Genomic DNA, 69,857 nt, shown 5'->3' on the forward strand with positions numbered 1-69,857 from the left:
TCGTCGTCAAAGTCGATACAATATATATATATGATTCACACACACAGTACCACCGCCACGATGCCTCATACTGACAACTTCACAGCAAAAGATTTGTAGATTTAGCGCCGGACTGAATCTGCGTATGTCTGCGGGGCATATTTCAAGAAGTTCCTATGGCTGTGTAAAATAGACTAAATATCCGATACGTGCCAAAGTTAACGTCCAACAAGACCACATATTCCAAGCACATTTTACTGTAAAGACAAATCGTTGCCCAATGTACAAATATAAGCCCGAAACCAAATCGTTTTGAAGGCTGGCGACAGGAGTTAGCTTCACTATCAATCATAAATTAGGATGCTGAATTCAAAATGTAATCTATCTTGGAACATGCAAGATTCGTGCCACTGAATATGTTGGCTTCAGAAAACGAAGGAATAACCACAGGAGCCACATTCGCAACAAAGTCGAGGGGAAACTCGCCAACCACTATAACTCGACTGGATGTTTATTCCCTCGAGATGCTTCCGAATGAACCCAACCTGGGATGGACCGATACAGAACGCACACGCAAGGAACGATATTGGATCCTACAATTGAAAACTCATGGGAATTGCGGCCAAAATGAAAAAGCCTAACCTTCCTAAGACGATCTTATCAAAAGCTCAACCAGAGATAAGTTTATCAGACGTATGAAGTTTATCCAATAATACCCAAAGCAAATATTCCATAACCCTTTACATTCCTCCTCGCTACAACCTTTGAACCCACTGACAGTTTGTTTGGATGAAGAACCAGTGCAACACTCTTCCCGTACAATGTGGACGAATCTCAAGGTAAAGAAATCCACGAAATCGATGCGTCTTCGTTGAATCATTGGGTGTGCAAATATGCTCGATTTCCTAACGTTCGACCATGGATTGTTTTCAGAATACATTGAGGTGGAACACCTCCGTCAACACAAAGGATTGATCAAATTCAAAAGTCTACCTCCAGCTTGCATGTATCATCCTATGGTACGAAATGTTTCCTTAATGTCGTATGTGTACTGAAATGTATAATCAAGACCAACCTTGCTTCCGCTTGGACGAAGAACGCGTTTTGACAAGAATGTGGGTGAGTGTCGAATATTTTCATTCTCTGGATCATGGATATCAACTGCTAAGTGTAGATGAAATTTGGCATTCTCCTACACACAACAATACCCAACGGACGACGACTCGAGTCCAGGTATTTTCTCTGGCTAGGTGAATGCGTTTATGAAATTCAAACAAAAAGCTAGTGAATATCCATCTTTGTGTCAGACTCCAGAAAGATTCAAAGAACGGCACCGATCGTAAGAAGGCATCTCTTTGGGACAAGTGGAAAATAACTAAGCGAGACGATCATTTGTCAATGTCATGTTAAATTGTTTATTGGGAAACTTGGCGCTACGTCGGATATCGGATATTACTTAAGACGAAATACTTGGCAGATCCAAGTCGTTACTTTTAAAGGAAAAATGAGGAAACACGTGGAAATAGTCTGAGATTTTGGTCTTGGTGAGTTGCGACGAAGCAGCTGAGCTTCCACCTGCCGACGAGTTTGGAAATGTCATCATTGCAGCGTACGTTTAAAGTGGTACAATGCGTCAGAAATTTAATGATATCAAGTCCTTTGCTTTGACAACGACAGTTGTATGTACAAACCATCGTCGTAATCGCCATCAGGCAAATATTAGAAGACGATATCGTCAGTTTTACAAGCGGTGGCCCCCAATATTACGGATACCAATACCGACGGAGACCGACATTGAGAAATTCATATAAAATGCAAAGACAAAGACAAACAACTGACACTCAGCTATCGATGCAACCAAGTGGCGAAATTTTGTTATCTTGAAAGAAGTTTTACAGTCCGAATAAGATCAAGACTCTTTAGGAAAACATTTGCTCCACTTAAAATCAAAACCACCACATTGTCAGTCCATCTTTAAAGAAAGTTTATCAAATGTCTACCGGAAACGAGCACTCCTTGCAGATCACAACAGTTTATCGTATTGCCACGCCGATCTCCAGTATACAAAATAGTAAAACTGGAAGACCAAAACTTCATTGTGAATTTAAACAATGACCGAGAAAGATGAATAATTCGACACAGCAACCAAGTGAGGCACCAGCTTTAAATACAAAGTACAATTCTGGGGTCAGTACAATTTCAACAGTACTGTCGAACGTCACACAGTAACCCAGCGAGGGACCTACTATGAATTCCAGGTTCGATTATGAACTCGAGTGCGATGCTATGTCTTGCGACCAGACTGGTACCGTATCCTGCGTCATCAACGAAGCAGCACGACCTTGCCTCTTCACTATTACTGCGTTGGTAGCAGCAGCGACTCCAGTGGTGGCAGCATTAGGAGTTGTCGGAACAGCATTTGTGATGGCTTTGAAAAAGGCGGTTGGTAGACGCATAACATCTGTCGGAGCCTCTCGAGGTCCCATGCTCGTAAAGAAACAAAAAGGTCTTTGATTAACCAGACGTTGAAACCAGACGGAGGAAATGGTTGTCGGTTGTGGCTTGTCAAGCGCATATTGACAAATTTTTATTTATTAAGAATCACAACGTATATCAAGATTTTTCGTGGTATCTCTATATGAGATGAACTAGCATCGATGGTGTCACGCACACGTGAAACCGGTGTTGTTAACCTGAATTTGGCAACAGGACCTCGGCATCGTTAATATTTTGATTCATATGGAGTTTCACCACCAATTGAAGGTGCTAATTATTTAACCCGAGACGGTTGGCGACAACCACTGTTTTATTCGACTCGTTGCAAACATAGCTTGATGCTGTCATCTTGTTGTTGAAGCGTTGCATGCACTAACAGGAAGCAAAGCTTCCTCAAGCCCAACAGCTTTAACGCGTATTGATTTTACATTGAAGTGCACTTAATAGTAAACAAAATCCAGTTGATATTTACGGACATCCAACCGCCCAACCACGCGGTACTAATGTGGATATGAGCAGGTATGCCACCAAAGTGGATTGGATTGAGTTTAGCAGTCGGCTTGTATTAATGCTGATCCTGGCGAGCTTGTGCCTTTTGGAGATCGGACTGGTAAACTGCAAACGTCTAACATGGACATCCAAGATATTGTCCTCAGGTTGAGAGGTACTGTTGCAGATAACGTTGTTGTGATTGGAGAGATCAGAGAATCAAAGACTCTCGTGTCGGTTGAGTGTATCACAGAGAAAGTTGACGATGCTGAATTAAAAGTAAACAATACGTTGATGAACAAATCGCTATCGCTCCCGCGCCACCACGCGTAGTAGCTACATTTTATAAGTTACACAGGACTGTTTACCAACGATGAGAGAAAAACATGAAAGCATAATCGATGGTCAAATTGTTTTTATTGCCGTGGATGGCTTTGAAAATCTAAACCTCACATCTTAACGGCGCGCGAGCCTGGAGCGTATTTATTGATAATATTCAGATATTTGTGTGGGCATGGTCAATTAACAATATTAATAAACACTCAGTCTGAATAACGTTGATAGCTAAATACGAAATTCATTTTAAACCTTTTCGCAACTTGCAACTCGGGTAATTAGCTATCTCTAGCGTTTGTGTTTAAGATTAGATTTATAATTGCATACAAGTGAAGGATTCTAAGCGCGGTGACGAGATTGCTGAATTTACCGACGTTGTGTTGAATTGGCTGACAGCGGATGCTAGCATCGCTAGTAACTGTGTTCCATATGTTGACGAGTATCTGCGTCAGAATAGTGTTACCAGAACCTCGTATGTGCTCAAATATAATCTTGCCTTGTCAAATAGAAAGTGATTGTTGGAACCACCCTATCGTGCCAATACCAACTCGATGTCAACTTGGTGTAATACATTAGTACGTGAAAACACCATTCGTTGGCGGCACAATCAGGTGCAAAACCCCATAATTATTTCTACAATGACGACGTGGAACTCGCCGACAAATCCAGCCAGATTACCTTCACAGTATATATTTGGATGTAAAGGGTGTCAGGTTCCCAGGATGCACAATCGCAGGAAATTTAAATGTTTCCCTAGAATGTATTTTGTATGATTGTATGACAGTTGTGCCAGTAACAAGGGTAATTGGATAGAAGTGAGTGTGCATGTTGCACATGGAGGTGACGAGTCTGGACAGGGTCTGCCTGTCAAGTAATTGTACTACACAATTCCAATAATAATGGAAGTACTATGATAGCTACTTGAAAAAATAATCGAAGCGGAACTGAAACTGCAAAATAAAATTACCAAGAGAATCGCGCTATTTGTAAAATACAAACATTCATGTCTTGTCGCTAATGTAATCTGAGAAATCGCATAAACTGTTCTTTTGACTGTGGCTGGAATCATAGCAACATCAACTATAATATGGTGCACAAATCGGAACTGTTGTCGGCGCCATACCGATAGTAACTGGAACTGCAGTTCTTGCTGGCAAATTAATTTCGATACGGATACTTTCAAAATCACTATTCTATTCAGAAATGCTTGCAGCGACACAAATAGTCTCAATACGATTAGCAATCTTGATTCGGTGACTATCGAGAATAAATAAATTAGCTATATTATGCTGGCGGAAATGAAAATAAGAGAGATAATGAATGGCGTATTGGTGGATTTACATAAATAAAGGTGGAATAAAACGTCTACGTATTAATGTCAAAGGCGGTTTTGCCAATTAATGAGGTCACTGCGTCTTCCATGTATGACTCTGGCCACCGTTTGGCCATTTCATTTTCGTGTATTATTAAAGTCATGGGTCGTGCATAGTATGTCGGTTTTATGATAAAATTAATAAAAGTAATTTGTGACAGAAGACAGTGACATATCTATAAAAAAAGGCAGAACGTTCAGCTGCCCTCGACTTCGTCTAACCAAATCTGATGTAATCACCCTTTGGGCACAAAATTCACGCTAAGTTCAAATCCCACCAAATGGAAAAGAATTAACTTTTGAGTGCGACGTTCACGGTAAACTCAGATTTACCAAGTCGGATATGCCTTATGAACAGGAAGCTCTTGCAAATTTCAGATTTCCCTAGTTGGATACATTTAATTTTTGAGCACGAAATTAACGCGAAGCTTGGAACCCAAAGTCAGATAGAATTCACGCTAATCTTAGATCCCCAAGTCAGATGCACTTAACTTCAGAGCATAAAATTCACACCAAGCTCATCCCCCAAAGTCGGATACACTTTGAGTAAATCGAAGGTATAGAAATTTGAAGACCTACACTAAAGACAACACAAAAAGTTACACGTTTCTAATATTATACCAGATGCACATACATAGAAAGATACTTTTTGGATGTTAAGCTTGAATAAAATAAAACTGAATAAGGTTTAAGAATACCTGACCTAAATAAAAATACAAAAGAGATCATTCTTTTACATATTCAGAGAAGATATAGTGCAATTAGACAATAATATATTGCAGTTGGCCAACATATATGATGTAGCATAAATTCTGTTTGAAATCAAGTATAGCATTGGATTCACATTCTTGACATATCGGGATTTCAGACTCTTTAATTTGAAGCTGAAAAACATAAATTATTTTTCCGATTGCTGGGAAAATAACAAGAAAATTAAGGTTGTTGATACCACCGCTGTAAAAGCAGTATGTGTTTTACAGAACATATTTTATTAACTCAAACGTATGTAAAGGTCTTAATAACATGGTTATCCCTTCTCAGGAATAGTTTAGTGGTCAAGGCAGTTAGTAGATTATGCATACACGAGTTTCTGATTGTCTAAAGTCACTAAAGTGCTTTGTGCCTTTTGTCTGTTCATTTAAAGTCTCTTGTTGTTTCCGTTTACACACACATTCACCTGTATTGATATTTCTATGGTACTGCTGGCCAACAAGCACAATGCATTCTCTTCCATACCGTATATTGTACACGAGGTCAAGGTTGACGTTTTACTAGCACCATGTCTTGCTTTTTGTGTTTCGTATTCAGCATAAACGTTAAAGTGCCACAGGATTTCCATCCATCTGATTTCAACCTCACTTTTTGCTTTTTTGATCATATAACTTGTTTGCGCGTTTCAATCCCTCTTTCGTTTTAAGTTACATGTATATCAATATTGCCAGAGTTTCATGCCACGTTTTGTACTCACACTAGTCTAGGTTACACTGATCAGATGACTAGCTGTGATCTTTACATCTTGACATTCTACAAAATGGTGATACGGTTCGATTTTGCACGTTTTCGTTACTGTGTCCACGAAAGGTGCCTGGTCTTGCATTCCAATCATTAGTCTGTTTCTTTTTAACTTCTCCGTGTTGAAGGCATTAACGTAATTACCCTTTCCTGTTGTTCTTTTTCTCTTATAAAAATATCACGAATTGCGGTTCTCTCCATTAATATTTACATTCTTTCAACCTTCTTTGCAGGCGCTTTCCTCATATTTTTCTGTATTGTAATTTCGTAGGTGTCATTCACATGGGATTTACTGTGCCTTCTATAAAATCGGAACACCATCTTAGCAGATGACCCATCGCTCCCCTGAACGTTTTTTTCCAATAGCCCTTCTCTTCCGCTTCGAGTAGACTATTCTTATCTAGATGATCATATAACGAAACATTCTAATGAGTGGGATATAATTATTGAATTTGTTGCTTACTTAGCATTTAGATGTATATGACTAGTTTTATGTCTGTCTATACAAAGCTTAAATATTGCCTACATTAACCAGCAATTCGTTTACTTATACCCATACCGGAAGAAGAAACACAGCGAAACCTTGTGCCTACACCAACAGGATGTGCCTACTGTTCGAGGAAGGTTCGACTAGTTTCCTTCAAGCAGCTAAAGCTCGGAGATCATATGTGTCAAGGCGGCGGATCATCCATGCGACACCATTTTATTGTCAAAAACGTGATTTACAGTGCTGTTATGACAGTAATCCAATTAATACTATAATAGCCATATGATGCGAAACAAAAGATTCGAGAAATAAGCGAAACACGAGGTCTACGACTGGGCGAAATGTATATAGTTCGATATAGATATTCATATCAGGTACTGGGTCGCGCTCAAAAGGCTTGAAACACGGTCTTGAACATTTCTCTACCTTTCCTTAATTGTGAACATTTTTGTACATGGTGTATGACAGTATAAACATTTAGTTATCAGGTTGAGAGAGCAACGGAGATATTGAAAAATGTACTAGACTCTGGTCTGAGCTGGGTCAAAGATTGCAAAACTTATCAAGCAATTTGTTGGCATAATAATGGATGATGTTGCGAACGTAATGTAAACTTTGTTAGAAAGAGTCATGGGGCTACCACACTTTCAGGAGTGGCTCTAACTTGAACTGGATCAGAAGCATTGTAAAACATTGGATACTATACAAGAAGCTTAAAACGTCAAATAGGCAAGAACTACTACAATTGTCAAGTTAGAAGCAATTGGTTTTCTTTTACCTTATTTTGTCTTTCAACGATTGCTAAGATTCTAGTTGGCCTCATCATCACCGACGGTTGGTTTCGAAATGGAATACCCATGTCAATTTCAATTATGTTGCTCACAATTTTGTTTGAAAACACCAAGGTTTATAAAACTGCTAGATCACCAGGCAGAAGTGATAATACATGAGTACATGATATGTGGGACATTCAAGACGGAGATGTCATTCAGTATCTGTACTAGAATATGCTGCACCAAGCAGTATTTTCGTCGATGGATTATCTTATTGACTGCAAGGTGCAAGTGGGTCATTATGGACCACGGTCACTGGTTTGAAGGAGAGAAATCGTAGAAGAGGGGCTTGAAATATATTCGTAAGAAGACAAAAAACTATTTAAGCACGACTATTGTTGCATCACTGTTCACTCGCTTGAGTAAATAGCTCTGTGAGCACTCTTCCTGAGAGTAGGCGAAAGAAAATTTGGAGTTTTGACCAATCGTTCTTGTCTCTTTTGTCATTGGATGAAAGTAAATGAGAGATTTGATACTATCTCAACTCTTACCCATGGTAAATAACCATCATTTGATTTGGTAGATTTTCCACATCAACGTTCCACAGATCAATCTACCAAATGTCCTCCTTCAACATGATTGATCGCAAAAAAGCAAGGATTAGGATAACATCGTAGGTCCGGTGTTTTGATCCGTTGCTGACACAATACGGTTTGTACAGAAGTTCACTCCCCTAAAACTGCAAGAGAGCTGACAACCAAATTCAACATCAATTTTTTTATATCGAGGACCATTAGATATCACCGGAGTGAGAGAGGAGATCTTCAGTTTTGATCTGACAATCGAAAATGTGTACATTTATCATTATCATCCTGTCCACCGATACAACTGGACAAAAATTATCAAAAAATTGGAGAGAAATAATAGACCATGTTATAGAGAAATTCGAGACATTTGTTTGAGGAAATCTCGTTAAAGGATAAGGAAGAAGTCATCAACAGTGTAATTGTGTTATGCGAAGGTGAGATCGTACACTTCTTCCACTGGGGCATTCACCACAAAGATATACTGACGTCCATAGTCAAGATAGCAAGTGATAAGTCAGCCTTTCAAATTTTCAAAAAATCACATTTAGTTTCGATTGTACTTTTAATAGGTGCCTGTTTCATTACAGGAATCATATAAATCTAAATGCCCACTTAAACCTATACACTAAGACAAGGTAATACCAATAAGCAATAACTTTTCCAAAATATAAATTTATTTAAATAAAATCAAACAAAGTTAAAGAATTAAAAATAACTTACAGTATGTGAATTACTAGAATATTATTCTAAATTGTACTATTAATGTCTGAATAATCCGGAAACTGTCCAAGGGTATTCCGAATGAAGGTTCTAGTGTATTTATGTGCTAACACCACTGAATTCTAAATCCAAGTGTTCTTACTTCAAGGTAATAGCGTGATCGTAGAATATCATTGAAGTCCTTGAAAGTTTCACAAAATCCGATAGAATTAATAAGATATTCAAATCCTTGAATAAAGTCACATAATCCAACACGTACTGACTGTTTAAATTAAAAACTTACCACTCTTCTAAATCCAACCAAACCAATATTATAAATAAATCATCACTTCTTCTCAACGACTCTTGCATAACTGTCATAGACTGAAAAATAGAATATGTGGCGTATTTGACCTAAATATTTGTTGACTTGACCTTAGCGATCGGCTTTGCTTTATGATTGAGATTCCTACAACGTAGTGCACATGTACTTTACTAAAGTGTAACGATATAATGTAATGAGAGAAGAGAGATCTTCAGAAACAGTTTCTTACATATATAATTGCAATCAAAATCCGAAATTTAAATTTAGCGGAACGAGAACTGCGTTTCACGTGTTATCTCTATACACAAACCCGCTACTCTACACCTATGTACTTCCATGCACATTTGAATGCACACACAGTAAACAGACATTTAACGAAAGCAGTGTGAAATTAAAGCAAAACACATTACACTGGACAACAAATTTTTACAAAAGTCATGTTACTGAAATAAAATTAGTCAATTCTTATCAATTTTTATGTGCTGAACACGAATATGACAGTCAAATTGCAAAATTGGCTCTAGTTTTTTTGTAATCTGCAAGAAATTAATGTTTACATAACAAAATGCATTCCAATAGTAAAAGGTCAACTGTAATAGCCTACCTATAAAAAATCAAGTCATTGACTACATCTTAGATTTCTTCGCCTGTCTCTTGTACAGCTGTTCGGGAGCATCTCTGAGGAGTGTCCAGCAGTAGTCAGCCAGCATTGTAGTGGACCATTTTCCCTGGTATCTTTGTTCCATTGTTGCGATATCTTGATGAAAACGTTCGCCGTGTTCATCACTAACAATACCACAGTTGCTAGGAAAGAAATCCAAATGGGAATGAAGGAAGTGAATCTTTAGAGACATATTGCAGCCAAGTTTCTTATACTTCATCAACATGTCTTCTACTAGTTCCTTATAGTTTTCTGCCCTAACATTTCCGAGGAAGTTTGTAGAAACTAGGCGAAAAGCATTCCATGCTTGTTTCGCGTCACCTTCCAGCAAGTTGTTGAACCGGTCATCTTTGAAAAGCTCTCGAATCTGAGGACCCACAAAAACTCCCTCTTTAATCTTTGCTTCGCTGAGTCGAGGGAATTTTTCATGCAGGTATCGGAATGCTGGCAAAGTCCGGTCAATGGCTTTCACGAAGTTCTTCATCAAACCTAGTTTGATGTGAAGGGGTGGTAGCAAGATTTTCTGAGCCTCAACCAGAGCTGGGTGTTGGATATTCTTCTCTCCAATGGCTACATTCTGCCTGTGAGTCCATTCCTTCCTCATGTAGTGCATTTCCCTTGCTCGGCTATCCCACTCGCATAAGAAACACATGTATTTTGTATATCCTTGCTGCAGTCCCATTAAAAGGGCAACTACCTTCAAATCACCACAGAGGTGCCAGCTGTACTTGTTATACTCAATGGAATTCAGTAGCTGCCTTAAGTTATCGTATGTCTCTTTCATGTGGACAGCATACGCTACTGGAATAGATGGAAGAATGTTTCCATTGTGCAAAAGCACAGCCTTGAGACTCAGTTTCGAAGAGTCCACAAATAGTCTCCATTCTTGTGGGTCATGAGTGATTTTTAAAGCATTCATGAGGCCCTCAATATCGGAACAGAATATCAGATTACTTTCCTTTCTGAAGAAAGGCTCCAATTGCTGGTGGCGCTTTCGATATGCAGTAATTGTGACATCTTCTTCTAGAAGATTCCATTGTTGGAGTCTTGATCCTAGCAATTCTGCCTTGTTCTTTGATAAGTCCAAATCACGAATCAGGTCATTTAGTTCTTCCTGTGTTATTCTGTGTGGGGTTGATGATGCACCACAGTGAAAATCTGGATCACTGCATGCTGATGGACCAGGAGAAGAACAGGTCGACTCACCTTTGTCTTCGTCAGATGAATCAAGAGAATATTCTGCTGGAGGTTCTGGAATAGGAAGTCCCTCACCATGTGGAACTGGTCTCAATGCAGACGGAATGTTTGGGTAGACTATTCTCGACTTCTTTCGCTTCGTTATTCCGCCGGAAAGAGGAGGAACCAAGCAGAAGTAACAGTCATTTAGGTGGTTGCTTGGCTCTCTCCACACCATTGGGACTGCAAACGGCATTGATGACCTTTTGCAATTCAACCACTGTGAAAGCTGTGTTGTACATGTAGCACAGCATATATGCGGAGCCCAAGGCTTGTCTTGGTCACCAACCTTGCATCCGAAGTAAAGATGATATGCCTTCTTCACTTGAGAATTGATACTTTTCTTCTAGTTGGCAAATGTCACTTCCCCACAAATATAGCAAAAATTGTCCGCGGTATTAACACACTTTCGAGGCATTACTGTTCTTTATTGTACGTAAATGGATAAAATAATAAGTTTTATGTAACAGTAGCTTGAACTGTCTCGCACAACGTCTAAAATATTTTAAATGCTGAACCTATCTGATTGGGCTTTATATAGTACACTGCTTACGTCAGCTTCAGCAGCCGCCTGGCATTAGTATAATAGGCCTACACATGTATAGTACACTGCTGACGTCAACTTACTTCAGCAGCCGCATGGCATTAGTATTGCATTGCATCAGAAAATGATGCAATCAACTGTGGATGATGTGAGCATGATGGTATTATGCAATGTTACATCATTATTCCGGATGTTGCTGCAGTCCTACTGGAGAAATTTACACAGTGAAACATAGAAAATGAGGTACATGAATATCTTCAAAACGAGAGCCAATACAAATTTTTCACGGTTATATTCGTGTTCGGCACACCAAAATACTACAGATTAGGGCCTTTTCAAGTCAGTAATGATTTCACTGTTGACCAGTGTTATCAAATAATAACAAACGAATTAGTGTCCGGTACGAATGACACTCTCCATTTCATGTTACTTCCTTCAAGCCAACAAAATGTACAATGACGCTCTCGCTCGAAGGGTGCATCTAATATTTAGCCTGTTACCGTAAGCAAGAATCACTTCTTTGTCATCAGTTTCCTATTGTATTCAGATCAGCGACGCTACGACTGTCAGGCAGACTACCGACACAACTATTTTTGTAACAACACAGGTTGATCTCCGGTTCAGCGTTTTGATTCGTGAAATAGTTGCTCTCTGGTGTCTAGGACCTGATCGCTCATGATGACTCGATTGTACCAGATCTCGACTTAGAAGACTGCTACGCCCGACGATTTATTACCCCCCCCCCACACACACACACATACATACAAATACACACAAATACAGACACACGGACACTCTCTAGGGCTTCCTTTTTGTGGTGACTTTCCTGGAGCGATTCGTACTGTAGAAATATTCTTCACATATATATTTCTTTGCAGAATGTTTTCACCTTAAGTGCTCAATAAAATGTGTATCCCCATACGCGCGTAATGAACAAAACTTCATCGTCCTGGGAATGCTCTTTGGTCATACACAAGCAGATTTTTTTTTAGACTGATAAGCTCGTAAATAGTGTTTTTCACTTGAAGTCATGATTAGTGAATCATTGTAAATCTATATCTGATTAGAAGCTGCTATGGAGAATTTCAATCGAGCGCACGTGGTTTATTCCATTTGCACATAAGAATGCTCGAAGCACACTTTTTTGCTATTCCCAATTAGAAATATCAAACGTGGAAATTACCCAAACTTCTTGTGCAGTTTTCTATATCATTTAGGTCATTCAACACCAATTGTTTTTGAGCTTAAAGCGTTGCTGTCGATCTATGGAAAAATTATCGTTGTGATGTCTTTTGGACATGGGCAATAAAACTGGCATCGTAGAAGTCTATGTTCCATGTTTTATACTAATACATTAAGACTTATCAGAATCCAATCCTCTCGCTCCGTGGGCAGTTTCATTGGGTCCCGGACACCTGTTCAACTGATCAATGTGCACTACTGTTAGCTTCACTGTTTTACTGCATTTAACCCATTCCTATCAAGGAATTCGTATTGCCTATTCCACAATGTTTGTAATTTCGGCGAAATGCATTTTTCCTCTTTCTTGAAAACAAACCAAATAAGATCGCGTTTCGAAATCGCTTCCATCGGGTCCAGCTATCGTAAAAGCTTTTCTGTTTGCACTGCATACCGAAACTATCAGAAATTTCTAACATTTTTTCTAATGCTTCACCCCATTATTGCTATTGATGATAAGGTCATCTTCGGAAAACAATGTCTAACGGCAAATTGGCTTCCCTTCCGATCGTTATGAAATTATAGGTGAGAATTGGGTTAATGCACTACTTGGCAGTATGCCATCGTAAAAGTCGGGAGTAGCTTGTCCCAATTTCTTTGTCGTTCTTCAGTGACAGCAGATAACATGCTCTCTAACATTAGGTTCATCCTTTCTACCGACACCCTGCGCATGGCATGAACTGATCCTAGTTTCCCTGCTTCAAAGTAGTTAATACAATTCGTATAAGAACATGCTCCGGAATGCTTTCTTGATTCGTGTGAATCTTTCTTGGCACGCCAAAGCCGGTGACGACTTCCTCTACCATCAGTTTCCTGACAAGGCTTGTGAATATCTCAGTCCATGCAGCAAATTGGTCAATGGCCACAAAAATGTAAACCTTTTTGGTTGTGGCCTTATTGTATCAGCAGCTATATGTTCCATCGGAACTCCTGACGCGGCCAATTATAAAAATCTAGCGCGCCTGTTCTAGGTTGGTGACCTTCACTTCGCAAAGGTTTAGCATCTAGCACCAGTTTTGACCTTCGATAGAGCTTTTCTGATCCAGAGGTGTCCTCCACTACGCGAATTGTGCACCATGCGTAGATCATTTCTTTTTTCTTTATTTCATGGAACCATATATTGATTGAATTTTTGCACATTCGTGAGACTCCCATATGCACAGTGTATGAGTTTTTTTCAATAACTCCAGAGACCCTTGACCAATTTGCAACATCTTTCTGCTTCCTTCTATGGTAGTCATTGCCTGCTTTCAACCCAGCCTTTAACAATTGTAATATGCTGGTTAGATTTATGAGTCACGGCAAACCTGTTGTTACCAAAAGGATATCCTTATCTCTGTCTCCACTTTCCATGTTCATGTTACTACATAAAAGCCGAATTGTCAACACGGACCCCTGGAATACGCGTCAGCGATGAGAAAAATCTTTCAGAACGATACTGAAACTCGGACTGATACTGTGCCACTACTTCAATCTATCTTGCGAGTCGTCCATCCGGGTTCTTGAGTTCACAAACCACCTCAGTGAACCGTGCTCTGTCCAAATCAAGTCATAAGGTAATATTTCACGAAGAATACGACAACCAACAGCCCCTTCTCGTGACGCGGTATCTTCTTTCGGTTTTCCTTAGTTATCGACTAGCAGAAGCAATCCTCTATCACTAGTTGTATCCCTGCGACAGGAAGGTTTCAATTACACTGTAAGTCTCTTCTATGTCAAGGATGAGATACCTGCCTCTGGCCCATACCTGATCTGTATCCGTCTGCCTTTAAAATGTCCTTGGCGCATTACAGGGCCCGAATGACATACCATTGAATTCGCATCCACCTTGCCTAGTTGCAAATGCCGTTTTCGACCGATCCACTTACTCAGTTTCTTCCTGCAAGTGTCCACTTATTAGGTATAAGATCTAGAACCAAGTTGCTCGTGAGAGCGCGTCAAGGGTGAAGGGAAGGTGGCTTTCGTTATCACTTTGTTCAAGGTGCGGAAGTTGACGTAAGACCTCGATGTACCATCCTTTCGCATTACTAAAACCACTGTTGACAACCAAGGACCGGACTATGGTGAAATTATCCCTTTTTTCAACAGATCATTCTCACGCTTTCACGTTTCTGCTTTAAACAAACCTTTATTGGGGATAGGTTTTTGGTCAGTTTTATCTTGCACCGTTGCAGTTCTTCCAAGATCAGAATCAGAGAGAGCATAAAAAGAGTGACTAATAGTCGCAGAGAGATTTATTCGCCTTTCTCGTCTGTTTCTCGGAGAGCGATATTCTTCTGTTGCCTTAGACAGTATTGGTACCGGACGTCCAATTTTGAAGGCAGCAAACGGTCGGATTCCCCTGCAAGTAGACAACGTCTTCGACTACTTTCATGTTAGTAGTGAATGGGGTCACCCTAGGGACAATGGGAATTAGCATTAAAAACACCCTTGGGTCACTCTGGGGACTATGTAAATTTAATATTAACCACCCTGGGTCACTCTAGGGACAAGGGAAATTTAACATGGGCAAAAAACCCTGGGCCACTTTAGCCTCAAGGGAATTTAACATTGGAGAAAGGAAATATCCATGCTAGGGACATTCTAGGGACAAAGGCATTCGAACAATGGAAATTTAACATTACGGAAACTCCTGGGGGATATAGCCTCAAGGGAATTTAACATATGGAAATTGAACGTGGTGAGTCTGTATGGCGTCAAGGGGAATTGAACATGGTGGGACTGTCTAGGGACAATGATGGTAGAGGGTCAAACACAACAGAGACAGAGACATACATACGCTTGTACAAGCGTGAGATTTATATATAAAGCATTACCAAGACCTGAAATCTTGCTGGGGTGTTCAAAAATTTGCATATTTGTAATGATGCTATAAATAGCTATAATCAAGGAAATGTTCAACGACAAAATGGATGTGACTAAAAGTAACGCTAAAATGACGAAATTGTCCCAGAATTTAAAGGAAAATAAACATATCCCCGAAAATTAAGTTACAATGGTTTTGACTAAAATGGATAAAATTAGTAACTACTTCCAATATCAACTTGTGTGACGATCGTGGATAAACACCCATGTATCTATTTATAGCTATAATCAGCTAAAATTCCTATGAAATCCCACTATCTATTTATACTACAACTTGTGGGTTATTCCTTTGGAAAATCCCACTATCTTTTTATAGCCTCAGCTTGAGTGACGTTCCTGTTTATGAACTCTAGTACATATGTATAGCTACAGCCCATGGAAATCCCCAAGTCCATATTTATAGTCTCGAAATTTACAGCGTCAGTGACGTCACTGTACTGAACACTAGGGGATAAATATCAACAGTGTTGCAAGTGGCTGACCTGAATACACGCTACTGCAGGTAGGTAGGTAGAATGTATCTGATAGGGATAAAGTGAGTTTTATAGGGACAAACAGAGACCAATACACACACACCCACACACACACAACGTACGCACGCAGACATACACACACACACACACACACACACACACACACACACACACACACACACAGAGGGAAGAGGAAAAAACAAACCCCAAATATACTATCAACACAGAAGGGAGATAATACAAACCCCAAATAAACTATCCACACAAACGTGCGCGAACGCATACAAACCCCAAATATACTATTCACACAACGTCGCTAACGCATACAAACCCCAAATATGCTATCCACACTCGGGAGGAAGAAAAAAAAATCAACCAAATATACGATCTACACAACGTACGCGAACACACACACACACACACACACACACACACACACACACACACACACACATAAACACACAGAGGGAAGAGGAAAAAACAAACCCCAAATATACTATCAACACAAAAGGGAGATATGATACAAACCCCAAATAAACTATCCACACAAACGTACACGAACGCATACAAACCCCAAATATACTATCAACACAGAAGGGAGATAATATAAACCCCAAATAAACTATCCACACAAACGTACGCGAACGCATACAAACCCCAAATATACTATTCACACAACGTCGCTAACGCATACAAACCCCAAATATGCTATCCACACTCGGGAGGAAGAAGAAAAAAACAACCAAATATACGATCTACACAACGTACGCGAACACACACACACACACACACACACACACACACACGCACACACAGAGGGAAGAGGAAAAAACAAACCCCAAATATACTATCAACACAGAAGGGAGATAATACAAACCCCAAATAAACTATCCACACAAACGTAAGCGAACGCATACAAACCCCAAATATACTATCAACACAGAAAACACAGAAGGGAGATAATACAAACCCCAAATAAACTATCCACACAAACGTGCGCGAACGCATACAAACCCCAAATATACTATTCACACAACGTCGCTAACGCATACAAACCCCAAATATGCTATCCACACTCGGGAGGAAGAAGAAAAAAACAACCAAATATACGATCTACACAACGTACGCGAACACACACACACACACACACACACACACAGGGAAGAGAAAAAAAAAACAAACCCCAAATATACTATCAACACAGAAGGGAGATAATAAAAACCCCAAATAAACTATCCACACAAACGTACGCGAACGCATACAAACTCGAAATATACTATCAACACAGAAGGGAGATAATACAAACCCCAAATAAACTATCCACACAAACGTACGCGAACGCATACAAACCCCAAATATACTATCAACACAGAGTGAAGAAGAAATAGTTTTTTGAAAGCACCTAAGCCCTCACCTACAATGACCAACTCTGCCAAACACCTACACCCCACCCCCACTCCCAACACTACAAAACCCATTTAACCTGTTATTTTATGGCATCAGTGTGTGATTTAGGAAACATCAAGACACAAAATGATGGATGAATAGACTGACTATTGTTTACCGACTTGCATGCCTAAAGAGCGTGCATGAAGGAAAACATCCTTCCATTTCAATTCTAACTAAAACGTGATCCAGAGGGATAGAGAGAGGTGAAAGAGCACAATTTCATAAAGTGTGAGTAAAAACAAAACACGCCATCCTCATTATACAATGTCAAGACCAAGAGACACTTACGTTTTCTTTCTGGTCTATTCTCTTTTAGAAGGTAGTATGAAATTTCACATTAGGGCCAACGCATCGGCTCACATTGTCAATTTTTCCATTTCCATATCTTTACTGGCACAAGTTCTTCATCATCTTCAATTTCTTCTTCTTCTGAATCCCTCTTCTCTGCTTCGTCCTGTTTCTGTTTCTTCTCTTTTCTCGTAGGGCACTCTGAATTCCAGTGTCCTTTCTCCTGACAACGATATTAGGTATCTTGACTTTTGTCTCTCTTTCTTAGACGAAGCAGGTATTCTGGAGACAAATACCCATTTACCTTTGCAGATATAGCAAACTTCATTAGCACTTACACACTTTCGTATGACTCTCATCAAATCAACGACCAAAAGAGTAAGTTTTGTTGCCACTTTCGCATGTGAATTATGCTTTCGTATGACTTTTAGCAAATATTTGACCAGCAGGTCGATCTGTGCTGACTCTTCCATCTTCTTGATCGTTTGAGAGCGGAATGAATACTCTGACGCTAAGACACTCTCCTTATATACAGGGACCTGCTGCGTATGAAACCTAGTCAAATGTAATTTTGCAATAAGATGAAACGATTTCATTGAGGAAGTAAAAAGCAATGATGTACCGTATCGCCTCACACAAAACCTGAAGTGTTAGTTCAAATCCGTGTCAGCGATTTCGAAGACGACATAACTGAGCTTTAATCAATGCTCTCCATTTATGCCACAAAACCACGAGTCCTGATTCACGCCAAAAGAAATTTCGTTCGGTCCATAAAAAATAGTATCACATCTGAGAAACGCAAAAACGAACTTCCAGAAAACTGAGAACGACGGCTTACACCTACAACGTAAATGTATGAGTTCAAGTAGTGCGTAAAACTTAGTCAAATTAAATTTTTATAATCAAGACGAAACGATCTCTTTTCGAACAAGAAAGCAGACACCAAGCGACAATGGCGATCCGTGTCACACAACACTTTTCAAAATGTATATTATCAGAGGTTTGTTCTAGCGATCTGCACGGTTACATTAAATGTTGATGTATTTTGCAATAAGACGGACACAATTTCCATGGGATCGCCCATGGTACGATTGTTCGTGCATTAGTTTAATTTTTAAAAATATTTTTTTATATAAATCGCCTATAGGATAGACCCAGTAAAGCATGGCCATTCTCGTCACTGTCTGAATAGCTGCTCAAGTTAATTCGAAGCGAACGCGGTAAGAAAATAAGTATAGCCAATGAAATGGCTTACAACGGGTGATGCATTGTTTTGTTCTAGGACTGTGTGGCATAATAATCCCTATGTTCTTGCGTTGTTACCATTACAGTGCAGACAGACTGAAATGTGAACTTACAAGTCCTCTTTGTGTGTGTTGTACCATTTCCTCTTACCACATCAAAATACTGAGTGTCACAGTATTGGTTCGCGTTTTCAAGCTGACCATTCTTTTATATCTCACTTAAACATTTCGACATAAATACTCACACTCACATCGGTAGAGTCAGAACAGACGTGTTACAGTACTGAGGGGCATGTTATCTTTTTTTCTTCAAACTAATAAATTTGGGGCTTGTATGAAGTAAAGAACCGAAAGTACAGTGAAACTCAAGGATGATGACCCAGTCTGTCTGTCTATTGATGCGTGTATTTACTTAAGAAGAAATATGACCTCTAAAACACAAAGAGATACGGCAAGCATGATTAGATTAAACACAACGATGTTTTCCTTCACGCCCGTGTAATTTAGAGTTTCAATCGTCTTTGAAGACAAACTTGGTCTCCTTTTGTAGGGCTTGAAATAATAAAAAAAACTGAAAATTCTTAAGCACTTTGCTATAGATAATTTCATCAACAGACTAAACAACATAAATACCGTTACAACAATAGAAAGCCTTAAATCTCCTATCAAAAAGAAATGCATGAAAAAAATTAAAGATTAACGATAACTAACCAATGAAACCGAATTTAACAAAGGCAATGACATGTGAAGAAATGCCTCTCACTTTGGAAAGGTAGGCGAATGTACTCTGCCATGCACCATCAACTTGAAAAAAATTATAAACAGAGAGAAACCTGAATTCAAAATTCAGTTGTTTCTTTTTCTTCAAAATTGTTTCGTTTCTTTTTTCTTTTTTTTGGAACAAATCTAAGCACTAATATAGAGTGGAAAAGGGAAAATGCACATACAAGCTTTGATATTTCTGAAAAAATGAGGGGATATTCCTAACGTTCATAACCACCTATATATGCTTGGACTTGTCTGTGACTTATCCACAAAACAAGATGTACATATTTCTGGTCAAGCTGCAAGTGTGTGCGTGTTTTTGAAAATGGTAAAAATGGGATATACAATTTTCTCGTGACACTTATAAAGTGAAGAGTCTGTGCAAGTGTCAAAAGCCAAAATCATATAAGTCTTGTATTTTGTACGGCTTGTAAAGATTTCCACTTTAGAAAATGTGAAGTATCACAAGTTATTATCACAAACAGAAGTGGAACATAGGGGCTTGCAAGAAAGAAAATAACCCAGACAGTTGGTGTCATCAAGAGTGCTAGAGACGGTACCCGAACTTGCTTGCTTGCTTACTTGAATTAAAGTGATTTTCGCTCTAATGGAGCATGTATCACTGGTTTAATAACGCACCGCGTGATTTTTAATTACTCCTGGGGAAGGAAAGAGAGCCTCATCTGCCAGGCTTTTATATACTCACAGACTACTTTTAAATTTAGCCACTCAGGTGTAGGACTAACTAGTCCTTAACAACCTGACTGAAAGGCTTTAAACATGAGTGGGAATTGTCTCACCACACACTCATTTTTTCTGTCCGAGCGTGGTAAAGGAGGAAAAAGGTGCTCAAAAAGACAGCCATGGGTGTTAAGTACTCACCAAAACGCTAGCCCGTACTTATCACACACTGATGCCATAAAATAACGGGTTAAATGGGTTTTGTAGTGTTGGGAGTGGGGGTGGGGTGTAGGTGTTTGGCAGAGTTGGTCATTGTAGGTGAGGGCTTAGGTGCTTTCAAAAAACTTTTTCTTCTTCACTCTGTGTTGATAGCATATTTGGGGTTTGTATGCGTTCGCGTACGTTTGTGTGGATAGTTTATTTTGGGTTTGTATGCGTTCGCGTACGTTTGTGTGGATAGTTTATTTGGGGTTTGTATTATCTCCCTTCTGTGTTGATAGTATATTTGGAGTTTGTATGTGTTCGCGTACGTTTGTGTGGATAGTTTATTTGGGGTTTGTATTATCTCCCTTCTGTGTTGATAGTATATTTGGGGTTTGTTTTTTTCCTCTTCCCTCTGTGTGTGCGTGTGTGTGTGTGTGTGTGTGTGCGTGTGTGTGTGTGTGTGTTCGCGTACGTTGTGCAGATCGTATATTTGGTTGTTTTTTTCTTCTTCCTCCCGATTGTGGATAGCATATTTGGGGTTCGTATGCGTTAGCGACGTTGTGTGAATAGTATATTTGGGGTTTGTATGCGTTCGCGCACGTTTGTGTGGATAGTTTATTTGGGGTTTGTATTATCTCCCTTCTGTGTTGATAGTATATTTGGGGTTTGTATGCGTTCGCGTACGTTTGTGTGGATAGTTTATTTGGGGTTTGTATTATCTCCCTTCTGTGTTGATAGTATATTTGGGGTTTGTATGCGTTCGCGCACGTTTGTGTGGATAGTTTATTTGGGGTTTGTATTATCTCCCTTCTGTGTTGATAGTATATTTGGGGTTTGTTTTTTCCTCTTCCCTCTGTGTGTGTGTGTGTGTGTGTGTGTGTGTGTGTGTGTGTGTGTGTGTGTGTGTGTGTGTGCGTATGTCTGCGTGCGTACGTTGTGTGTGTGTGGGTATGTGTGTATTGGTCTCTGTTTGTCCCTATAAAAACTCACTTTATCCCTATCAGATACACTCTACCTACCTACCTGCAGTAGCGTGTATTCAGGTCAGCCACTTGCAACACTGTTGACATTTATCCCCTAGTGTTCAGTACAGTGACTTTGGAAATTTCGAGACTATAAATATGGACTTGGGGATTTCCATAGGCTGTAGCTATACATATGTACTAGAGTTCATAAACAGGAACGTCACTCAAGCTGAGGCTATAAAAAGATAGTGGGATTTTCCAAAGGAATAACCCACAAGTTGTAGTATAAATAGATAGTGGATTTCATAGGAATTTTAGCTGATTATAGCTATAAATAGATACATGGGTGTTTATCCACGATCGTCACACAAGTTGATATTGTAAGTAGTTACTAATTTTATCCATTTTAGTCAAAACCATTGTAACTTAATTTTCGGGGATATGTTTATTTTCCTTTAAATTCTGGGACAATTTCGTCATTTTAGCGTTACTTTTAGTCACATCCATTTTGTCGTTGAACATTTCCTTGATTATAGCTATTTATAGCATCATTACAAATATGCAAATTTTTGAACACCCCAGCAAGATTTCGGGTCTTGGTAATGCTTTATATATAAATCTCACGCTTGTACTAGCGTATGTATGTCTCTGTCTCTGTTGTGTTTGACCCTCTACCATCATTGTCCCTAGACAGTCCCACCATGTTCAATTCCCCTTGACGCCATACAGACTCACCATGTTCAATTTCCATATGTTAAATTCCCTTGAGGCTATATCCCCCAGGGGTTTCCGTAATGTTAAATTTCCATTGTTCGAATGTCTTTGTCCCTAGAATGTCCCTAGCATGGATATTTCCTTTCTCCAATGTTAAATTCCCTTGAGGCTAAAGTGGTCCAGGGATTTTTGCCCATGTTAAATTTCCCTTGTCCCTAGAGTGACCCAGGGTGGTTAATGTTAAATTTACATAGTCCCCAGTGACCCAAGGGTGTTTTTAATGCTAATTCCCATTGTCCCTCGGGTGACCCCATTCACTACTCATGTTGGCAATGTTTCTCTCAGCATCTGGTGAGTTTCTATTTATCCACAATCGTATTCAGTATTCATATTAGCAACTGGCCTTCTTGGTTCTGACCAGTGTCCTCGACACCGGTATTAAGAGGAGTTCCCTAAACGTTTGATGCTTTGTAACCATTCAAGTTTTTGGCACTAATGAAGACGACAGCTTGTCAAATAAATTTAGTGTAACGATGATTTCATGCATCGCCAGAAGGTTCACTAATTCAGCAACGGTTAATCGGCATCCTACTTCTCCATCAAACAAACAGGTAAATTCTCTTTGTCAACATAGAGGGGATCCATTTCAACTCTGAGTTGACTTGAGTTAATCTTGATCTACTGGGGTGTCTGCAACCAGCACGTTATGGAATAGTTAGGGTAGCAACCGTAATAATCAGCAGACTGAGACAAGTGCCGTAAATGGTGCCTGTTAAATACAACTCAAAATGAGTGTTTTCCTTGTACAAAACATAAGTTACTGACTCATAATGTGCGTGCCAAACATTTGGAATTGCATAGATAATCTAAGTCAAACTTCCAAATTTTGAAAAGTGATAAATTCGGTTTTGAGTTCTATAAATGTGGAGAAGTAATAATGTGTACATCGACACCAGCGGCTGGTATCTTAAAAGCTAATAATTCCATGCAAGTGGCGATGACACATATCCCAGAAGAAAAAATGATGATTTTGATCAAGAAGACAGTGAAAGAAGAAATAGATGACAATACAAAAGATAAATTGGAGCTAGGATCCTGCAACCTACATGACAATCGTGTTAAATTAAGTTGATATGAGAGTTCGAGCGGCATCTTAAAACCATTATACAGTCGCTGGATTATTAATGATCTAGATGGTACCATAATTTCCTGTCAACGCTTGCAGCAAATATGTAAATCACAATGACATTATACAGTAAATATAGATTAATGGAAGTGCATTCATTATAATGGATAAAGTTGTTAATGGAAATGTGAGTACACTGCTGTCGGGCATTTCTGCACACCTAAGGATTTCGTTTCCAATACTGAAGCAAAACGCATACCGAATTAGAGCGATTGACAAAAATAAAATACAGTAACGCTTACCATTTGAAAAGATGCAGTTGTCACCAGAATATTATTTTCAAAATAGTTTTGATTTTGGACATAGGGAATACCCCCCCCCCCCCCGTTTTCCTGGCTGTCGGCCTATTCTGTCCATAGCTTTGACAAGATATATTAAGCAAACTAAACCGATCTTGTAAAAAAGTAAAGTTCAACATTTTATGTAAAATAAGCTATTACGTGGAAGAGAAACAACAATGAATGGGATGCAATGTGTTTACAACGTCTTGTTGATGGCTAAAAATTACTACAGAATTTAGAAACATACTATAGGCCGGGGAATTTGTTGAGAATTTATGTTCTAGCGGCAAGTTTACACGGTGGGTAGCAGACGATTTTGTAAGTGTGGGACAACTTCTTGCAAAATTGGAAACTTGGATTAAAATACAGTTTTGTCTAAGGGTACACATTTCCATCTTTTATATAATGTATCTATTTGTATCATTCTAAACGATGCATAGTAAATCAAATTTTCTGGATTACAGGTTCGAGAAGGCCATGGAGTGGGTCATCACGTTGCCATTTAGAAATCACGTTTTTATATGCATTTCGAGTCTAAATGTGGGATATATTTTGTACACTTTTCGAATATCACGTTTCTTAATTAATGTACGATTGTTCTTTCTTGATACATAATGGATTTTTGACCCAAAATAGTATGTGATCTAATGTTTACAGAAATGATGTATCGTTGCGCAGAATTACCCGACGCGCAGAATTGGCCGTCATGGCGGTATACTCATCCTTTTGAACTTTAGTTGAATGCCTAAATGCAGTATATGCTATGGATATAACCATAGTCTGTTTCTAATGTCATAAATACTGCTGCGAGAAATATTGTTGTTCAATCACAATTTAGTTGCTTGCTTTTTTCAAGATTTCTTCGTTGCGTATAGTATGGACTGAAAATGCATTAAGCAGGGTATCGTTCCTCGTGCATTTGTTTTAGTTTATATTCCTTATCATATTTTCATCTATCGCCTCATATATAAGACATTTAAAACCATTATTTTATATTATTATTAAATCCTGCTTACCAGAGGCTTGGCAAAGATTCTCATTTATTATAATGAAAACCATTTTGTCTGTTTAGATTTATTATGAACTTAGCTACACTGACATTTGTGTGACTCTTATGGTGAAGGCTTATGTATTTTTGCCTGGATCAAATCTATACTTTACCTATGTAATTTAACTTTTCCGATTGCTTCATTGCAATTTAGAAGTGTTCCTTCTAACCTTATAATGTCATATTATATAGCTTTGGTGTTTGCGAATATTCATAAAAGCAGCTTCTTTTCATTAAGTCTCTCAAATAGAACTGACAAACTTTTAAAAGTCGTCAATGTATATCTTTCTTAATGGACAACGTTTTCAGCTGGAGGGTAATAATACGAAGAAAGAAATTGACAAACAAACTTATTTCCATTTTCCGACTTCGTTTTGTGTAAATAATATTGTAGACGAGGTCCTCGTTACGATATTTGTAGAGAACATAGTTTCGATTTTAAAGAAACTACGAATTCAAAATTTTGTATAATATGATCTCTTAATCGTTTCTTGACAAGAGATAAAGCGTCTTTATTATTACTCACGAACTGTAAAGTCTATACATAATATAATCCTATTGCTTATCAAAATTATCAAAATATGTTGCAGATATATTGTTAATACACAAATTGTACATATTATAAATACTTCATTGTATTCAATTGTCTGTGTTTAATAATTTCATCCAACACATTATTGATATAAATTTGCCTCGCTTAAGAAATATTCCATGTTCAATAGCAACCATTGCAATACCAAATATGTTTACATTTTTCACATTCGCAATTTAAAATACATAACCCAAAATTGTCCACATATACAAAACTCGAATTTGGTCCACACATAAATAACTCGAATTTAGTACACACATAAATAACTCGAATTTAGTACACACATTAAGAAGACCGCTCTTCATGATATTTAATGCGTAAAATAAAGTCCTTGATTAGAAAGCAAGCCGTCGGGGATTGGGTTCTAAAACTAAAACTAAAGCATAAATAAAAATCTTAAAGGCACAGTTCCTTTTGCATTTTAAATGTTTTCACCAATGTTTAGCCGCTTTTAATAATCGTATAGTGGACGCAGAGCTTTTTCCCTACTGGCCTCTTTGGGGACACTTTCACCCATCCTCGACACATGGCATATTTAGCCCATAAGTGACTGTTGCATGTTAATATTTGTGCACGCGGGTGTAAGTACTCCATACACACTCACGTGACATGAGTGATTCAGTCATGAAGGGTAGAGTCTCATCCGGATGGCAGTGCTCCAAGAGCTACAGTAGGAACCAAACGCCAGCTTTTCACACTACCCTGTTGCGAATGCAGAAACGAAATCCGGCAGGGTGTACTTATTCAGGCAGGCATACGGTACCGAACAATACACCCACTGAATGAATCTAGTACATACAGACTGGTTTGTATTACTATATCAACAAAATGCCTTGTATTGATTTTCTCCACAGATTTGCCTGTACTAATAAAGAGACAGAGATATGGATATTAGTTGAGTTGTGAATATTCTATATTATAGAAATGCTAGAGCGGGTTATATACAAAGTTTGAGTGTTAGCCAGGCCATGGACTCTTAAACAAATTAAAAACTCCATTGATAAGTTAGTGAATCTGACAGAAACCTTTGGAAGTAGAAAGAAACAACCTGGTACAGATTTTTGAGGGATACAAGAATAAAAAGAATCTACAGAATATCGTACATAAAAGAGTACACCCTGAAAAGAAACACGACTCGACCGCTACTTCTGAGGGGAGTACTGTTTTTGATAAGGTTACTGACACGGATATTCAAGAGCAGTTTAATTAAACAGATTGTATGGGCTAAAATATAAGTATGGCATCTGGACTCATTGAACCTCAGAGGATATGCAAAATGTATTATACCGACGCAGAAGAGGACAGAGAGGCAAGCACTTGAAACAATTTATTCAGCTATTGATAAAAAGCGACGAAGCAAAATCGATTTAGGAATTTTACCAGTGCTCCAGAAAACTTTATGTAATTGCATACAAGCGCACAAAGTCTGGTCGTATTCGACTTGGCGTAATACTCACTGATTATTACTTTGGGCTCATTGAGTGGTCATTTGAACTCAGCTGGGCTGATGCAGGGCTGCAATTCATCTTATCTTCGTTTGCAGAATTACGTTTGAAAAACTCCAAAAGGAGCTTGCCATTGGTTCTGAGAAAAACCCGATTTAAAATTTTGTGTTACCATAAAGTCAGGTAATGGACTCTGTGAGCCTTGCTTTCCATCTAGCCTCAATATCAGTGTACCACCCGACGCGGAGGAGAAGATAAAACAGTAGTTTGTTTCCGCCAGTTAGATAAATAAAAGCTCGCGTGTATATATAAGATGTTCCGTGGCATCGGTACGCAACAAGTGAAATTATGTCTGCCTTGGAGAATATGAACTCTGTAGCAGAACATATCATTATGAGTACTGTAAAATACATGCGCAGATATTAAGTGATGGCCCTGGGTCCCGATCCTGCCTTAAATTGGCATCTGGGTAAAATCACGTAATCAACTTTGCCAGCCCTGTGGAACTATTCGTGTTTACTATGAAAAGGCCAGAAACAAATCAAAACCACCAACAAACTGATACAACAAAGACAAGCAATAAAACAGAAATAAATAAAATAATACCCAAGATTGAAGCGATTGCAGTTTCTGATCCTGATTAAGTACCAAAAATAAAACAAGCCATTGACAAAATTCCTCTCGCACAAATGCACGGCTGAGAGGCAAGTCAACCCAACAAATACGGATCTGCCAGCAGGATTTGTGGCGACACATTAACCAGTATTAATCGTAAGTCGGTTCACACCAGCAGGATGACCAAACGTGTAAGTGGTGATTCTATCCAGGACTATACATCTCTTGATATCAAGTTGGGACAAACTCACTTTATTGCAATTGTACACACCAATGTGATGTTTCTTCGATCGGATCATATTTGCCGTGAGCGTGAATTCACGACGGTCACGAAGGCACTCCAGGTACACTTATGTGTTTGAGATCTTTCTTTACAATCACCTGTGGAACGCTTTAGCCATTTTAATGTTCTTGCCAGAGCTCAAAATCGAGTACATTTTGGGAAGCATTTCTACATCCTCTTCGATTAGTTTACCCGAGCATTCATCTTTGAACTTGACGACCGCTTTTTTACTGGCGTTACTAAATAGGTTGTGGTCCACCAGTGACGATGGTTCCAGTTGGTAACAGTTTGGATGGCTTGGAGTGTCAATCCGTTCACAAATGGTACACACATCCATGGACTATACCGGGTCAGTTGCACTACGATGCTATCCACCTTTGAACTAACCAGGTGCATGCAAATAATTAACAAACGTGCCTCTCATTATTTGTAACGGAGCAGGCTGTGAATTCATTTTCTGTGTAACTGTGACAGTCTTTTGTTGAATCGCATTGGCTGGTTTTAATCCAGTCGTGCATGTGACTTCGTTGTTCATAGCTGCTATGACTAACGGAAATTGTCTTACCCAGTCCTGAGACCGCTCTGGCCTCATCAGTACTTCCTGCGCGTACTAATTACCGAATAACCGTTCTTCAAGAGTACTATTAAATCGTTTCACAATAGCTTGGACACGATGTAAAATGACATGTCCGACACATACTTGCACATGATGAGTGGCCAACGTCACAGTATCCACTTGTAACAAACGTGGCAGTGGAAGTGGTCCTGGTGCATCAATACGCATCTGCAATACTTCTAGAATATTTTGGTGTAAAACACCTACTTCTTTGTATCTGCTGGCCACATCAACAATTGTGATCGCGTATTTGTAGGTACGCAATCGACGTTATCGATTATGACACGATCGTGTGGAACACATAACAAATCAGTCTGATGAGCCTCATTTGATGTTTGGACATCAAACCAACCATGTGAAATTTGACTTGGTACTGATAAACAGATTTGCCACAAAGATTGTTTGGTCAACCATGTTCGAACAATACCACGAGTGACCTTGGCTGCACTGGCTCATTGTTCCACGGCAGCTTCATCTCTTCAGTACGCACGCGGACTGAAGCATAGTTTGGATTATGTACTGCTCTTTGTGTCCATTGTTTATATTGGTATAATTTGAAATTTTAATGAGTGGCTTTGACTCCTTTGACAACTCATCGTGCGATTCGGTTCCCCGGCGTTGGATTAATTCCATTCAAGTCATAGATCAGATCCATATCGGCACGTTCACATCCATGGATATCACCGAATGATTTATTAGCAAGGTCATATCTGTAACACACAACATCTATGCGGTCGACAGGTGCTTCGCCAGGCCTTGGTTGGTTGTTAGAATCGAGTCGTAGATCTAGTTGTGTACCTTGTCCAAAGTAAACGTGGCCAAGAATATATTTTTCACCTGGATATTTACTCAGTGGTGTCCATGGTAACTTTGTTAATGTAGCCGCGATATAAAGACACCAAAGTGTTTTGTTTGTTCTTAAACTGGACCCAGCGCGTTCACTTCTGTTTCTGTTGAAACTGGAAGTCACAATGCAAATTATACTTTGTGCTTCACAGCGAGCACGAGTCTCAGCAATAGCTGCTCGTCCATTTCGTGCTTGAACTTGAATTAAATTTGCGGTACACATAATAAAGACATACTTGTTTTATACGATAATCATATTATTCAATGGCAAAGCGCAATACAATATTCGCAGATGATTTTGATTTAAAAAACGATTCGAAAAAAATCGAAGACTTTCTGTCATTGATTGCTCCGCGCAAAAAACACATAAACCATCTAAGCATTGTGATGGAACCATATTTCCAAACACAGTTTGCACATTAACCATTGGTCGTGTTGGATCAGGAAAAACACAACTGTTGCTGAATACGGTTTTACGATGGTTAACATAGTACGTGATTTCGCCATCGGCTAATGGTCAACCGTGGTATGGTGTTTAAAAAGATTTTCTAAAAACATTGCGTGATAGGAGATCGAAGAGAAGTGGCAATAATGTTTCTATTGATTTCTTTCTAACAATCGACGAAGCCCCTACCATTGACGACTTGGATGTATCCAAAAACAATCTTCTTGTGTACGACGATGTGATGCTTGAGCACCAAGTGAATCCAGCACACATATTTTTCACAAAAACAAGGACATGATTTATTTGATTCAATAAAACGCACATGTAGCAAAAGTGATAAGTGGCAACTGTAAGGTGCTGGTGATATTTCGTTGCATTGACGCACATGACCTTGGAAATATTCATTGAAGTTGGTGTGCCGCCGACCACACATGGATGAACTTCTCGACTTTTTTGCGGGTTCACTTCTGACCCGTATAGTTTTCTCACTATTGATTTGACCGGAACTTGCAAGTAAGGAGGTAAATAACGAACTGATTTGGATGCACCTATTTAACAATAAAATGACAAATCATATAAAAGCATGTTCGGCACTGACAGCATAGAAGAGCATGAAAAGCGAAGAAAAGTCAAAACTATGTTACGATCGTGACAAACTGCACGAGAAGATCTCACTGCTGGGTTTGAACACACATTTGCGCCTCTGATTAAACCTGCAAAAGAAATTGAAGAACATGCCGAAAATATGAAAAAGAGCAGCCAGAGCAATCACACAATAAGTGTATGAGCTCACGGGAACAGAACTAACCCTTCAGGCACAAGCAAATATTACCATACTTAACAATGAACAAAACGTTGTATAAGAAATGTAGATGTATAGTTTATTCAGTGGTATAAAGGATATGTTCACTGGTGTACATTTAATACATAGCAACTCTGTGTTAAAATTGTCATTAAAAAAGTGTTAAACAATTGGTGCCATACGAATCATTTCTTTTAAAAAGGTTAGGTGCTTTCTCGAGCGATTTGACTAAATCTTATATTAAACATTCCCATTGACCAGAACATGTTTGAAATTCACAATTAAAATGAAATTAGTCCTTAATATCTGTGTTAAGAAATTTATAAATTTCAACACCTGGTCTTAGATTTAGTTCGACCGGTTATTACTTATCGTCTATTCACTTGCATTCGAATATCGGTAAGGGCTGTCCTTAAATTTTAATTTTATTTTGTTTACGATAGTATCCTTTAAGATACAGATGCTTGTGCGTTTGTATCAAATTGATTTATACGAAGGACACTTTGTTTTAGTAATATAATAGATCAATTGTATAAAAATGTTATAGTATATAATGCGTTCTAAAGGAACGTTGTACATGGAATCTTCTCGAACGTGTCACTAACTTTCAATCTAACCCTTATTAAACTGTGATTTACTTATCTTCGTTAATTGCTTAAGTGCAGTGTCGATATGGTAATCTACAATGATATTCATTAGCTCTCAGAATAATTTTTGTGTGCATATGTCACATTTTATGTACATGTGGTTTTAATGATTATTTTCTTGTTGTTTGCGTTTGTGTCATGCTTTATTTAACTATTAGTGTGTGTTTAAATGGAGGACTCTGCATTGCACAATGGCAGACTGGGGCTAAGGTTAACGGAGATTATCCAACAGACTAATCTTCTGTACAATATGTGTAATAGAGCCGGGCGAACTCTTAGGCCGTCTTTGGGCAGCCTGTTTCGGCCTTTCGCCCAAATGCCAAGCACACGTTCTCGGGTGTTTAAGGGTATGCACCAGCTAACAACTAGATTTGTTCTCGGAACAAAAACATGGTGCTATAGCACTGAGAACGTTTCTTGCCCCCTCGAACTTTTTGAGGTGATTTGAGATCTTGGTGTACATATGTTGTCACGCTAAAGCCCTGACGTCTTGCCCACTTTGAGCAATTATAGATACTTACACAATACGGCCATTATTCGTTTTTCTACTTTCGATTCTAAATTTATTACGTGTGGGGCGCAGAAGAGGGACACAAGAAGCTTTGGTTAGATCAAAGTTTTTAAAACAAATATGACAATTAAGGAAAGGCAAAATATTCAACGAGGACTTATATGTAAATATGCAGTATTTATTATTACCAACGTAAATATGCAGCATTAATTATTACGAAATTAAATATGCAGTATTAATTATTACTAACGTAAATGTGCAGTATTACTTATACCAACGTACATATTCAGTATTAATTATTACCAACGTAAATATTAAGTATTAATTATTACCAACGTACATATTCAGTATTAATTATTACCAACGTAAATATTAAGTATTAATTATTAACAAAGTAAAGTAAAGCCAAACACATATTTAACAATAGGCAATATAGTTCAGTATCTTCAAATCACATAGTGTAATTGAAAGTGTAGTAATATCAATCATAATCAGAACTTTGTGATTTATACATCAAAATATTACTCACTATGATTTGTGTTGTATATTAATTACTACAAACGAGCTAACTTACAAACTGGAGAAAACGAAGAGATAAAAAGAAAAGGAACAAATGTAAGCAACCAAATTAGAAAGAAATCGATAAAGTGGGTACATATTTATTCACAGAAATAGTTAAAATATAAAGGTAAAATATATAATTATCACCTTTTGTAGTAATTAATTGAATCTGGTCAAGAATGTGTAGGTTTCAATAAATGTTTAACACGTACATTTTAAAGATTATCTTGCACACTTTAATAGTTCACTAAAGTTCACAAGATCCAAACATAACATTGCCAATATTACGTGTACACGTTTAATTACTGGTTGCCAACAGTTCTATAAATCTAACCATATTTTGATGGCTTCAATGGCATATACTTGTGTCAATATTCACTGTAATACTGGCATTCTAATACAACATCAAATGCATCTTCTATCGTATAACGTAAATGACACAATCTTTATCGTGTGATACCGCTTGCGGCTTATCCGATCTACATTTTTCATTCTGGAGTAAATAAGATGATGTTCCTAATTTAGTTAAAGCCAGTCCAAAAATTATAAGAGCTATAAAAGCAAGATAGCAAATTCAAGAAATCTTTATTTAAAGTCGGTGCACACTTTACAGCACATCAAAAACAGCCTCAACTGAGTTTTAACTTTTTTCTCTTGGCTTTCATGTCGTAGTTACTGTCAGTTAAAGAGTTATAAATTGTTGCTGTTTTGTGCTGTTTTTTTTTGTTTTGTTTGGAAAAACAGTCTTTCAATATCATATTTTCTCAACCCCTTGGTAACCTCACTGGGTTTTAACCTCCGAATCGCTAGACAGCATAGACAGCTCCCTGGTATGTAAATATTGAGCACAGTTTGCTGGACAGGTGAGTAGATTTCTTCTTCTTCGTCTTCTGTTTCCTTTTTTTATAAAAAAAAATGTCAGTTCGCCAAAAAAGGTTCAGTTTATATTTAAACCGATTGGAAGAAACTTGCAGAAAGACGAGTGGGATGTGCATTCTATTGGATCGCCAATAATATGGGACCAACTTACCTTACATACAAACTATGGGCACTTTTATAGGAGTGGGATCTGGATTTTTTGCGGGGGCAGGGGGAGAGTGTTGGCCAGTCACGGCCGGGAGAGTTAGTATAGTAAGCAGTCTGAAACTAAAGCTAATGTTTACTAAGTGTTTTGAACAGACTCTTGTGTCATATTTTCAGCTTCATTAGCATGATTAAACTTGTCGGAATATATATATATATACATATATATATATATATATATATATATATATATATATATATATATATATATATATATATATATATATATATATATATATATATATTTGCAATATGGTTTCCAGGTGGGGGGGATGGGGGGCTTAAGTGACCCCCCCCCCTTGACCTGTGCTGCATGTGCCCATGATACCAATATTAGTTTCGTCTGGGAAGGGCGCGAATTAGGTTCCATTCTGTGGTGGCAACGACCTCATTAATCGTAAGATGCAATGTAAGCGTTACGAGGCCCCGAGTGGCCGAGTGGTCCAAGGCACATGCCTTTACCGATCACTAACATATCACCTCTGTCCGCGGTTCAAGTCTCAGGCTCGGCCATCGTGGGTATGTGAGAAAGCTTCACAATAGCTTCCCGTGGCATGATGTTTCTTCCCAGGATTATTTAGGGTTCTTCCTTAATCATGTGGTTTAAACCAAAAACAATTGCGGCTACACTTTAACTGGCATAAACAAAAATTGTAAAGAAGCTGTTTAGCAGAAAATTATGTTATGACATGGAGCTATTATCTCACCTGTCTAAAATTTGTAGTCTGACGTTTTCATGTCAGGCTACAAACTTTAGACAGGTGAGATAATAGCCAGTTAGCTATTTTCTCACTCTTGCGACAGAGAAATCTAGCTGTTTTGCTAACCTTCCTTTTCCTATTTCAGTCTGGTTTTCTCAGACCTGTCGTCTCGCTCATGGTGTCCACGCTGTATGAATTACTTTTAAAAAGATAAAACCCTTGTTGTTGTCTTCTGCTGTGCCTGACAGAGTTATTATAAATTCCATCAACAATATATATATATATATATATATATATATATATATATATATATATATATATATATATATATATATATATATATATATATATATATATATATATATATATATATATATATATATATATAACACAAAAACAAATTCACTTATAAAGCAACTAAGGTCTCTCCAACTTTGATAACACACCATATAAAACATTTTAGCGCGCGCGCGCGCGCACACACACACACACACACACACACACACACAAGCTGAGCTGTTTGTTAGATATCCAGACAAACAGTCAATACACATCACTGGCTACACAAATCGAAACTCTCTTGAAAGCTACTGCAAAGCTGGCAAAAACCGAAAATGTGTTAGGTCAAACTGGCTTCTTCTAACTCTGTTAAACACTCACAATCCGGCGCAACTGAATCAAACATGGTAATGAAATTGCAAATGAGAGCTCCTGCAGTTACCAACCCGAGTGGTTCGTTCATTAGTCCACATGCTATTCCAGAAGAAGATTTCCATGTAGTGTATCATCGCACTAGTGATCTCAACACTTACCATATGTCCATGACAGAACATATAAATTCTAAGAAAGTCATGAGTTCGAAATTTCCTCAGTCACAACAAACTTCGTTAAAGCTGTACACAGTAGGCCTATTGTACAGGACAGGATCGTACCGTTCACTACATAGAACGTTTTCCAAATTAGAACCGATTAAAATTAAAATTTTACCATATAAAAGATATTAATTACTTATTGTTAATTATCTTTTTAGGTTTCTATTTTGTTATGCGTAGCACTTATATACGTAGGGTTGGCACGTCACCCCATTGTCCTCGTTAACATATTCTTAATAATTGACTGTATTTATGTCAGCAGTAGCACGTTGCTCCAAGCCATTTCAACACATACCATTTTTAACGTTTTTCTTGATTTGTTTTTTTTTTCTAAGAGCGGCATATATGCCTAGAGTCTACTTAGATAATTATTTATATATTCATAAAAGAGTAAAAGACCTCATGACCTTATACAGTGACAGACAATAACAGTAGCTATTAATGTCGAATCTGCTAACAATATTGCAAAAATAAGGGCTTATTTTAATTTTATAGGAACAAAATTGGGTGAGAAAAATAATCTATGTAGATGTTCGTACCAAGACAAGGAAATCCCAGTCGCGGGGTTACATTATTTGTGTCCCCATGAGCCTATGCCTCGTGGGGAGACACATAATATAACCCTCTGACTGGAATTTACTTGTCTTGGTCCAAACCCCAACATAGATTCTATTGTTCTCGCCTGCGAAAGTTGTATCACGACTTCCATTACGTGAGACAGCGCATTCAATGGAACACTTGAGAGAGAAACTGCTTGCCATAATTTGAAATATAGCGACCAATTTGTATTCATACCGATTTAAATATCCTTTTTGAAATCCGATTTATTTCTACCGCCCACCCACCTCAAAGACACATGTCTTAGTTTTCATTTTTATAATCAGCTTCGTCTCACGATCGTCGTTACAATAGGCGGGTGGAAAAGGGATATTTTCTACTCTTTCGTCATAAATTCAACCATTTGTCAAACATAGACATGTAAGGGGCGAGTCCTAGGCATAGAGATAACAGCTTGTGCTTATGTTTTGAACGTGTCTCCAGTTTGAGTGCATTTTTCAAGCCAAGTCTGTACATGAATAGATATCATTTACTTCAGTTCTAAGTATATGATTGGATAATAATCACATATGTATAGGACTATTCTTGTGCGTGTCAAGAGCTGCTATGTACAGGTAGCAGTTGACAATGACAAAATATTGATTAGAATGAGACTGTAATCCACAGCGTATGAGCTGAATAATGAGTATCTCACTTTGCATGTACATTATTTTAGCCATGGAGGATATGGGCGTTTTTACGTAGAGGCAATTCAACTCAGAATGAAAGTATTACCACAATTAATACTCCCATGGAAACGGACAAATACAAACTTGCATACATCTCTTAATACCGCTACACACGGAAGCTTTTATAACGCGCGCGCACCCGCGCGTGTGTGATTTGGATTTTTAACGTAGCTCTGTGTGCAGTTTGGTAGTTTATAGTGATGTCTAGTACTGGGGCATCATGCCGCATACATGTACCATCAGTAGTATATGGGGCCAAGTAGCATCATGTTCCTCCCAGTCACATTATCCTCAAATCAGGCCAACCAGTTCTAACCCTTCGTCTTAATGCTGAGCGCCAAGCGAGGCAGGTGATAGTACCACTTTTTAAAAATGAGCCTTGGGTAGGACTCGGTCGGGGTTCGAACCCGTGACCTCCCGCTCTCGAGGCGGACGCTCAAACCACTTAGGAAATTGGAATGAAAAGTAATAAATTACGACAAATGAAACACAAATTAATATGTAGTAAACGTATTTCCTTATAATGCTGAACAATGGTACCTTTCTAGTCTTGAACAAAATGGAAGGCGCAGCATGCACATCGTGTAAATGTGATTTTTGAAATTAACGAAAATTTGACGAAATAACATTGATCATTTCAGAGAATTGTCTTCTAAACAAAATGTATCAGAAGTAATTCTTTAACTTTGGTACATTTGATCTAATATAAAGGTTTAAGGCAGTAGTTGCATTTTGTGTTCTCGGAAATTGCTGCATTCAAGGAGATATAAAATTTGTTACCCACACATTTTTGAAAGCAAACTTTGCGCAATCTTTCATGTCGAGGAAACTTTTCGTACATTTCCTGCTCTGTACGTAAATAGTGATTACATGCTTGAAAATGCTATTATACTTGCCTGTATTTCTTTGGTACGTCTTTTACCAAATAAAGTTCTAATTAAAAATCCGTTTTCAATGTTCCACATCTATCGGCTTTTTACATTTTTTGTAGAAAGGGCTGATTTCCATGTCTGTATAAACCGATGAAGTCTTTCATTAAAGATTGTATCTTGCCAGTATTTTTAGGAAATAATTTGATTAACCCAAAATAAGTTGAAAAACAAAATCCGCTAATTCGTTATGAATGCTTTCAGTCCATATAATTCTGCCTAGATCATTATTATAATATGTAATAGTCTCAAATACATGTTTGATTAGTTTACCGTTAACGATATTTATCCCATAGCTAACCATTCTCTTTTTCATTTCTAACCATGGACGCGTTGTATTCAACTCATCATAAAGAATATACGTAATGATGGATATGGTAACGTTTATCACAAATATTAGAAAGTCTAAATAAGCCAGTTCCATCAGATGTACGTTTTCAAAACCTCAGATCTCAGCTTCATATGTAAGGACTGGATCTATCGTCACATCATAAAATTTAAGTTGACAAGAAAATTAAGTTTTCATGTTCTTTACTTAAAAATGTACATAGCCTTCCGGGGGCCCCGAGTAGCCGAGTGGTCTGAAGCGCTCACCGTTCCGGATCACTGCCATCTCACCTCTTTCTGCGTATGTTCGAGTCCAAGGCTCGGCTAGCGTGGGTACGTGGGAAAGCCTGCCAGTAGCTTCTCGTGGGTCGGTGGTTCTTTCCTGGGTTTTCCAGGGTTCTTCCTCCACCAGTTATACTGGCCGCCATATATGGCCTATCTTGTGCTGAAAAATGGCGTTAAACCCTACAACAACAACAACAACATAGCCTTCCTTGCTTTAATAATTTGATTCTTAATTCACAATAAATATCAAACATTCTTCCAAAGGGTCAATCCAAAGCATTTATGAGTTCTGACATTTTTCAAGTTCTAATGCTCCTTAAGTAATTTCAAGTTCTGTCTATTTCTACATTTTCCTAGTATTTATGATCAGCGCATATTTTCTTTGCAGTAATTAAAGAATACTTCAAAATTAAAATATACGTCAATCTTTTAGACATATTCCTTTGATTACCTGAAAATACAACGGTATCGTCTTCATAGAGTAAAACAAGGAGTTCTAAATTGATCTAACTCCATTCAGTAAATCAACTGTAATGTCAATACAATTATGAACAATTATGAACGTAAATATCGATGTCTTTTAGATACAGGAAATTCCTTGATTGTATGTGAATAGTCATGGTTTCTTTCCATTGAGGAAGATACATGACTTCACATTCATATACATGTTCAGTACTACCTAATTATTTTCCCATTTATGGCCGTGCTGTTCAATTTTCTCAATAAACCAGTACTCAAAAGAAAGCTGGAGAAAAATTCACAAAAGTACCAAACGAGGTTGTTTGCCTGTGTTAGTAGTTCAGTATCCTCTAGGAAAATCTGCCTTTGTAAATTATTTTCACGTAGAAAAGATACAATTATATTGTGAAGTAGAACAGTGAGAGACAGCTCAGTAAGGTATTAAGCCTGTAATCTGATTTATCTCCCTTGTTTATACTATAAATTTAGCAATTAAATATCTTTCCTTCAAAGAATCGCTTTCTTTTTCAATGCAAAGATTTAATCAGAAATTTGCAATATTTGCATTAAATAATGCTCGACTATTGTTCTTTAAACGATACATCAAACGTTCGATTAAATTGTCCGATAGTCTTAATTTAAATAACTGCAACAAGTTTTCATTATTACCGGCTCCCTGATTAACCAATATATATATATATATATATATATATATATATATATATATATATATATATATATATATATATATATATATATATATATATATATATATATATATATATATATATATATATATATATATATATATATATATATATATATATATATATGTATATATATGTATGTATATATATGTATGTATGTATGTATGTATGTATGTATGTATGTATGTATGTATATTACTCCTTTGTGCTTATTATCTTAAGCAAATACTTCACAATGTAATAAAATTCATCCGCAGTAATTCCACATAAATAAAACTATTTTGTATTGCCTTTTTCACTGTTATATATTTTTGCAAAAATGTAAGTGCATTCATTCAGTGCATTCAGCAGGAATAAATCGCAAAACTTGGTAGGAATAAGATTATGATTCTATCAAAATGATTCATGACAGGCCTGATTATAGGATCTAAATTTACAAAGACATGTTTGTAGTAAAAATATCGCTTTATTGCTTGCTCTGCCAATGTTGTATGTTTATCGGTAAAGGAACCATCACCCGTAATAACCAATCCAAGATATATAAACTGATTTACAATGTCCAGTTCTTCATTAGTTGAACTAAGTGAATAATACATTTGCAGGTGAAGAAATACCTTTTCTAAAAAATCATAACCTTTGTTTTTAAGATGTTAGCGATGCGTTTTCTTTAAGCACAGTAGTCTTTCAAATAGTTTAGCCCGACATAAATGACTTTGGGCGAACCTGAAAAGATGATAATCTGAGTATTAAAGAATAAAACGGCTAATCTCTATACCGGCAATACCATGCATGGCAAACTCTTCCTCTATATCATTTACAGATATAGACTAAAATAAATGGTGATAAACATTCATCTTGCTGGACACCAAGAACACAAGAGAATTTATCACTTAATGAATGATCATATTTAAATCTTGACCTTTTATTGCTGTACATCGATCAAACGCTTTGGTGAAATCAATAAACGCTCAAATAATATGTTACATTTGTTAAACATATTTCTGATATGTCCATGTAAAATAAAGACTACTGTCAACTGTACTCATGTTTTTTGTGTGCTCAATCCAGTTTGTGTTTCAATAAAGATACGATTGTTTTTTGCTCAGTCTGTAAGTCTATTGTTAAGTATCATCATCAGTGGCAGCTCAGTCTCGTGGGGACCATGCGAGTAGCTCCCTTGGAGTGTCGTCTGTCTTTGGGTTTTTTGCATCGTCTGCTGTGGCCGTGCAAGCCTATGCGCGAGTGACAGTCCCTATTGCATTTGGTGCAGACGTACTGCGTAGTCTGAGCTGCAGAGATTGCTGATGCACTCTTCTTTCTCTCGCGTTTCTCTGCTGCCAGCTGGCCTCTCGTTACATCAGCGATTGCTATGCCCTTGCAGACCGTCAGTCTCCAGGTGCCTCGGTCCTCGGCCTGCACAGCCCAGCCGTCGGGTGAAATGTCACATGCCTTCATGTCTCTCTTGCACACATCCTTGAAACGGAGTAAGGGGCGGCCGAGTCTTCTGGTGCCAGTGGCCAGCTGCCCATATTGAATGTCCTTTGGCAGCTTCCCATCCTCTTTTTGTCGGACGTGTCCCAGCCATCGAAGGCGGCATTTGCTCAGCAGGGAGTACACGCTGGGTATACTTGCATGCTGCAGGATCTCGTTGTGTGGGGCGCGGTCTTGCCAGCTGATTTTCAGGATGCGTTTTAGGCACCGTATATGCTCAGTCTGTACGTCTATTCTTAAGTATACATGTGAATAATTAACCTTTCGAACTCTGGGAGTGTGTGTGATATGGATTTTTTTAACACAGCTTTAACAATGTTTCAGTCATATAGCTACGATGTCTGCATTGTGGCAGTTTATAGTGATGTCTAGCACTGGGGCATTATGCTGCAGACATGTAGCATGATGTCCCACCCAGTCACATTATTCTGACACTAGGCTGACCAGTCCTAACACTAACCTCTTAATGCTGAGCGTCAAGAGAGGCAGCTGTTAGTACCATATTTATAAGTTTTTGGTATGACTCGGTCGGAGATCTAACCCACGACCTGCCGCATCCGAGGCGGACGTTCTAACCACTAAGTCACATGGAACTCTGAAGCGCTATACCTATATAACTATTAACATCGTCTTAATGGCTCATATTATGCATTAGTGTATCTAGACCTTCGATTTCCGGAAAGTGACCACCTTTAAATGGAGCCTTAAATAAATTACAGAATGAATTTTGAAGTATATCTTTACCATGGTAAAGAAACTCATTATTAATCTTAGCCTGGCAAGCACTGCTGACTACTTTATTTGATGTAAAGTTTTTTCTACATCACGAGAGAAATACTATTTTGAGTTCATTAAACACGCTATTCAAACACCCCTTTTTGCCTATCTTTCATCAATGTGTACATATGTTTCATCAATGTGTACATATCTTTCATCAATGTGTACGTATCTTTCATCAATGTGAGCATATCTTTCATCAATGTGAACATACATTTCATCAATGTGTTCATATCTTTCATCAACGTGTACGTATCTTTCATCAATGTATGCATATCTTTCATCAATGTGAACATATCTTTCATCAATGTGAGCATATCTTTCATCAATGTGAACATATATTTCATCAATGTGTTCATATCTTTCATCAATGTGAACATATCTTTCATCAATGTGAGCATATCTTTCATCAATGTGAACATATATTTCATCAATGTGTTCATATCTTTCATCAATGTGAACATATCTTTCATCAATGTGAACATATATTTCATCAATGTGTTCATATCTTTCATCAATGTGAACATATCTTTCATCAATGTGTACATATCTTTCATCAATGTGTACGTATCTTTCGTCAATGTGTACGTATCTTTCATCAATAAAATGATCAATAGAATTGTTTAGAGATTTAAAGTACCTGTTGTAATATTTGAGGGGCTAGGATTCGAAGCATCTTCTAACATTTTCTAGTATAACTTTGCATCAGCTTTTTATGTCGGTATTAGCAGCTTCTATCAAATAATGCATCTTGTATTTGAAGGCCTCAGCTTAGTCTCTGCTGATACCTACCGTGAACATATTCTCTTATCAGAACCGCACAATCGTGTTTGATTGAACATGCTTCAGGTAAGCACGTGTTCACCTCAGTACATAGCATCAAAATGTCCGTGTTTGAAGCCTTCCTCAGTGGTAACTAAATAGTCTATTACACGTACACCTTTACTTGCATATTTGCATATATCTTTGTTACATCGGGTTCTTCAGTTGACAATATACACAGTGCTATTTCTTCTAAAATCTAACACGGCAGTGTCATAGTTATTTTATATCTCTTTATCACAGATATGTATTTACACGGGGGTATCATGATTACGGAGACGATGTACCTTGTTGAAGTTATTAACATGGCCGTGATCAAGGTTTTCAGTGTTGCCAGTATTAGTTAATATTGTAAAAATATTATTAGTATCTGAAGTCCAGCCATAACAATCGCCAAACAGGAACACGTTTAGTTGCGTGAAGTCTAGTCGATAGATCACTCTCAATTGCAAACGCCTCAATTGAACAGCATTCTAAACCCACGGGAGGTATATCAACAGTTCCAAAAATGAATTCATCTTTTGTTTGGAGCAATTCTATTGAAACTTCAAACCAAAAATTTATATTCAGAACTGATCGATAACAATTAGATATATGTATTAATTGACTTCCTCACAAGCAAAACTACACTATCCGAGGTACGTTTGGCACTGTCAAATGTGTTCAGTCCCTAATTTCGTGATTTTAAAACAAATTACACCCATATAAATTATTTGTTGAATTTTACAAAGCTTGGTGCTTTTCCACTCTTTTCTGTTACTTATTTTAAAGGTATAGACTCGTAACTACATGCAAGATACATTCATACACATACATACATACATACATACATACATACATACATACATACATACATACATACATACATACACACATACATACATACATACACACATACATACATACACACACATACATACATACATACGTACATACATACATACACACATACATACATACATACATACATACATACATACATACATACATACATACATACATACATACATACATACATGCATATATTATTCACACATATGCAAAATGAACTAGACTTTTAAAGGCACAGTAAATTCAATACACGAGTCAAAACTTTTAAAACTACAAAACTAATGTGTGAAACAGTTTCATGAAATATTCTAGCATCGAAATGAAAATTCTATTGTTGTTATTAATAATGCTGGAGTTATAGGAAAATCGTACAAATGTTTATGGTAGGTGTGCATGAATTCCATATATATAATAAGCTACAGGCATAGAAAATAAAATCATAGGCGCTTTCTCAATTTTTTTCTCAGTAGTTTTAACAAATTTATATAAGCATATGATGTCACTAAAGGAAACACGGGTACAAATAATGAGCATCGTTTAAAAGAACGAAAAATAAAGCAAATAATTCCTGTTTTTTGTGTTTAAATTCTTCATGAAGATCCACTCATAATGCTTTTGACTAATTTAGATAAACTCTTAGTTTTTATTTATTTGCTGTGGAGAGTAGTTCGCTAAGTTTCATAAAATTTGGTCTAATGTAAAAAGTAGATCAGCGTTCATATCTTCTCGGATAGATGTTTTCAGCAAACTTGAAAAAAAAATCCCTCACTTCTGCCGTAACACATGTTGTATATTCTATCCTCGTAAGATAGTATGTTCTCTGATTCAACAGCTAATTTGTGGTTACATGTACTAAATTCCAGTAAGGGAATGTATATCTAAAATGGCAGAAATATTAATTATTTTTTAGAATTTAGATCTCGTTTCAAAGTATAATAGTATCTCTTGCATGATCGATATATCTTGATATTCTTTCCTTGTATGCGCAAATCATTATAAGGTTTTACGATCCTGGATTTTGTAGCTTTACGTACACTGTTCGAATTCTGGTATAATAACGATTGTTTCGACCAACGGAAATCAAAGCGTTTTTAATGCAAGGAACCATTTATTAAGATTTTTTTTAGTTTGAATCCTTGCACATGATTTTTATATAAAGTTTGACAGACCTTTGAGTCTTTTGTATGAATTAATGAAATCCATAACCCAATACTTTTAGACTTGATATTAATGTCAATTGGTTTTCCTACCAGAGTCTTGATCTGTAGTAATCTGTTTATGAGTTGTTTTTCTCATAAAATCATTATGCGAATTCTCTGTAATCTTGTTTTTTTTCTTCTTCAAAACTGCAGATTTCACACCGGTAAGACAGAATTGGTAGTATTATATAATGGAAAATGTTGTAATTGTAAGTCAGTTCGAATATGAAGGTGACATATCCTTTGTATAAAGATGCATTGATTTCGTTTTCTTTTTGCATTTTTGACATTTTTTTCTCATCTGCTGTTAAACAATCTGCTATTATAGAAAACATTCTGATTATATTGGAATTCATTACAAATAGATATGATACATGCATTGAGTTTGAAAGCTGGATCATTGTTTCATACGTCGAAAATCATCTTTTTGGATTTTGTGTAGTTTATGTGCAGCTTGCATAATATAGAAAAGTTGAAATTTGCGTTTAAATGCTGCTGGAAGGAGTCATGGTCCATACCAAGGAAGACAGTATTGTCTGCATATAAAAAGGACTTACAATTTAAAATTGTCACTGGGCGATACTTCTCGGGTTGAGTGGAATCACATTGGTTTTGCAAGTTTTTTGTATAATTGTCTCATGTCAAAAGTCCAGAATAGTCCCTGTATCAAAATTCGGTTCGAAGAAGAAACAGATTGGCACTAACGTGTCTAAGTGGATTTGATAAACCCTTTATGATTTTTTCATTAGATGGACGTTTTTATATTGGTAACGCCTCTATACTTTTGCAAATCTCCTCTTCGGCCAATGGTGGGTAAATAAATTCATTGGTATTGTTTATGTCCATTATCAATGCATCAACAAAGTTTCCTTCACCATATTTAGCATATTCGTTATGATTTTTAAATATTCATACAGCGACAAATTCGATGTTTGCATTGTCTTTATGTTGCTCCATACTGTTTATAATTTTCAAAGATCTTACAGGTTTTTGCTCTTAAGTTTATTAAGGGTTTCTTGAGTGATATTCTTGTATTTGTTAATTTAGCGTTTCGTGATTCGCGTATCATCCTTACTATTTTTCTTGAAATTATATTTTGTTGTTTGTTAGGAATTCATAAACAATAAGTTTCATATTATGGGGTAGTGTGGTGACGGGATTCGCTCTTGAAGGGCGCAGCTATTAAAACCCAGATTTTTCATGCTGAATTTGGAAAGTAACTTTACCAAAAGATTATGAAATAAAATGAAGTAGCAGAACTGACATGAAAGTCAGAAAACCATGGTCGTGATATATACATTTAATAGCATTTTCCAACTGACATTTATATATTCCTAGAATGGTAGAACTAACTGTCGGGACGGATGCCACTCTTAACCATGCTTTAATGGACAAAAGTATGTAGTCCTAGATCCAAAGAGGGTAAAATGAATTTAACCGAAACCCCTCCACACCTCTTTTAGAGTTGAATAGTTTGTTTTTAAATGAAAAATGAGAGATAATTAAACTAACCAGCACTTTTCTTCAACACTCCAACTTCTTTTGAAATTATTTAATCACTTTTAATCACAAAGCGGTTGTTAGAATACAATTTTATTGTATTAAGAAAGAAAAATATACTTTGCTGGCTGAAATTGTTTTAATGAAATTGTTCGTATGATATAAACGCTAACATCTGTCCAGAATCATGGTTGATGCATAAAGAAAGTAATGTCTACGACTTTACTGATGCCCTATTGCATGCTACCATAACTGTCACATACACATACCTTTTGAACACGAAGATCACGCTATGTTTTGATAACCTCAAGCTTGAGGTACTTAACATTCGGCTACGAAATATATCCTAAACTTAGATCCCAAAAGTTCACCGTATCACCAAAATCAATATTCAAAACATATAAGCGCTAAATTCATGCTAAGCTGTGTCACTCTCATCCCTCCTTTAGGATATACTTAACTTTAAGGCACGAAGTTCACGTTAAGCTTAGATCCCTCAAGTTGGATAAGTTTTAATTTTGAGCATGATATTTATCCCATGCTTGGACCCCAAAATGCGGATACAGTTACAGTAAACATACGGAATGAAACCTGAAGACCTACAGAAAAGAAAACCCTAACTGTTTTGTGAATCTTTCTTTCCAGTTAAAGACTTCAAATATTTTGTACACATTCATCTTTAGTAAAGAACTGAACAAGTTTTCAATATACATGGCGTGCTGTGATTATAGTTAAAACTTGTCATTACTCAGTTAGTACAAAAATGCAAAGAGTAAACCCAGTTGCAAGAAAGATTTTGGTTTTACATATTCAGAAAAGATTTAATGTTGTAAGATATTGATATATTACTTGTGACCGACTGGTACTATGTAGCGTGGTCTTCTGGAAATCATGTACAACGTCAGATTAACAATCCTAATATTTTGTTGGGGTTTAATGTTTCAGTACAAACTCTTTCACGTGAAATTGAAAATAAAATATCACCCCATTTGCTGATGTCTTAGCTGCAGAGCCAACAATCATCAAGGTACTAACACTACTGTGGTGAAAGCAGCAAGTATGTATATAGTTGACGAATATCTGTATCATATATTATTTAAATATATAGTTTTAAGTCATTTAGGTTTATGACATTTATTTTTTAATTCTTTAATTCATTGGCTGGCCTGTACTATAGTATAAGTACATGTACAATACTTTGTGAAATTTATATTCATAAATCAAGGTTGATTACCAAGTTCAGGTCAGCAACTATTTCTGTCAAGATAGGTCACATAGTAGTTTGAATGGATGTCACTTAAACATCACGTGATCCTCGATGAACGTTTGTATTCTATATATACGGTTTTCATATTAGGGTCATTATCAATATAAACAGACAGATTTATCTTGGTATGAATTAATGACATTGTGTTTACTATGTTCTTTTTTAACTTTAGTAACAGACCGTCTAATTATACATACGATTTTTCTAGAAATGAGCTTTTCGCCCTCATCTGGGTTATTCGGTTTTGCCTTAGTTTTTTTCTATATAATCTTGTTTACTGGAAAAAAAATATTTATTCCCGTGATAACATCTGTGTAGAAATCATTTTTATTTTTGTATTCAGATTTTAATTTTGGTGAAATTATTTATGAACTGGGAATCATAGTGAACAAGAAAAACGCGGATTATGTTACTGTGAGTGAACAAAAGAATATTGGTACATAAATACAATTCAGGCCATTGGGACATTTATACATTAGAGAATACAAGTCATTTCAGGCCCATCAGTACTTTCAGCGTTGGAAATTATTTGGAACACCACTAAAGTTTATTCAACACTTTATTCATTAGGACTTGTTTTAGTAATTCTAGAATTATTTGGGATTTAATTCGCAATACATAAAGTTCCGTTTTAAATACATTTTCACTCTGTATTCTAGCGAAATAAATTATTTATTAAATTTTAGAAAGGTGGTTGCTTCTCACCCTTTTCTTATTTTAAGACCATAAATTCGTAATAGCACTGTTTCCTTCATGATTTTGACGAATAGTGCCGGATTTTGTATTTAGATCAGTAGTCTAGTTCTATTTTTAGTTGTCTATGTTGAAGCCATATACATGATTTATCTGGCTTGTTGTTCTGTTTCTCTTATAAACATAGTCCCGGATTCTTTCTCCACAGGAATACAGGCCTACGTGTATAGCCTATCTTGCGCTGAAACATGGCGTTATCCAAATCAACAACTGCTATAAACATATTATTGATTTTCTTTCTTTTCATTCTAATGTTTTCCTTTATGCCTTCTTTGCAAACGCTGTACTTACTTTTGAGACCATCTACGTGATTGCGCTGACCTGTCGTTTTATTTCTCTTACAAACATTGCATTGATTGCCTTTCTCTCTGTCACTACTTTCTTTCTTTACACCTTCTTTACAGATGGAGCTGCAGAATGTCAGTGCTTAAAGTGCCGGGCTTACGACCGAAAGGGCGCTGGTTTGAATCCGACTACCGGGTCAGCCTGAGTCAGCCACCTTGGTGTGTCCTTGGCAAGACACTGTTCTCTAACTGCCTCGGCACAAAACGACTAACTCCTAATGATGTGCCTTAAAACACACAATCAAACAAAGAATCCTTCTTTACAGACATTCTACTTATACTTTTCTCTACTTTAGTTTTTATAGACCATCAGTCTGAATAATGGCAAGGAATTATTTATCACTCCCCTCAAGACATTTTGCTCATCTTCGAATTTCCACTCTGATAAATTCTCTTCCTCCGCTCTATGAGAAAAGTATAGTCTTTGCATGCTACTGTATCAAAGATGGACATTAGGTTTTTGTCAATTTCATTCAGTTAGTTTTCGGTCAAGTCTCTCATTCCAGCTGTGTACATAATGATCTTAAATTCTATATTTTCATCCTCTCCATTTTTCCAATTTACCTCAATTGAAGCTTGAAGTCTTACACTTATGCAAAACAGATTCTATTTGAATGTCAGTGGTGACGATTCCTATTGTCTGGACCAAAGTATCTAATTCAGACTCATACCGTCGTCAACAGAACTTTCATATCGCCCCCTAACAGCATCGATTAGTTTTGCCGACTTTTTCCATGATTGGTGTCTTGAAAAGCATGGTGGGGTTCCAGACTTTTCACGATCCACAAGTAAGTTATCACTGCGTACAGTAGACTGTCATGTTGTCATTCCATGTCATTCACATGGCATTCTTTCTGCAACTTACAAAACTTGGAGCACATCATATCGAGTAGCAGGTAGTCCCCGAAACCATTTACGTCAGCCCTTTTCTTTTGTTTGGAGTAATCATTGTTGTCTGGATGATGTGATCATTTACTACATAAAGACTAATTCTAATGAATGAGGGTTGGTCGGGGCATTATTATTGTTATCTTAGTTATCGTCGTATTATTATTATTATTATTATTATTATAGAGAACTTCGAGATCATATTTGTCCAGGCATACGATCATTTGTCTGACACCTTAAAAACTATAGTTGGGAAAGAGAAGAGGCGACTTGTCATGACGAAACTCGTTAAATCATGGGACGAATTCATTCCTGGACACATCGTGACTTTCAAATACTACGGGTTCTGGCATCCGGGTATCCTAACAGAAGTCAACCCCCAGCAACAAAACATTATGGTTGTTCATTATGGAACAAAAGGTTTATTGGCCACCAGAACAGTCTTCGAAGAACAAATAATGGTGAACCTCAATAGGGAATATTTCTATATAAGTCTTCCAGACCCACGGTATACTTTCACACCAGCTGAAGTGATCACTAAAGCAAGACACAAAATTGGACAGCAGATGTGGGGACTAGGGAACCTGTCTAGTGACTTTTGCAAGGAATGTGTGTTTAGAGAAAGACCCCAAGATTGGAGTACTTAGAAAGAATCCTTTTGATGCTATGTACTATGTACAAAGTTTGGAACATTTATTTATGTATATGTTATGTTATCATATCGTTTAAAAACGAGGTCTAATCCAATTATGATCTGAGGGCTGGCACCTTATCACTTTCTATTATAGACTCTCTAAAACATGGCGCATCTTGTAGAAAGTGGAGGTTGTTTGGTTGAAGGTCTAGGCTAGATCGGCATGCTTCGCAGTCAAGATAGTACATTTAACAATTTATAACATATTTATTAATTTCAATTCCCTTTTTCCAAAATGTTTATGTCATCAAAAAGTTCAGGTGAATGAAATTGTGTTAATCTCGTACAACAACCTGTATTTGTTATACTTAGACTCTTCTAGTGCTTGTGTGAAATGTTGCAAAAGCACCGCATACTAAACTGGGGCTCTCTGCTTTACTGGTTGCTGTTTAACATCAGGTTGTCAGACATTGTAGTACGTAATCTCGTTTGACAATTTGTTGAGAGCACAAAATTTCATCTAAGTTAATTTAATATTTCACATTCGTACATTGTTCATCCATCCAACTTCAGATTTACACTATTATTATACTATTATAGGCTGCATCAGTGTGTACTTGGGAAAGGTACTCAGTTCCTCGACATAATACAGCCATTGGCTTAAAAATAACATTCAAAACCATGTAGATAATATTTAAGTAATATTAATATTTGGAACAAGGAAACGTTTTCAGATGGATTGAGCAGTTATTTAAGGCTTGGTATTACTCTTTTAATGTCATCGTACGAATGCATATCTTTGCTGCATGCGTATATTTGCAAAATTTGCACTGTATCTTGCGAGCGGAAACAATGAGCTGTGCCGTTGTTTAATTTTTGTGATATGATCTGATCACATGTAATAAGATTCAAGGTCTTTAATTAGGTTCATCGGTTATTTACAGCTGGGTATATGTATATTAATGTGAATCTCCACATGCCTTTCTTTGCTGTTTGCTTATATTCGCTGATATCAAAACAACATGTGTTTTAATACGTCTGTGTGTAAGAAAGACTAGATGTTTACATGTTAAATTCGCAACATTTGCACGGTATAATGGCACCAATACGCTTTGCTGTTGTTTATTTTTGTCTGATCTCATCTAATAAGATGTACTGTCTTGAAGTTTGCGATGGTTCGGAAAATGTTGTAGTTGCTGCCTACGTTTAACAAAATATAATCTTTTACCTCTTGAAGTTGAATCTCAGAACTTTTGATGAAACAATACACCTTTTATTCTACATTTCCCTTTACGCACTTTAATTCTTACTATTATGTATATTTAAATGAATTGTTTGTCTGTTAGTTTTAAAATATTTTTATCCATTGCATGGTATTGTAATGTAATATTGTTTACTGGACTTAATTTTGTCCAGAATTAAGTTCAGTTCTGTTTGACCTGATTGATTATTTTTTGATTTGTAAAAATAAATTTCATTGATGTAAATAACTAATAATAGGAACATTCTATCTAGTTCCTGACCTTAAAAGCAGTGACAGTATTGGCAAACAACTGTGTTTTTTTCTTTCTCTGAGTAAGAATCATTAAGTTAAGTCAAGATCATACCTGGACTACTTGACGTGAAGCACGTCTCAATTCGTAAACAAACTTCTATTTTTTTCTTCTAGAAGGATGAACTTTTGACCCTCATCCGGGAATATGTCTTGCGTCTTAAGTAGTCGCATAACTGATGTTATGATAAAAATTCTATCAGTTGGGCTTAAAACATTTGACATGTTAAGTTGTATTATGTTGTGACCAGTTTGGGCTGAAATTCTATTTTCTTCAAATTATTTAAATTCAAGTGATTCTTTTATCTGGAAATACATAAGTGCTTTAAATTAATTTTTGGACAAAGACATTCACTGGAATTTATACGGAATTCAAAACTGGAATATTATTTTCTGTGATTCAACAACAGACGTCATCGCCTTCCATCTTGAATTGCATCGGAATTTGAACTGAGATTCACTTAGAACTTTTCATTGACAGGACTTCTATATTTAATTTTTGGATAATTTTTGGATTTAATTCGCAAAAACCCTAATTCCTTTTTTCTCATTTTTCGCTTTGTAGTCTAGGGAAATAAATCATTTGTTAAATTTTACAAAGCTTGTTGTCTTCACTTTTTGCTGTTACTTATTTTAAGAGCGTATACTCGTATCATTACAAATTAAACTATATGAATTGTATGCCTTACGATTGTGTACAAGAAGCCGCAGAGGTGCCAACGATAGGAAAACGTGGCTGTACGAAAGAGGAAAATACTGACGAAACTGCAACTTTTGGATGGGTAACCACAAGTAGTCTCGTTCAGATCCATAACCTAAACATAGTTGAAAATTTTCAATTATTAGCTCACCTTGACGTAAAGAGCATGTGAGTTTATGGTATTGTTCTGTCATGCGTCGTCCATAATGCTATCATCCGCTTAGAATGATTATTTGCAACTTCTAAAGGCTCTGTTTGACCAATTGCAAGTGGTTCATAGACAGCATTCTGGAATCAAGACCTTTCAAATTTGCCTGAGTGATACCAATCCTCCATTAAATGTGACCTACATAACAAAGCAAATAACAAACTTTCGACGACTATTTATCAATAGCCACTCAATAAAATTTGACAAATTTGACAGAAAGCATTATAATCTTTGTATATCGTTGATAATTGTACAACTGATCCCCATCCGCCTTCCAATATGGCAACTGTCGTTAAAAAATCGGAAAACCTGTAAAAAAAAATCTTAGCAACACAAAACTGAATTTGACAAAATCTTACAAAACTTGTGCTTGCAGAGATGAGTTGCAAATTTGAGGCGGTCCGGCGTCAAATATGGCCACCGTTACTAACATTAAAGAAAATCTGTAAAAAATTTTCAAAAACTGTTCATCAGAATTTGACCAAATTGAAAGAAAACCGTATTTAATAAATGGCTTTCTCATTGAGATAAGCGACGAAGATCCTCAATCAAATATGTCAGCCGTAATTAAAATAAGACATTGTTTAAATTCATTTTTAAAAATCACTTAACCAAATAGGACCATATGAATATATCGAAAAAAGAATGCTTTCTGCGCCCGGTTTTTAAAGAAAAGTTAATATTCTTAAAGTTCATGACTCCATCTAATTGTGTTATTCAAGATGCAACTGAAACTCTTCTATTTTCCTACATTCATTTTGTTTATATATTTCTATTTGATTTTGATAAACGACCATTGGACATGGGCTAGTGTGAAATTGCAGAATAAATGCTGTATTTGGCAACTTCATAATCCAAATTACATATCAGCGCAGCCTTGCTCCACAATAAAAGAACTATAAATTCACGCGTTTTACGGTCTACGTACCGTTAGTATTTTCGCGCTGTCGCATTGTTGATACCTCTGTCTCGAGTTCGCGTATATAAAGAGAATAAAAGGTTCCACCGCATTTTACTCTTTCGTATTAGCATTTGCTCAAAATATTCCAAAGAAAAACCAAAAATGATTGTAACAAATATTATTCCTTTTTTTTCTTATTTTATTTATTCTTGAAAAATGTTAACCTGTCTTGTGCACATGGCTTAATTTTGGGGATGCTGCCAGCCTGGATAAAGAAAATAGAAACTGAGCAGCTTCTATAATATGTAATATTTTATTGTTTAATGTGCCCGAGCAATGCCACGTTATCACATAATGGCTGTCTTAATTAATAGGAATATAATATGATTGCTGATGCTTACAAACAAAGTATAACAAGTGGATTTAAAGTTTTATATTGAGTAGTTATATGTATGTAAATTAAATAGCATATGGCTGACCTTGTACACATTATATAAATTTAATTTGCATTTTTTGTTAGTTGTTCTTATAATTTCTTCTTTTTTATTATATGGTATGGATAATTGTATTTTGGTCTTTGCCTTGTCCAAAGTCAAGTTCATTTTCTACCTGACCTGAATAATTGATTTTTGTTTTGTAAACAACATGCTTATCTCAATCTGAGTCTAGAACTTTGGAAATTCTCCATGAAATGCTTGGTCTACATGTTGTTTACTACATTTTATATTACAAGTTTAGTAATACATTTTCTAATTAAAAGAAAGATTTCTTTCTTGTAAATATTTGGAAATTTTAGAATGAAATTTGTCATTAGGTAAGAATTTTTTTAATAGAAAATGTTAATTGTCACCTGATATCAAGTAAAGGATTTTATAATCTTATTTTTCAAGAAATTATTTATTCGTGCTATAAGATCATGAGGCAGCATCATTACTATTTCATTTGGGCTGGAATTTATTTATTGAAATTATTTATTCACTGGAAATACAAAGTGCACATCATCTAAAATTATATTCTTGGAAAGAGTCATTAACTGGGAATTATAGTGAAATTTAAAATAAGGATATATTTTTGGATTGTATTATTGTGATTCAAGAATAGACTGTTGGTACATTGCCACGACACGGGCCAACACAAACATCAACACTTCCAGCGTTGGATTTATGTTTGATTATCATTAGTTTTATTCCGAACTTTCAATATTGGGACCAGTGTGTGGGAAGGGTCCTAAATGCTTACCATAACTGGTAGCCAGTTTGGTTTGACCTGTATATATTTTATTATTTTATCTTTAGATCTTTACTTTGGAGTACGGGTGGTTTCCTGTTTCTTTTGACTTCATTAATGATGTTGCAAAGTTTCCTACCTTGGGCACTGTCATTCCATTTTTTGCTGCCATTTTTTGTCATTAATGATGTTGTTAGGTTGTATATTTCGCTAACACTGTAGTCTAATTGGACGTGGCTAGGTTCGTTAAGTTTTTGTTTAGCTATTGAATCTGCTAGGTCATTGCCAGGTATATTTATATGGAATGGAATCCATAGGAATTATATGTGCTGTTTATTGTTGTTTAAGCTTTTCAGCGTTAAGTTGGTTTGTTTCAGAAAATTTTCTCCGTAGTTGGTATTGTTGTTAAGTATTGAGGAGATGACGCTAAGTGAGTCGCTTATAATTACTGTCATCGGAGTGTTGTTAGTCTCGACCCATTTAAGTGCTTCTTTTATGGCCCAGAATTCTGCCGTATATATTGAGCAGTTGTCGGGTAGTCTATGTCCTACTTTGATGTTTAATTCAGGGATGACAAATGCGGCTGCCGTTTTGTCTAGTCCTTTAGTTTTTGATCCATCAGTGTATATCTTAAGGAAATTTGAGTAGTTGGTGTTAATTTCTTCTGTTGCGATGGTGTGTAATTAATGTTCTTGATCCTTTTTATTGCCATATTTGGTGAGGGAGATATTGATTTTTGGCTCTTCGTTGGTCCAAGGATCGGTTCTGAAGTGCTTGTTTGTTTTATGTTTGAGGTTTCCAATGTAGAGTTGTTCTGTAAGTTCGTTCACTAATTTCCCTGTAGGGGTTAGGTGTTGCAGTTTATTGCTAAATGGTTTGTCACATTTTGCTATCGCTATTCTAGTGGGGTGGGAATTTGAGCGGGATGTTAATCTGGCTGCGTATCTTAGAATCAGTTCTTGTCGTCGGAGAGCGGGAGTTCTCCGGTTAGTACTAGGAGTTCTGCTAGAGATGTTGATGGTAGCGCGCCAGTGATTGTAATGAGGGCTTTTCTTTGTATATTGTCTAGTTTTTTAAGATGCTGTTTAGGTGCTGAGTTGTATATTTGGCATCCGTGGTCTAGTTTGGATCTAATCAGTGCCCTGTATAGGGTTAGCAGTGTTTCTTGATTGGATCCCCAGTCGGTCCCTTTAATGTTGTTGAGGAGGTTGAGGTCCCTATTACATCTTTTAATTAATTCTTTGATTTGGTGTTCCCAGCTTAAGTGCTCATCGTAATGCATTCACAGGAATCGTGCAAATGTTTCGTACTTAATTTCATGATTTTGTATTGTCAGTGTAGGGAGATGCTTGTTTATTTTATTTTTTGGGGTAAATATTACGGCTATAGTTTTTTCGTGTGATAGTTTGAAACCCCGTTTGTCAGCCCACTTTCCGATGTTGTTTAAGCTATCTTGTAAGTATTTAATTATTTTGTGGTTGGAGTAGTTTCCTGCTCTCCATATTCCACTATCGTCCGCAAATTACGATATTTCAGTTAGGTTAGATGCCAAGTTCTTATCTAGGTCATTGATCATGAGGTTGAACAGAGTGGGACTGTATACACTCCCTTGTGGAGTTCCGTTTTCTAAGGGTTGTAAATCAGAGTGAGTGTCACCGACTCTGGTTATTATCTTGCGGTTCGTTAGGAAGTATTCGATGAAGTTATACATTCGGCCTGTTATGGCGTAGTGATTTAATTTGGCTAATAAGCATTTAGTCCACACTAGGTCGAATGCCTTTTCAAAGTCTATGAATACCGCTATGAGGTTTCTGTCTGATTTCCTTTTGGAATGTTGAATAAGTAATTATTAGCAGAAAAAAAGTGAGTGTATCATTTAGGGCCCAGCCTTTGTTTTTTTTTTTTTTTTTTTTTTGTTTTGTTTTTTTTGTAATCATATAGGTAATGTAAGATTTGGGTCTTAGGGGATGTTTTCCTTCACGTCCGTGCTTCAATTATATGTACGGAAACACTCGTCAGTCTGGCTACCCATTGTCGACGAGACATCAGTGAAGAATGAGTTGCAGAATAAGCTAACTGTTCGAACTCCAGATGCACCTGTAATATGCCAGGCGCCTCCTGAATGAGCTGGCAGCGGAGGCCATTATAGAAGAATTAAGAATGAAAGAGGAGGAGGAGCAGAGAAGAAAGAAAGAAGATGAGGAAAAGAAGAGAGGGATCAGGTCTCACCCTATGATGAGATCTAAGTGTGAGGTGAAACCTGAGGCGAGGACGCCTCCACAAACAACAGTAACAGTACCACAACGTCAACCACAGCCACACTCTTCCACCAGTAGCACAGTTACCTGTGGTTCGCCCAAATGAAAGCTGGGAAAAAGAAATAAGGAGGCCACAACATCCTAGACTGCGACATAGAAGAAGAGAGAGGGAAGTTTATATTATCCCAGAGACAGAAGATTGGGATGCTGAGGCTAATCATCAAGCCTCTGCACTCCCATCTACTACAGTCAACTGGGATAATTACTGGAGCAGAAGATGTGTTTGTGGAAGGTGCCATCACTAACAGGTGTATGTATCTGACTTGTTTAACCAGTTGAAGGAGAGTTGGTATTGGATGATAGATCCGGAGTATGTAGTGGAAAGACTTGAAAGAGAATGGAAGTTCCCAGGCAGCCTATTTTGGCTTGGTATCCCTCCTAGATCAACTAATCTTACATCTGAATTGATCTGTTTTGGTACCGCCGTTTAAATTCTCACACTTACTCTTTAACCATGCGTTACTCAACTGCTATAAGTCGTTTAGACTTGACCTATTGGTTTTTAATTTCAATAAGTATGTACACTATGTACACTAAATTCAAACTTGTTCGGAAAAATTATTCAAAATTTATAACTCTTATGATTTGATTAATTGCAGAGGTGGCTAACACATTATTAGTATATTTTGTCCATTAGTAAAACTGGACATGATTTGGAATAAGTACGGGATGGCGTTTTGGGGATTACATGACATCCATGGCTGGCTTTCCGAGTACCTTTCCTCCTTTACCACGCTCGGACAACTTACACGTGGCAGTATGTGAAACGATTTCCACCTGCCACAAGACCAGGTGTCCTAATGTGACGTCATCGCTGCCGACTAATCGTAGTGGGCATCACATACTGCTTGGGTTGACACCTGGGGCATTTCAATCCAACTAAAAAACATGAGTGTGTGGTGTGACTATTCCCACTCATGTTTATTAGCCTTTCAGTCAGGTTGTTAAGGACTAGTTAGTCCTACACCTGAGTGGCTAAATTAAAAAGTACTCTGTGAGTACATAAAAGCCTGGGGGATTACCCTCATTTTCCTTCCCCCAAGAGTAATTAAAAATCACGCAGTGCGTGAATAAACAAGTGGTACATGTTCGAAAGAACGAAAACCACTATAATCCAACTAACCAACCATCCCAGGCAGCTTGGACTTTGCAAACAATCTGAAAATAGCCAGGAAGAACATTGAAGGGATGATAGAAGAAGAGGTAAAGAAGTTGAGAGGTTTCATCTCGCCTGAATATGTAATAGTCGGAACAGTGAAGCAGTCTCTTGAAATTGTTATCTAAGTCAGGTGTTTTTGGATGATATCTTCAGTTTTACAGAGTGGGCTTTTGTCAAAAGGGGACGGGACCAAGTCCATAAAGCAGAAGAAATTATGAAAAGGGTCTTGGAAGAAGAAGTGAAGAACGTTAAAGACACATGGGCGAAAGATAGGAAAGAACAAGAGAACAGAAAGAAAAAAGAAGCATCTGAGAGAATGAACAAAAACTGGATGAATGTCCAGGAGAAATGTAGAGCGATAGGTCACCCAGACTGGATTCCTGAGTCGGAACACAAAAAGAAAGAAATATTGGGAAAATTTAGGAGATAGATAAAGAAATGGAGAAAGTAGAAGAAAAAGCAGAAGAACCAAATGACTTTCATGCCTACCCCCCCCCCCCCAAAAAAATTATTTTTTAAATGTGGTATCAGTGTTTATAATCCACGATATATTCCCATGTTTATTTCCCCTTGACGCTAAGCAGGCCCATGATATATTCCTATGTAAATTTTCCCTTGACGCTATACAGGCCCAGGTTGTACTTCATAGTACTTGTAGCTATATCGTCCCAAGGGACCTTGTAATGGTAATTCCCATTGTCGCTATAACTCTTGTCGCCATATCGTCCCAGGGTGGTTTGTAATGCTAATTCCCATTATCGCCCTATCGTCCCACTATACTACTCTGGTGTCTTTCTTCAAATGTTGGTCTACATCTGAAAGTGCCTACAGGCGTAGGCAATAATCTTTCCATTATTAGTTAATAATGTGTCTAGACCGACAGGAATTGCATGTACAAGTAATTGCGTTTCCTTATTAGGATCGAATTACGCTGTTATTGCGTTATTTTATTAAATTCTGTTTGAGTTTTTCAAACGCTTTATCGTTTTTCACTCTATTCCCATGGTTGACTTTGTTCCGTTAAGGCTCGAAGAGGGTCATTGATTGTTTGATGGTACGCAGCAGGCGAAGTACAAACAAAATTACATTATATCCATTTCAAATATGGAAGATAAATATATTCATAATTTCATTACTACACGTACTGCATTACATTGCTTTTGTTGATTTTATACATACTAAGCATTTCCTTATTGACGACTCATAAACCCATGTATGCATAACTTAAAACAATATCCGTTAAAAAATGACCCGGAAATCTGATCAAAATTCAACGCTGCGATCAGTTTTCAACGACTGTGAAAATCAAAATTCAACGTTAAGAACTGACCCTGGGTCAACTTTCAACGTTAAAAGCAGACCCGGAGGGTCAAAATTCAACGAGGGTCAAAATTTAACACTACACTGGCGCTACCATATAGGCAAACTAGGCAGCCTCCTAGGGCGCTGATTTCAGGGAGCGCATTTCTCCAAATCAACACAGTTTTGAAAAATAAATAAATAAATTTCAGTTTTATTGAGGGTCGTTTTTTTATCCTGGTTTATTTCATACAGGCACAAATAATCGGGTAGATTCAGTCTGACCGAAACACCAGGCTGACAGGAACAAGCAAAATGAGTGAGTGAAAATCGCCCGTATACGAAACTTTCAAATGTTGAAAAATAAATTTTAAAAATGTATTGTTTATAAATTTTGAAATTGATATTTTCGGGGTGGGGGGCGCCTGAATCTAACCTTGCCTAGGGCGCCAGATAGTCTGGCGCCTGCCCTGGATAGGTGTAGATAAGATTTGGACAAGGAAGACAAAATCAATCCACATGATTCAGCCCAGTTCTAAACTGTTCAAAGGCTTAGTCTTATGTTAGACTCGTGTGTGCGTGTGTGTATGTGAGTGTGTGTGTGCGTGTGTGTGTGTGTGTGTGTGTGCGCGCGCGCGTGCGTTTGTTGAAGATTCAAAGCGGGGACATCGGTGGGAATAGATACCAATATCTTCGAGACGTAGGGCCTACCTCGAAACGTGGACGTCCCCGTTTTGTAATGGCAGATATGGATTGCCACGACCTTACTTAGTAATAAAGTTTTGAAATAAACGTATATATGTCCCTTTTGGGTTGGTATCTTTTCACATCATACCATACACAAAATACACACGTTCTACTCGTCTCAAAATGGCGTATGTATTAGCCGAATATCACGTCCCCATTTACGGGGTAAAATTATGCATTGTCACCTCCGCTGGTCTCCCGTTCACTTTTCTAGCGAATTACTTACTGAAGACCGCATCTTGAAGATCTAACAGGAATATATTTTCTTTTTAACACAGAGAAGAAGATCGACTGTGTGTTTACTAACGGATAACTTACTGTTCGTAATTCACTTTCGGCAAATTTGACAGATCGGGAACGATGATAACTGAATAGACAGTTTTACAAATATAATGAACATCGCCTTTGTTAAATAAAGTTCAGATAATCACGGCGCTACAGGTTCTCTTACCGAAATCGTTTTCAAACTTCAGCGCAATTGTACAGTTTCGCGGTACCTACGTTTATCGGAGTGTGAAAATATATAACTGTTATTAAACTTCTCTGGTCTTTATTGATTGCTTAAGTATAATGTCAATAGAGTATTTCAGCTGTTATTAAACTGTGATTTTCTGAAGATTTTCTTATCTTCGTGTATTGCTTACGCACAATGTCGATATGGTTGTCTACAATGACACTTAATAGCATTTGTTACATTTTATGTATGTACGGTTTTAATGATAAGTTCTTTCTTTTTGTGTTTTTCTGTTGCTTGATATCCTTATTACTTTGTCAGGGTGTTTTCAATGAAGGACTCTGCACTGACTATGTTTTATAGACATTATGTGACAGAATTATCTTCTGTAACGTTTGCATAACGCATAGTCCGTTTGGGGGCAACCTAGGTGGGATTTTCTCCAAAATGCAAAGCATCCGGTTTCGGACATTCACGTGTGTGCTCGCTGAAACAAATAGTGCATGAACATTGCGTTCCAGCTTTAGAGGCGGTATGATCTCTCTATCTACATTTGTGCGTATCTACGCTACAGCCCTCCTTGCTTGCCACATGAAATATGAGTACTTATATATCCCACTGTAATATTTACACTGCTTTAATTCGGTTTTCTACTTTCGTTTCTAAATTTGTCATTCGTGAGGTGCATAAAAGAGACACACAAGACTTTCGTTAGTCAAACACGTATACAGATTGAAAATAAAGTAAGGGCAAAATATTCTATGAGGACTTTTTCTTAGCAAAATAGGCTAATCGTGCCACATTAAATAAATAGAATTATTACATATCAGACAGACATATGAACTCCTTATTTTTAGAATCGCTAGGGGAATTTATAACAAGAGATATACCAAAAAAAAAGTTGTGCAACAATAATAAACGAAATGGTTGTTGTGTTTTTCACAAAGAGAACCAACATGGTTTGACTTAATTCCAGATTGTGAACAAACGACGAAAACACTGCGAGACGAAAACGCTATCACCAAGGTTTGCTGAAGACATTATATCCCGGTAGAGTCATGCCTGGTTGTTCAAAAGGAAAGGTCTCAAAAATTATGTAGCGGAATATTCGTCAATAATAATAATAATAATAATAATAATTATATTGGTAAATATTTACTCAAAACATTCGAACGGGCAAAAAACTGTTCGTTCTTGAAAGTCTATTAAACAAAGGTTTAAGAGATACGTATATCAACACACACACACACACACACACATCTATATATATATATATATATATATATATATATATATATATATATATATATATATATATATATATATATATATATATATATATATATATATATATATATATATCCAGTGTTTGTAAAGCATGCAACCAGTAGATCAGTCGATACCTATACTTTATGCAGTTATGTAATTTGGGTCTTATATCGCAAGGTGTTTGGGTGTTTGATCTACCGTTAGAAATAGGAATAATATACATTAGATTGCATAGACAGGGCCGGCACTACCATATAGGCAAACTAGGCAGCCGCCTAGGGCGCTGATTTCAGGGGGCACATTTGTTTTTTTAAATTATTGTTTATAAATTTTGAAATTGATATTTTCCGGGGGGGGGGGGGCGAGAATCTAACCTTGCCTAGGGCGCCAGATAGTCTGGCCGGGTCTGCCGCCGTCCCTGTGCATAGATATATATCTTTTTCATTTTACATTTTTTGTCCATTCTTCGATATTTTTTTAATAAAAAAATATATGTATGGTTTATTTAGTATGCTTTCCCCTTTTTATTTGTCTTGTTCAGATTTTCTTTGTTATTTTGTTTTATAGTACCTGCTCAATATAACTGTGGCCGAAAATGTCACAAAGGCAATAAATAACTTAATTGGCATTAAATTAATTATTCATACCATTGTCCAATAGAATTATTTTGCAATAACATTTAGAACAATCTAACGGCCGAGTTGGTCAACGGCGGGGCAGAACATTCAGTGTTACACTTATTTTTAGAAACTACGTGTTATAATTTGAGATATGGCTGAGTTAATATACGAGCTTAGCTTGTGAACAAAGGTTCAGATATCAAGGTCATTACGTGGTGATGTATACGATAGGAAGCATATTACAGTTATATAAACCGTTATATAACGATGCTAATGAGAAAAATGAACTTGCATTTAGAGCACTGAGAAGGGAAATACAATAGTATAAAACATAACCAAAACTTTTAGACGTGTGTTAAAGAAAAAACCCAATACGATTCGTGAATGTGCATTAACGAGCTAACAAACATATATTAAAAAATCAACAAAGATTAGAATAAAGGAAAAAATATAAGCAACACAATTAAAAAGAAACCGAAAAGTAAGTACATTATTAAAACACAAGTAGTTAAAGCAACAAATACAAAATATATAGTTATATCCTTTCAAAATGAATCTTGTCCAGAACATGTACCTTTACTAAATCTTCAATACATTATTTCAAACATTTTATTGCAGACGTCAATAGTTCACTCTGAAGTTTACAATTTGATCATGTGTTGGTTGGTTACAATAATACTTAAATGCATCCTCTATCATTTTGTAAAAACAAAATATTCAATTTTCGTATGATACCGCTTGGGGCTTAGCCCACGTAATTATTTGAATCTGTAGTGCTACATATAACGTACTCAAGTTATTTAATGATACGCTGAAATATTGCACAATAAATAAAGTAAGATATCAAGGTCAAGCAATTTTTATTTAATGTAGGTGCATATATTTACAACATATGAAACACCACAGTCTCTATTTTATCTGAACCCCACGATAACCTCTTTGGCTTTTCTAAGCCAAATCGTGAGACCGTATAAATAGTTTACCTGGATGGTAAATCTTGAGCAAAGCATGCGGGAAACAGTTTACGTGAGTAGAGTATTATTATTATTATTATTAACCGTTTTTAACTAAAAAGGACTGATTAAGTTAATTTTCCAGCAAAGGTACGATTTATATTTAAACAGACTGGAAGAAACTTGCATGTGATATGTACATTCTATTAGATCGGCGATAATATGGCACAAACCTACCACATGGACCATTGTCCACAAGTACTGTTTCGTCCAGGACTGGCGTGACATAGATATCAGATACTCTGGCACAAACGGCTTTAGTAATCTTCAGGTGTTATGTTACCGTACATATTTTCTAGACCAAAGTTTGCATAATTAAAGAATCCGAGAAGTTGTATTCGATAGCAGATTTAGTAGAATATTACTATGATGCAAAACATTGGAACTTGATATTCGGAGCTTTGAGCTCGGCTGTCTAAAGTGTGTAAATCTTACATTCAAGTCCAATGAACCATTATCATAACGATATATTATTTAGTTTTCACCTTTACATCTTTGGCACGCACCATCATATTTATTGAATTATGTCATAATAATGTTATTATTTTAAACCCAAATGTTCACATATAGCTTCCGAATGTTTAGTTTTACTTCGTACACGTTGACCGCTGATCTCTATCTCCATCACCTTGTACAATTGTAGCTGTTGTGGTATTCTCTCATGCGACCTATTTAAGGTATGAGATTTAGTTTTATTAATTAAAAAATCTCTCTTCTGTTCTGTTTTGCAAGTCCAATGAGATATCGTATCGCTTGTACAAAGTTGTAACGACGTCGTTCAACGGCGAGGCAGAACATTCAGTGTTACACTTACTTTTAGAAAGTACGTGTTATAATTTGAGATATGGCGATATGTTGGTATCTATACTAATTTAAACATCTCTATACCGAAAGTGATTTATTTCTCATGCCGGCCCACTCCCGATCAATGTGGAATAATCTTGAACAACAGACTACAAATGAAACATTCATCAGAACTTTGAAAAAACAGTCAATTGCGATTATCACAATGGTACAGTCATATTTCAAAACTTGGTCACTGGTCGACTCAATAGACCCTACAATTTATATTTTGTGTGCTAACAGTGCGACGAAGAACATCTTAGGATTAAATGTCCGAGGAAGGAAATATTTTCTTGGGGTACGGATGAGATGAAGACTATTTTTGAGATGAAGAAACAGTTGCTACTGATTATGGTTCAAAATTATAACGATCACACACATCTGAAAATTGAAAAATAGCTTTCATTTTATGTACGTGTTGGTTACGAATCGTGGTATGTCTGTCTATCTGTCTGTCTGTATGTCTGTCGGCATGCATGTATGCATGTATGTATGCATGTGTTACAGTGTTACAATCGCTGCTCACCGCTACTGGTTACAGCGTCCGCCTCGGATGCGGGAGGTTGTGTGTTCGATGCCCGGCCGAGTGATACCAAAGGCTTGTAAAAATGGTATTAACAGCTGCCTCGCTTGGACTCAGCATTAAGATGTTAGTGTTAGTACTGGTCGGCCTGGTGTCAGAATAATGTGACTGGGTGGGACATCATGCTATATGTCTGCGGCATGACGCCCCAGTGTCTGTCTGTCTGTCTGTCTGCATGCATGCATGCATGCATGCATGTATGTATGTATGTATGTATGTATGTATGTATGTGTTACGGTGTTACAATCGCTGCTCACCGCTCCGGTGGCCTAGTGGTTAGAGCGTCCGCCTCGTAGCGATATGAATGTGTGTGTGTGTGTGTGTGTGTGTGTGTGTGTGTGTGTGTTTTGGATTTTTAACGTAGCTTTAACAATTTTTCAGTCATATCGCTACGATATCTGCAGTGTGACAGTTTATAGTGATGTCTAGCATTGGGGCATCATTCCGCATTATCCTTTGTCAAAGATTGGATCGAAAGACATTAAAAGATTACATCTATTTCAGCATCAATGTGTTATACACATTCAAGAATTTTCTCGTAAGACCACATCTGCAATGAACGAAAGCATGCTTAGAGTGAACCGAATTGTCCCCAAAATTGATAAAAGAAAATTATATTTCCTTTTCAAATGAAGTCATTTACATGAGAATACGTTGTCTAAAAGAATAGTTTTAATGAGATTGTATACTTTTCCTTGTAGAAGGCCTTTTTTTATAGTTTTGTGCAAAATAATAGATTTAAGACTAAGAAGGAATGGAAGCACATTGAATAGAACACCATATATGAATATAAAAATAATCGCTTTAAGCCCATGTGCTTTGATGATCCATCTTTTCAAAGATTCAAAAGTAGACATTCTTTTAAACTCACCATTTTGTGGCAAATACCTAGGTCAAAAAAGAGCTTAAACTAGTTAATATTTTAGCCTGGTTTCTGGTAACTCCATGGAGTTTGACACTTCACAATTGCCAACATTGCAATACTGCATATACTGCTGTTATTGTCATATGCTTATCTCGTATTCAAAAACTCAGAGAATTTTCTATTTTGGTCGCATATTATCAGTAATGTTAACATTGTACTTGGTACATACCTTCATAAAATATCTGACGAAGAATTTGTTCAGCGCTTACTAGGAAGTGAATTTCCATACACGTGTGGACTGAATGACCTCTAGATCTACAGAAGTTTTATGATGTCAGCTGCTATTTTTTCTGCAGGAAGCCTACATGAATTTTGTAGCTAATAGGAATGTTTGTTAGCTTGTTACATCTTATGGCTAACTAACGAAAACAAACAAATGAATGAATTAACTCAAAATTATCACGCTGGGTTTCCTCACGGAGAACTTGACCTTATGGCCATGATTACACCGCTATATAACTGCTCATACACTGTGATTAAACATCTCTGCTAGTTCTCAAATTTGATACTTATATTGTCTACCTCATTCATTTTGTCGAGTTAGAGAATATAGAAGGATCCATTTTATTGGCAGAAAACGTTACCAGGATTCCACATACAAAATGTATTCCTATTTATATATGTAGGAGTATGTAATTTCTATGTGTGATTGTATGATTATATGTACGAATTTGTGCTTTTTGTATGTAATTGTACATCTTGTCCTTGTCATTCTCGTGTTTGTACTCTCTATGTTATTAATCTCCGAAAGGAGAAAATAAAGATGGAATGGTTGGGCTACACAGCGTGTGCCGTTTCCTCTTCTACTTCTCTATATTAATATACAAAATATGTCCAACAGTTCCACTAAATAAAGCTTTCTGAGATAGTGTTTGTAACAATTGTTATTATTTATTACAAATTATTATGATCCTATCTATTCAACTTAAATATATAAGCCTAAGGTAAAGCTAGAGGTTATTTCTTTATTTGTCTTCTTTTGCGACACATTTATAAAGGCAGAGATAAGTTGCGCTGCACATAAGTCTACATTACGAGATGAGATTTCTACTTGCACAAAGACATGCCACTTATAACAATCATAACTAATGATAGGTGTTGATAAGGTTTGGACAAGGAAGACAAAATCAATCCACAAGACTCAGCTCAGTTGTAAACTGTTCGAAAGCTTAAGTCTTATGTTAGACTCATGTGTGCGTGTGCGTCTGTGTGTGTGTGTGTGTGGGTGTGTGTGTGTGCGTTTGTAAAAGATTCAAAATGGGGACATCGGTGGGAATAGATACCAATATCTTCGAGACGTACCTTGAAACGTGGACGTCCCCGTTTTGTAATAATGTCAGAGAGGGATTGCCACGACCTTGTTTAGTAATAACGTTTTGAAATAAACTTATAATTGTCCCTTTTGGGTTAGTATCTTTTCACATCATACAATAAACAAAATACACTCGTCCTACTCCTCTCAAAATGGTGTGTGTATTATTCGAATACAACATCCCCATTTATGCGGTAAAATTCTGCATTGTCATCTCCGCTGCTCTCCCGTTCACTTTGCTAGCGAATTACTTACTGAAGACCGCATCTTAAAGATATAACAGGAATATACTTTCTTTTTAACACAGAGAAGAAGATCGATTGTGTGTTTATTAATGGATAACTTACTGTTCGTAATTCACTTTCGGCAAATTAAACAGACCGGGAAAATGATAACTGAATAGACAGTTTTACAAATATAATGAACACCGCCTTTGTTGAATAAAGTTCAGATAATCACGGCACTACAGGTTCTCTTACCGAAATCGTTTTTTAACTTCAGCGCAATTTTACAGAATCGCGGCACCTACGTTTATCGGTGTGTGAAAATATATAACTGTTATTAAACTTCTCTGGTCTTTATTTATTGCTTAAGTATAATGTCGATAGAGTACTCCAGCTGTTATTAAACTGTGATTTGCTTATCTTCGTGTATTGCTTACGCACAATGTCGATATGGTTGTCTACAATGACACTTAAAAACTCGTCGCATAATATTTGGGCGCATTTGTTACATTTTATGTATGTACGGTTTTAAAGATAAGTTCTTTCTTTTTGTGTTTTTCTGTTGCTTGATATCCTTATTACTTTGTCAGAATGGTTTCAATGAAGAACTCGGCATTGACTATGTTTTATAGACATTATGCGATAGAATTGTCTTCTGTAACGTTTGCATAACGCATAGTCCGTTTAGGGGCAACCTAGGTGGGATTTTCGCCAAAATGCAAAGCATCCGTTTTCGGACATTCACGTGTGTGCTCGCTGAAACAAATAGTGCATGAACATTGCATTCCAGCTTTAGAGGCAGTATCATGTATCTATCTACGTTTGTGCGTATCCACGCTACAGCCCTGATGGTTTGCCACATGAAATATGAGTACTTATATATCCTACTGTAATGTTTACACTGCTTTAATTCGGTTTTCTACTTTCGTTTCTAAATTTGTCATTCGTGAGGTGCATAAAAGAGACATACAAGGCTTTCGTTAGTCAAAAACTCATACAGATTGAAAATAAAGTAAGGGCAAAATATTCTATGAGGACTTTTCTTAGCAAATTAGGCTAATCGTGCCACGTTAAATAAATGGAAGTATTACATATCAGACAGACATATGAACTCCTTAATTTTAGAATCACTAGGGGAATTTACAACAAGAGATATACAAATAAAACGTTGTACAACAATAATAAACGAAATGGTTATTGTGTTTTTCACAAAGAGAACCAACATGGTTTGACTTAATTCCAGGTTATGTACAAACGACGAAAACACTGCGAGACGAAAACGCTATCACCAAGGTTTGCTGAAGACATTATATCCCGGTCGAGTCATGCTTGGTTGTTCAAAAGGAAAGGTCTCAAAAATTATGTAGCGGAATATTCGTCAATAATAATAATAATAATAATAATAATTATATTGGTAAATATTTACTCAAAACATTCAAACGGGCAAAAAACTGTTGAGTAGAGAGTATTATTATTATTGTTATTATTATTATTATTATTATTATTAACCGTTTTCAACTAAAAATGACTATTTAAGTCAGTTTAGCAGCAAAGGTACAATGTATATTTCAAACCGACTGGAAGAAACTTGCATAAAGTCGAGTGATATGTTAATTCTATTAGATAGGCAATAATATGGCACGAACCTACCACATGGACCATCATCCACAAGTACTGTTTAGTCCGGGACAGGCGTGAAATAGATATCACATATTCTGGCACAAACGGCTTTAGTAATCTTCAGGTGCTATGCTACCGTGCATATTTTCTAGACCACAATTTGCATAATTAAAGACTCTGAGAAGTTGTATTCGATAGTAGATTTAGTAGAATATTACTACGATGCAAAAAATTGGAACTTGATATGCGGAGCTTTGAGCTCGGCTGTCTGAAGTGTGTAACCTTACATGCAAGTCCAATGAACCATTATCATAACGATATATTATTTTGTTTTCACCTTTACATCTTTGGCACGCACTATGATATGTATTGCATTCTGTCATAATAATGTTATTTTTTAAAACCCAAATGTTCACATATAGCTTCCGAATGTTTAGTTTTACTTCGTACACGTTGACCGCTGATCTCTATCTCCATCACCTTGTACAATTGTAGCTGTTGTGGTATTCTCTCGTGCGACCTGTTTAAGGTATGAGCTTTAGTGTTATTAATATAAGTTTTGCTCTCTTCTGTCTGTTTTGCAAGTCCAATGAGATATCGTATCGCTTGTACAAAGTTGTAACGACGCCGTTCAACGGCAAGGCAGAACATTCAGTGTTACACTTATTTTTAGAAACTATGTGTTATAATTTGAGATATGGCAATATGTTGGTATCTATAATAACTTAAACATCTCTATACCGAAAGTGATTTATTTCTCGGGCCGGCCCACTCCAGATCAATGTGGAATAATCTTGAACAACAGACTACAAATGAAACAGTCATCAGAACTTTGAAAAAACAGTCTATTGCAGCAGCAGGGAGGGCGAACCCGCCAATGGTCGAAAAACTTCCAAACGTCGAAAATAAGCCTTCCTACAAATGATCGAAAAAAAAAAAGCGTCGACAGGTTTAAAAAAGCGTCGACACTTTACTGAGAAAATCTCTCCGGAATTTTTCTAATTAATATTACTCCATTGTCGTTGGTGATTTTTTCTAGTTTATTATGCACGCTGTTTACGCAATTACGTCATAATTGAGGTCACGCCATCTCTGCTGCTCAGATTTATCCAAATATTTTATCAAGTCCGAGTCGATATCTTGTTCTAGGATCATGTAGTACTATTGTTATAAATCCATGCAGAATAGCTTGCGCTGGTGAAAAGAAATTTCTAAATTTATTTATATCCATGTCACCGCTACACCAAGTTTGATGAATATTTCGCAACGTGTGTGTATCAACTCAATTAAACACAACTAAAATATTACAGTTATCTCTGATCACTTTTGGTATTTGTGTGTATCGTTGAGTAACATAAATGACATCGGTGTTTTTATGTCTACCTCGAGAAAAAATCCTAGCTGGATTTTATTCTTTGTCATGCATCACATCATCATATACAACTAAATTATTAATAAATCCGTAAA

At 36.8% G+C, this 69,857-nt stretch overlaps 1 long non-coding RNA gene across 1 annotated transcript; it reads left to right on the forward strand.

The window, feature by feature from the left end:
• Positions 1-33,049: 33,049 nt before the first annotated feature.
• On the forward strand, positions 33,050-53,658 carry LOC149804519 (uncharacterized). The gene is made up of 2 exons (XR_016416067.1): positions 33,050-33,124; positions 48,969-53,658. It is a non-coding gene; the product is annotated as an uncharacterized LOC149804519 (long non-coding RNA).
• The last annotated feature ends 16,199 nt before the right edge of the window (positions 53,659-69,857 follow it).

This window comes from Sinohyriopsis cumingii, chromosome 2 (assembly GCF_028554795.1).
Source record: "Sinohyriopsis cumingii isolate HCF-2022 chromosome 2, ASM2855479v2, whole genome shotgun sequence".
Classification (NCBI taxonomy): Eukaryota; Metazoa; Mollusca; class Bivalvia; order Unionida; family Unionidae; genus Sinohyriopsis; species Sinohyriopsis cumingii.